Source organism: Heloderma suspectum, chromosome 2 (genome assembly GCF_057233095.1).
Source record: "Heloderma suspectum isolate Gila_16-S chromosome 2, 16-S_ref, whole genome shotgun sequence".
NCBI classification, from domain to species: Eukaryota; Metazoa; Chordata; class Lepidosauria; order Squamata; family Helodermatidae; genus Heloderma; species Heloderma suspectum.
The window spans coordinates 369485100-369536494 of record NC_139459.1 but is presented as its reverse complement, the minus strand read 5'-3'; the positions used below and the strand labels follow the sequence as shown (position 1 = coordinate 369536494).

Sequence of the window (51395 nt, the reverse complement as noted above, 5' to 3'; positions counted from 1 at the left end):
CTCCGGGTGGACTCCAATTGGGCCATGGGTCCATGTGGAACCACCAGGAGCCTGCCCTCTGATGACCTCAGTGACCAGGCAGGTTGGTAAGGGAGAAAGCACTCTCTCAGGTATCCTGGTCCCAAGTTGTTTAGGGCTTTGTACCCTAGTACCAAAACCTTAAACTTGGCCCAGTAGTGAATAGACAGCCAGTGCAGTTCCCTCAGCAGAGGAGTTACACGCTGAAAAGGGGCAGCTCCTGACAGCAGCCGACCTGCTGCATTCTGCACTAACCCCAGCTTCCGGAGCAGCCTTAAGGGCAGCCCCACATAGAGCGCATTGCAGTAGTCCAGTCTTGAGGTTACTAGCGCCTGTACCACTGTGGCCAAGCTATCCATGTCCAGGACAGCCTGTAGTTGGTGAACTAGCCGAAGCTGGTAAAAGCCTCTTGCCTTCCCCATGTCTATTGAGATAGCAAGTTCCTTAGAGGCAAGCACCTAGGTTTTTTGTCTGCAAAACTCCACAAAACATCATCCAAATCAACAGCACTCTATAAAGCCTGCACCGAAACTTGGCTGGAATCTGTGAAATGGGCTCAGTTTCACGTTCTGCTCTTCTCTTTCTCACAGGTTCCTGTTTCTCCACACACTTTGCTTATACTGTATACTTCCTTCGGCAAGATCTTTCTGGGCTTCCTCAGCCTCCCTAATTCCCAGACCATCTTCCTAGTCCTCACCCTGCCCCGTAATGCTACTCCTCTCCACGGTGAGGTTTTTAATCCCAGCGAGACAAACAACTTCTCCAGCTGGCTGAGTGGTTGGATGGCAAACATTCTTATTCCTTTGTGCCCTGAGCAAATGAAATGTTCAAGTGAACATTCCACACAGGAATGCCAGCTCAGCCGATCAGTGGCTGAGGGTTCACCATTTGAGGGTTCACCATTACAAACATTATACAATGTGGAGCATTGTTTTATTATTAACAATAACCTTATAAATAAGTCCAAAAATGTAAGTTGCAGACAAACTGGAGAGGGTTCAGAGGAGGACAACAAAGATGATCAGGGGACCGGAAACAAAGCCCTATGAAGAGAGACTGAAAGAACTGGGCATGTTTAGCCTTGAGAAGAGAAGACTGAGGGGAGATATGATAGCGCTCTTCAAGTACTTGAAGGGTTGTCACAGAGAGGAAGGCCAGGATCTCTTCTCGATCATGCCAGAGTGCAGGACACGGAATCATGGGCTCAAGTGACAGGAAGCCAGATTCCGGCTGAACATCAGGAGAAACGTCCTGACTGTTAGAGCAATACGACAATGGAACCAATGACCTAGGGAGGTGACGGGCTCTCCCACCCTGGAGGCCTTCAAGACGAGGCTGGATAGCCATCTGTCAGGGATGCTCCGACTTGGATTCCTGCATTGAGCAGGGGGCTGGACTCGATGGCCTTGTAGGCCCCTTCCAACCCTACTATTCTATGATTCTAAGTACCCTGCCACTTGTTTTACTAGCCTGGTAAGGGTTGCCTTCTAGACTGAGGTGCAGCAAATGGCTACTTTTGAGTAAGCCTTCCCCACAGAGGCCTCTCTGATGCCAACCTTGAATTTTTTGATGAGAGGCAAACACTTAAAAAAAAAAATCTCACCGGTTTTTAAAACTGTGGCATATTCTTGCTGCCTGCTTTGTATCTTAAAGCAGTCCTGTCTCCGTGTAACTGTTTAGATCTTTCATGCTGCAATTGCTCAGGGCACAAAGGAATAAGAATGTTCACAGTCCAACTACTCGGCCAGCTGGAGTTGTTGTTTGTCTGGCTGGAAATAAGCCCTATTGCATTCAATGGGACTTACATCCGAGTAGACCTGCATAGGGTTGCACCAATCGTGGTGGCTTCCTGTTGTGTTTAGTCACTGTGGGATTTAAATCAAGGGTTTTGAACCCCAGGCCCAGCCCACCTCGGTACAGTAACTGGCTGTACGAGCTTTAAGTTAAAAAATGCTTACGTTAAAATATTTTTGGAGTGTTTGGTGCTTTAGCCCTGCCCATTTTGCACTTGGCCCCACCCCCTTTGCCTTATGCCCTGCCCACCACTGGAATGTAGCCCCCCCCCCCCAGCTTCTCCAAGACTGAATTCTTCTGTCCTTGGGCTGAAAGAGATTTGATGCTCCTGTTTTAAATGGATGTGTGTGCATGCGCTCCTTTTGATGTTGATGTATGCGGATTTTATGTATGCAGATTTTAGTGTTTTATCAGTCTGCATTTATATAAGTCACCCTGTGAACAATTTATTATAGGGTGACTGAATAAATTAAATAAACAATTAAATAAACAATAAATTAAACTATATAAATAAAAGTAACTTAAATTAAATAAACAATTAATTAAAAACAATTTACTATAGGCTGACTGAATAAATTAAATAAACAATTAATTAAACAATAAATTTATTATATGGTGACTGAATAGATTAAATAAGCAATTCTGTCCTCGGGCCGAAAGAGATTTGATGCTCCTGTTTTAAATGGATGTGTGTGTGCACGCACTGCTTTTGATGTTGACCTCATGTATGTGGATTTCAGTGTTTTATCTGTCTGGATTTATGTAAGTCACCCTGTGAACAATTTATTATAGGGTGATTGAATAAATTAAATAAATAATTGCCTACATTTCCATGGTGGCTACAGATGAGAGGAAGCCCCCACTTCCACATCTAGCATAGAAACCACCCCTCCCCGCCGCCCTGCTCATTCGCCTGCAAGGAATTCCTTGTCACCTAGGGTGACCGGGCAAGTTGACGCTGATTAATAATAATAGGACACTTGCAGGAATTTCCACCAAAAACCATCGGTGAGCTTGTGGCACCGCAAGGATGAACAGATTTATTATGGCAGAACATTTTCTGGAGTAATTTCTAGAGGGGGAGCTATGTTCATCCATTGCAGCAAGAACAACACAGAGTCTTATGGCACCTTAAAGACAAACAAATGTACTGTGGGATAAGCCTTCCTGGACTGGAGTCCATTTCAACAGATGCACAATGAAGTGGACTCGCATCCAGGAAAGCTTACGTACCCTAACAGTCGGTCTTTTATGTGCCACAAGGCCCCGACTGTTTTTTCTGGACTAGAGTCCACTTCATGAGATGCAAACCGCTACAGATTAGCATGGCTATTTATTTATTTGTTACATTTATCTCCTGCCTTTCCTCCAAGAAGCCGTCCTCCTTCGCTCCATTTTATCCTCCCAACAACCTTGAAAGGTAGGTTAGGCTGAGAGTCAGTGGCTGGCCCAAAATCACCCAGTGAGCTTCATGGCCGAGTGGGGCCTGGGATGGGTACCCCTCTGAAAGTCGTCATCAGAGCTATGTGGCATAAGAATGTAAGAAGAGCCCTGCTGGATCAGACCAAGGGTCCATCTGGCCCTGCATCCTGTTCACGCAGGGACCCACCAGCTGCCCACGGGGGACCCACCAGCAGGGCAGGAGTGCCACAGCCCCCTCCTCTGCTTCTCTCTCTCTTTTCCCTCTCTGCAGCCCTATCCACCCCACCCAACTCCCTTGTCACTCACCTGATCCTCCGCCTGCCCAAAGACAAGGGGCTCTTTCCTGCCCCCCGAAGATGCGCCTGAGAAACCCAAAGCCGCTACCTCCGCCCTCCCCCCATATTTTCCCCAGGAGGGCCGGAGCAGGAAATGACTCCAGACTTAACTTCTCCCCCCGCCCCCCAAATCCCATCCCCAGGCAGGTCTGTCTAGGAATCGACTCGGTCAGCTTCCCCCGTAGCTTGCAACCCACCGACCCACCCCCGCCAAGCCGGGAGCATCCTCAGGGCCCCGCTCAGCTCCTGGGAGACAATGCAGACGTTCCTAGGAAGGCGTGGGTGTGGTGCTCTGCCCCCTTTATAAAAGCTCCCATCTTCGCCCCCCCAGAACTACAATTCCCAGGGTTCCATGGCCAGTGCCCATGCTGGCTGGGAATTATGGGAGTTGCAGTCCAACACATCTGGGGGGGCACCAGGCTGGGGAAGGTTGTTATATCGCAAAGCTCCCACCTTCGCCCCCCCCAGAACTACAATTCCCAGGGTTCTTGGGAGAAAGCAGGAAGGAACTTGAGCTTTGGCACAAAAGACCCCCCTTTCCCCCCCAGTTGCAAAACTCTATCGCTGCCTCCCACCTCAGAACTACAATTCCCAGAGTTCCTGGGAGAACAGAGGAGGAGTGGGACCTCTCCATCGTGGATTTAGTTGTGTCCACAGGCCAGTGCTGGCTCCAGGTTCCTGGGAGCCCTTGGATAAGACCACCCCCACCCCCCCACACACACATACACCTCAGTGGGTCCACCTTCTCGCCACCATTGTCACCAGCTTCTTTTGCTCCTCTTTCTCGTCATGGCTCCCACCTGCTGGCTTAGCAGGCAGAGAGCCAGGGAGCAAGCAGGCCCTGGCGTCTCCTCCTCCTCACCTCTACCGCTGTCTGGGCCAGAGCGAGAAGCAGGTGAAGAAGCAGGTTGCCATGGTAATCAGGAGGCGCAAGTCCAGGCGTTTGGGCCCTCCACAGTTGCCTGACCATGCCTACATTTGATGCCAGCCCTGCCTAGGGAAATGCAAAGGGAATGATGGGCAGGGAAGGTGCGGGAGGTGATGATTGTGCAAAAACAAACATGATCCTTGAAAGGGAGACCTATAAACGTTCCTGGGTTCCAATGAGACCCAGAGAGAAAAGGAAAATGTTGCTCCGCTCCAAAAAAATAACATTGCAGAAGTATGAGGCGCATCCACATTTTCTCCCCCAACGTTCAGTTGGCGCTGGACTGTTTTGGGTGTGCCTCCCCTTTTTATAGAATCATAGAATAGTAAAGGGGCCTACAAGGCATCTTTAAAAAATAATTTTGTACTTCTGCAACCCTGAGGGTTCCCCAAAACCCACTGTTACCTCCCTCTTTGGGGGGGTTGCCACTTTGTCTACGTAAGCATTGGCACTCGCAGCTTGAACATTCAAACCAGAAGGAACAGATGTTGGCCCTCTACTGACATTAGTCTTAATGTCTCCTTGAGGTGTTGCGGTTAAGAGTGTCAGACTAGGGCTGAGGAGATGTGGGTTCAAAGTCACGCTTAGGGTGAAACGAGACAGAACACCATTCACGCCATGAATAGTTGCAAATCACAGAACTACATGGCTGGATGCAACCACAACATCCCTGCTCTTCTGCTTCAGGACTGCAGTCGGGAGCAAAGGGTTAAATCGCCCACCTCTCCAACTGCCCAGTAGGGTCCCAAGGGAGCAGTGAGCCTGCTATTTACTTATTTTAAAAATTAATGCCTATTGCTTCTATGCTATCACATCATGTTTGGCCCTAAGCCACGAAATCCACTCCATGTCCTTAAGGTAGGGGTGTTGAACCTCTTTCGCAGCCTGGAGGCTGAATTCTAGTGGTGTGCAGGGTCAAAGGCAAAAGGAGCGGGGCTAAGATGCCCAAAATACTGGCATATTTTAGCTTAAAGCTCTAATTGTAGGGAAGGAAGCCTTAGGAGTGGCATTTCAACCTTTTAGAATGGCAGGAAAATGGCACAAAACCAAGGAAACGTCCAAACACTCTGTGGTTGGGGGTGTGTGGCCAGAGGAAGGGGCGTGGCCATCTGGGAAATCCTGAAGGGGTAGATTGGGACCCCAGGAAGGCCAGATTTGGCCCTTGGGCCTGAACCCTTGCCTTAAGGGAAGAAATTGTAGCAGTTCAGTGGTAGAATACATGGTTGGCTGCAGAAAGTTCCAGGTGGAATCTGTTGGCTCTGCCAACTAAAGATGGAGGAGATGTGAAAAACCCGCCTCGGCCTAAGAGAGTTGCTGTCAGTCACAGTAAGCAATAATGGATTCGATTCTGGGGTGCCTGTCCACCAGCAGAATGGTCATCGCTGGCAGAATTGATGCAGCATCCCACCTCAAATAACTGCTCTGGTGGGTTATGGGACCCTCTGGCGCACATCTGGAGAGTACAGGGTGGGAGGAGAGGCAGGTAAAGATGTTGGATGTATCCTACTGTTTTTTTACTATGTTCTCCACCACGCCCTGTTATTATTACCACTAGTTATACACTGCTTGGCACTGAACACACCCCAAAGCCATTTACAAAGGCATACAAAAAAGCACACAATAGTATTACATTAGAGGTTGGTTCAAAGACAGCTCCTGGTTTGGGAAAAGCCAAAGTCAACAGCATACACATAATTAAAGACAAGTAATTAAAGGCGCAATCCTATGCAGGTTGGGGAATGCTGGGAGCTGTAGGACTTTTTTTTTTGTCTAAACCTGCATAGTTTTATGCAGGTTTATGCAACCTGAAATGCACATACAAGTTTTGTGAATGGTTTAGAACAGCCTTCTCCAACCTGTTGCCCTCCAGATGTGTTAGACAGTTGGGGTTGCATTCCAGCACATCTGGAGTGCACCAGGTTGGGGAAGGTTTAGAAAAAAGACAAAGGAAGCAACACAAGGGACTGTGATTTTTTTTAATATCTTCACATTCTTTTCTATTCAGCAATGCATACATTCATCTTTGATCCCCTCTCTTCCCTCCCCCTCCTCTCAAATTATACACTGCCATTGTCACTAATACTTTTATTAAGTGTTGCTTCTCTGGGGATGCTCTGATGGTTAATAAGGCCCAATCTGTAATACTGACTTTCCCTACATTACTAGCACTTACGTACTGGGTTCTTGTTTCTGCTTGGTTTCGTTCTTAAAAGAAAGCGACATTCTACAACAGGCAATTCAAATTCTAAGACTCATGTTATGCAGATGAAAATGAAATGTTGCTTCTGCTGGCTGCGAGGAGAACCAAGAGCCAAGCTCTGAAGCAGCCCCTCACCTTAAGCCAGAACTGTTTTTCAGCTCTTCACCCTGCACAGACCTGGCCCTACCATTAGGCAGAGTGAGGTAGCCACCTCAGACAGCAGATGCTGAGAGGTGGCAAGATGTTGGGAGTACAGAGCTGTATGTGTGACACACAGCCCACCCAAGTGCCCCCTAAACTACCCTCAGGTACGGTGGAGGGAGCCAGTGGTGAAGTAAGATTCAACTGCCAGTCCGCTTGGCTTCTGAACATGGAATGGGGTATGTGTGTGTGCTGTCATGGCCTTGGCCTCAGACAGAAAAACTTCTCAGGCTGCCCCTGACCCCCGCATCTTCCCAAATTAATAGCTTTTACGCACTGTGTTTATCAAGCCTATCATTGTAATCATGAGGACTAGAAACGAGGTTTCTTTTTCTTTTTAAAGCAAGCTCAATTCCACAACAAGCTCCAAAATCACTTTTGGCACAATCACAGAAGGCTTAGAGCCCCGTTATATGGGGAAACTCCACCTCATATATTCTTTTTCTCATGCACACGGTGTTCTGGACTTTGCAGAAAACTCCCCACACACACACTCACACTCCCCAGTCCCCCCCAAGAATCAGGTCAACAGAACGCTGCAACGTTCAGTCAGTTTAATAAATGAAAAATATTTTGCCTGTTAGGACATAAGAGGAGCCCTGCTGGATCAGATATAAAGTCCACTCTTTTTTATTCGTAACCAACCGGATGCCCCCAAGCAAGGCACAAAAACAAAAGCTCTACCCTGCTATTTATTGATTTAATTCAGGGGTGGGCAACTCGTAGCCCTCCAGAGAGATTCTGGCCTACAACTCTCATCAGCCCTAGCCAGCATAGCCAATGGCGAGGGCTGATGGGAGTTGTAGGGCAAAACATGTGGAGGGCCACAAGGTGCCCACCCCTGCAGCTGTGAACAGAAACAGCCAAAGGAGCGGATTTCCCCTCCTGCCTGGAGCCCCCCCACATCTGCCCTGGTGGGTTGCCCACCCCTAATTTCATTTCATTTCTGTAGGCTGTTGCCACCCAGCTATTGCTAATTGACTTATTTGTGTATTTTATGCTTATTTCAACTTTTGATATGCTTTGAAATGAACTGCAAATGAATAATTGAACTGTCAATATTATAATGTGTTATCATTTTAGATTACATATTACAAAATGGTGCAGTGTGGAGTACTCCTATCCAGGGTTTCAGCCAGCCAGTCTTGCCCTTTTCCAGGATATTCTATTCCTCTGCCACGCCTGCTTTTTCCCCAACAGACACACAGCATTCCACGGCCACTGAGGATCCTCAGTCCTCATTGGACCGTTTTGGGTTTCCGCCCCTTTTGTGTGTGTTTTTAAAAAAAACATGTAAAAAAATGTACTTCTGCAAAACTCAAAGTTCCCTGGAGCATGCCAATCCCTCTCTGATTGCTTAGTGGCCACCCTTTCAGCTACAATCCATCGGCACTCACCGCCTGAGTTTGCTATTAGAGGGAGTGAGGGCTAACGTGGGTAGCAATATGTGCTGTCGCTGTTTAATGTGTGCTGTCGCTTTCTTGCCTGTGAACCATTTGGAGCACAATCCATCTGCAGAAAATGAAGAATGTAACATGAAGTATATGAACAAACTGACCGTGACCGTGGTATCCAGAGACAAGCGTGAAATGCCAGCGTACGTCAGATTGTTTTGGAGAGATGTCTCCTCCAGGAGGGGCAGCAGGATCAGGATGTTGCAGCACAGAAAACAGCAAATAGCCTTGTAGCACCTTAAAAATCACAAATTTTGGGGGGCGAACGTTGAGTTAGCCCGATAAAGGTATCACCCTAGTATAGTTATGGCCAACAATAAAATTTATTTTTATTGTTTTGTGCTGCTTCTTTATTACATTTATATCCCATTTTCTCCTGTTGCGAAGAATCCTAGCTGGCTCACATGGTCCTCCTCTCCATTTTATCCTCACAACAACCCTGTGAGGTAGGTTAGACTGAGCTGAAGACTGGCTCAAAGTCACCTAGTCAGCTTTATGGCCGGGGGGGGGGCTAGAACCCAGATCTCTCCCATGTCCCAAACCAACACTCTTACCACTACACCACACTGGCTCTTTGATCTTCTACTCTGCCTTGGGAGTGTTACACCCTTAAAGGTAAAGGTGTCCCCAACCAGTCATGTCCGACTCTAGGGTGCGGTGCTCATCCCCGTTTCTAAGCCGAAGAGCCAGCGCTGTCCGAAGACCAGTGGCTTAAAAATAATTATAATTATAAATAAAAAGATGAACTTATTATGCACATACTCCTCCATGAAGGTGTCTAATCTCCTGCACCCTTTTCCCAACCTTGGGTCTCCACATGTTGTTGGACTACAGCTCCAATCATCCCCAGGAAGCATGGCCAATGGGCAGGGATCGTGGCACTTGTAGTTAGGGTGAGAATTTCATTCTGGGTTGTTGTTTTTAAAGAAAAACGTACCAAAATTCTCAACTTTCTTCATAAACAGGATGGAATGAATTTGAGATTTTTAAAAAATCTAATGTGAGAGAACCGGAAACTGACAGATTTACCCATCCAGGCAGAGGTGTCTGAGTGCTTAGCTCTTAAAGCTCTGGGTTGGATCCTGGTGTATCCAACCAAGGTGGGGCTGAATTAATGTAGCTACCTCTTTTTTTCTGACAGGCTCCACATCTTTAAGAGCTGCATGGCAATTGTTAGGGAGCAAGCACTAAAGGGTGGCAGGGGGGGGGGGCTGTTGACTTCGTGTCCTCCTCCGGGGCTTTCCGAGTGCACTGCTGGAAACAGGATGAGGAATCAGATCAGGGGTGTCGAACCTCTTCCAGCCCAAGGGGCAGATTCCATTTTGGTGAAGTTCTTGGGGGCCACATTCCAGTGCTGGGCGGGGCTGAAGGTAGAGGAAGCGGGTCCAAGGGCAAAGGAGGTGGGGCCAAAAAGCCAAATATTTGAGCTTCACGCTCAGTGCCAGTCACTCAGCCTTAGGAAAGGTATTTCAGCGTTTCAGAATAGGGGGGGAAACTGCAAACACCCAGAATCCACCAAATTAAAAAGGGGGGAAGGGAAGGAGGCCAGGAGAAAGAGATGTGGCCACCTAAGGAAACCCGGTGGGCCAGATTGGGGCCCCAAGCAGTCTGGATTTGGCCCACGGCTCGACACCCCTGAATTGGATAGACTTTTGCTTTGATCCAGCAGGGCATTTCTTTTGTTCTTAGACCAGCCTTCCTCCAGATGTGTCAGACTACAACACCCATTGCATTTCTTTTGTTCTTAGACCAGCCTTCCTCCAGATGTTTCAGACTACAACACCCATTATCCCCAGCCTTCACAGCCTGCAGCCATGCAGTCTGGGGATGGTGGGAGGGGTAGGACAAGGCCCCTGGAGGGCACCAGCTTAGGGAAGGCTGGAGCTGATCTTCACAGGCCTTATTACGGAACGATGAGGAAGGGAGCTCACAGCGATGGTCCTTTCACATGTATGGAGACTTGGCCTCCGCCCAAAGCCCTTCCCAGACACTAATATTTGATTCCACAAATAAAAAACCCAACACTTCCCCTTCACCGTTCAGTAATGGCAGGGAAATGCAAAGCAATGCCTCCTCCTCTCTAGAGGAGAACTCCGGAGGTTCTTTTTTAGCACTTTGCTCCTCCGTGTACACACGGCAAGGACTCGGACGGCTCCGACGATGCGTCCCACCCTCGGAGCAAAGCTATGCTTTCCCTTTCAAGTGGGTTCTCTCGTGAACGAGGAGATTTGGCTTCTGCGTGAAGCTCTTCCCGCATTCCAAGCATTGGTACGGCTTCTCGCCAGTGTGGATCCTTTCGTGCTTAAGGAGGTTCGAGCGATGGCTAAAGCTTTTGTCGCAGCCCGTGCAACAGTACGGTTTCTCCCTCGTGTGGGTCCTTTGGTGCACAACGAAAGCTGATTTGTCCCGGAAGCTTTTGGGGCAGTCGGGGCATCGGTAGGGCTTCTCCCCCGTGTGGATCTTCTCATGCTGGACCAAGCCGGCATTCTGAGAAAAACCTTTCCCACACTCCGAGCATTTGTATGGTTTCTCCCCTGTGTGGGCTCGCTTGTGTTTCATCAGGGACGACCCGTCGCCGAAGCTCTTCCCGCATTCGCCGCACTTGTATGGCTTCTCCCCCGTGTGGATCCTTTCGTGCGCCAGGAGGTTCGTGCGATGCCGGAAGCTCTTCCCGCAGCCCGAGCATGGGTACGGCTTCTCCTCTGTGTGGATCCTCCTGTGCACGAGGAATGCCGACTTGTTCCTGAAGCTTTTCCCACAGTCGGGGCACTCATGAGGCTTCTCCCCTGTGTGGATTCTCTGATGTCGAATAAGGTCGAACCTCTGCCGAAAGCTTTTCCCGCAGTCTGGGCAGTGATAGGGCTTCTCCCCCGTGTGTATCCGCTGATGAGCCACAAGCCCCGTTCTCCTGCTAAACCTCTGCCCGCAATCCGGGCAAGCAAAGGGCTTCTCTTGTGTGTGGGTTCTCTCGTGGGCAGTAAGATGCGACCGCTGGTTGAAGCTTTTCCCGCAGTCCGGGCAATTAAATGGTTTCTCTCCAGTGTGGATCCTCTGGTGTGCCACCAAGACGTTCCTCCTGCAGAAGCTCTTCCCGCAGTCCAAGCACGTGTACGGTTTCTCTCCCGAATGCATCCTCTGATGTTCAACGAGCTCAGCCTTGCATCGAAAGGATTTCCCACACTCAGCGCAAGCCTCACCCTTGAGGATTCTTTGAGGGGCTGGCATTGCATGGAGCTGCTCAAAACCTTGCAGAAAACGAACAGCTTTGCCTCCTTCATTACCGGAAGTCTCTTGCTGGTTCTTGGAAGCTACTCCCAGATCATGATATTGGGAAATGGATTGTTCTCTTCCTGGTGGCATCCATTGTAATTCTACTCCCTTGGAATCTACTGGGAGATTCTTCTCCTTCCAAAATGCCCTCTCGTCAGCCGCTGGAATAAAGAAAGAATGTTGGCAATGAGACATTTCCCTTCACCAGGGAGAAATGAGGGCTCAGATCAGATTCGTCTGGAGATAAAGACAGTGGCCTGAGAATGTTGTTACCAGGCAGCATATCAATGTGGTAAATAAATAAAAAACAAATACACCAGGGAACAGTGAAAAAGAAGAGCTGTATTTACCTAAACACTTCACTTAACACCGTCATCCTGTTCCTGACTAATCAGAAATAAGCCCCACTATGTTCAATGGGCCTTACTCCCAGGTAAGTGTTGCACAGGATCACAACCTTAACGATCACAACTTCCCCAAGCTGGCACCCTCCAGCTGTTCTGGACTACAACCCCCATCAGCCCCAGCCAGCATGGCCAGGGGTCAAGGATGATGGGAGTTGTAGCCCAAAACATCTGGAAGGTGGATCCAGTTAAACAGTCTCAGACAAGTGAGCCGTCTAGTCCACGATTGCCTGGTCTGATCAAGAACTGTGCGCCAAGGCTGGTGGGTGACTTGTGGCCCTCCAGATGTTTGGCCTGCAACTCCCAGAATCCCTCACCATTGGCCATGCTGGCTGGGAATTACGGGAGGTGCAGTCCAACACATCTGGAGGGCGCCAAGTTGGGGAAGGCTGGTCTAGGGGACTGGTGTCTCCTCAAATAGGACACATAGCAGCATTTGATGCCATTCTTGTCTCCCTTATTTAACCCCACACTGTCCATTCCAGACTGTAAACTCCTTGGGAGCGGAGACTTGTCTGCATGTGCTTATAGAACTCTGTCAAGGAATTCAGAGCATCCAGCCAAAGGTATCCTTACCCTGAAAAGGGACATGGGTGTCATCCTCCTGCTTGGTCTCCCCGAAGAGCGGCCATTCACTGGAATCCAACAGAGCCCCCTCAGCCTTCGGGGAATCAGCAACCTCCTCCTTGAACAGCCACAGAACCTGAAATGACAGCAAGGATACAACAGCCACAAAAGAACTGGGTGAGAAACGACTGGGATATCACCTCCCAACAGCCCCATCCAGCAGGGCCAATAGTCAAGAAAGCTAGGAGTTGTAGTCCAGCAATATCCAGAGAGTTGCAGGTTCTCCACTCTTGCTGAAAGAGTCCTGCTGTATCAGACTGTTGAAAAATCCATTTCCCTTCTGTGTCTCAGCAGCCTGTAAAGTTCCATTCTGTGATGCTGAGGCTGCATGAATTCACTAGGCTATCTGGGTAGCTTCTCTCATACCCTCCCGGGCTTCATGGCCACAGCAGCACTTTCACAACTTTCTGTCCACCCCTCCCCCCCGAAAGCCCCCAAAGACTGCTGCAGTTAGCTTGTGACTGGCTAATAAGAATTACCTTAGCTTTGCTAATGGTTTTTGGGTATAAAACCGGGGGGGGGGGGTATAGCTGCCCATCGTCTTTGTCTTGCTTTTGCTTTGGACTCCAAGTACTTCTCTCTGGGCCCTGTCCTACCTGAAGACCCACGCTTAGGTACGTATAGACAGGTTTAGGTAGCTTTGTTATTTTTTCCGTGAAGTATTGTTTCAAAACGTACTCTGGTTCTTGCGTGTCTTTTATCTCCCTTTCCCCTTTCCCAATAAGCTGACTACTGCTTACAGCTGATTGTCTGTGTGCTTCCTTGTAAATTGCCTCAGTACTAACTCCAGATTCTTCCTCTTGGTTAATGCTACTGTTTAAGATTTCAGGCCTAAGCTTTGGAAACAGATGGTGCTAATTCGGCCTGCCTATTTCATAAGCCTTAGGGGTGTCCTGTAAGGTCTGAGAGTCCCCTGGCAAAGGCTGATTTTGGATGTAAGGGGTGGGGGCAGCCTACTTTGCTGGGCTGGTGTTCAGTCCAAGCAATCTTTTGCCCCTGCTTACACTGCTGGGAGTTAGCGCACCCCCCCTTCCTCCCTTTCACAGACCAAAGGACAATCTTGTTCAGGACACTTTTTTCCACAACAGCCAGCCAGATACCTCCACAAATGGGACATGAAGGCAATGGCCCTGACCTGCTATTTGTCCCCCTGCAACTGGTATTCTGAGCTACACTGCCTCTGACTATGCAGGTTCCATTTCACAATCATGGCTAATCACCGCTAACATTTCATTTCATTTATTACATTTCTATACCGCCTAATTGCGAAAGCTCTCTGGACAGTTTACAAAGATCAAAAACCTTAAAAATGCAGTATTATGCGTAATATTAAAACAGCTTAGCTACAAACATATAAACAGAGCAGACACACATACACATGAATCCAAACAATATCTCATGACCTGATTAAAAACCTATCATATGCTGCCAAATGCTTGGGAGCAGAGGAAGGCCAAAAAGATAACAATGTTGGCGCCAGGCAGGCCTCACTGGGGAGTTTATTCCATAATTGGGGGGCTGCCACCAAGAAGGCCCTCTCCCTTGTTGCCACCCGCCGAGCCTCCCTTCAAGGAGGCACCCGGAGGAGGGCCTTAGACGATGAGCATAGTGCACAGGTTGGTTCGTGCCAGCAGACAGATGTATCCACTATGGATTTCCCTAAACTTCATCAACCTGATGCCCTCCAGGTGTTTTGGACTTCAACTCCCATCAGCTCTGGCCAGCATGGCCAATGGTCAGGCACGCTGGGAGTTGCTGTCCAAAACATCTGGAGGGCATCCAGTTGGGGAAGGCTGGCCTAAACCCATTTTAAAACCGTCTAAGCACAGCAACCATTCTGACAAACATATAAGGATATAAACTAACAAAATCCACCACCGACAGGCCTCTCCCAGGCTCTGTGCCGGAATTGTCCTGGCTGTTCAGACTGAGTTCTGTCTCACCTGGCATTCTTGGGGCTTGGCATCCTGCTGCTTCACCAAGAACTCCTCGGCCAGGCCAACCGCCTGGAAGCAAGTCTCCGGACGCCCGTCCCTGACCCAGCTCTGCATTTCCTCGGGCAGGATGGCCAGGAATTGCTCCAGGATCACCAGCCCCAGGATCTGGTCTTTGGTCTTCCTCTCCGGTTGCAGCCACCGATGGCAGAGTTTCCGGAGCATTCCGCAGACCTCGCGGGGCCCCTCGGCATCCTGGTAGCAGAACTGCCGGAAGCGCTGGCACTCTGCGTCCGGGCTGGCGGCCTCCTCGTCTGGAGGCTCCTCCTTCACTTCCCCACAACCCACCTTCTCTTTGGCCAAAACACTGTTGACAGACTGATGGGTTTCTCTGCTGACGCCACGCAGGACTTGGGTCACTGTGACTCGTCCAGGCGGCAGTCCATTATCCAATGCTTCCTTATGGAGAGATAGATCAGCCTGAGAAGTGTCCCTCGGACCAGACCTCAGCAGCTGCGTCTCTCCTCCTTCAGACAGAGGAGGCTGTTCGACCTTAAGGAATGTCTGACCCTGGGCTTCCGAGCAAATGGGCTCCGGTTCCTGTTTGATGTGCTCCAGTGTGGCTCCTTTACAGGATTCCGTCAGGCCCCCACAGTGGATAACCAGGGAGCCCTTCCAGGGTCCGGATTCTGTCAGATCCTGCACCTCTGTCTTCACTCCATCCTCTGGCACAACATCCCGCAGCAGCCCCACAACCACTTCACTTGTGTGCTCTGCTGCCATCGTCGCGCTCGCCACCGAGGCGTGGTCTGAATCGGTCCAGGGAGAGACTCGTGCCTGGCTAATCCGTGTTTCTTGGTGACACAGATTGCAGAGTCTGAGATTGTCTCGTGCGGAGATGCTTCTGCCTGGAGAAGAGAATTGAGATTCAAGCCATCTTGTTGCTCTAACGTATCAGGAGTGTAGAAGCAGTTGTAAAGGAGGGAATGGGGAGTGTGGTGAGGAGAAATGTTACTTGTGTGCTTCACAACTGAAGTAATCACACCTGGTTGTCTAAAGGAGGCCCCATAAGATTATTCAGTCCAAGGCCTAAAATTCCCCTGCAGCACCACTTCCTGTGCTCCTGCTCTGGGTGCCAGCCAAGCCAGCCATGCCCTCTTCTAGGATGCCATTCCGTCTCTTCCTTTGCCCCCAGTTTTCAGTTCTTGTTTTCCAGATGACACTGAACGTTCCGTGTCTACTGAGCATGCTTGGCCTTCATCAAACTGTTTTTAGGGGTTGTTGCCTCCTTAAGTGTTTTGCTTCGGTCTCTCTCTCTCTCTCTCTCTCTCTGAGTGTGTGTGTGTGTGTGTGTACACACGTGTCTGTCTGTGTTGTACTTCTCGGGTTCGCCCCCGCCCCCTCCAAGCATGCTGATTCCTCCCCATTTGTTTCTCAGTGGCCTTGTTTTGGTTCCATTTCTGTTGGCACTCACTACCAGAGCTCACTATCAGAGGGAGTAACAAAAAGAATTTTAGAAACAGAACACTTGTCAAGAGAAACAAATGCTCTGTAACTGGTAGAAATTATGCAAATCAAGTCCATTTACATATTTTAATTTATTTTTTGCATAATATATTCTGGTTTTATGAAAAGAAGAGATTATTTTTTCATGTCTCGGTAATTTTAGACATTACTGGGGTGCAAAGAATCCTTACCCTCTGTAGATGGCACGTAGGTGGCATCTCTGTCCTGCTCCTGCTTGACCTCCCGAAAGAGCATCGTCTGCCAGGTGTCGGTTGGAGCCTTGTCTGCTTCTAAAGAACTGGCAGCCCCTGCCTTGAATGCACCTCGCACCTGAAAAAGCGAGAATCACATTCAGGGCAGAATGCAAACATTAGCAGAATGTGGTTATAGCAAGGTTGCCAATTTTTTTATTACCCCTGCTCCTGTGCCTTTAACAGCAGCACTATGTTCAAATGAGTTCACTATTCGGCTATTGGATTTAGACAACCAGCAATTCTTTCACCTTACACTCAAGGGAATCAGCGGAGAAAGATGGGCCCCCAAAGTGATCTCACTGAGCTGCTTCAGATAAACAGCGTGAAAAGAATCTTTCAAATTCTTTGCATCTGTTTTCATAGTGCTTCATAGTATTTTATTGTATGTTTATTTGCCTGTTTGTATATTTTTGTTTGGTTTTTATCTTGTGCACCACCTTGAGAGGGTTTTACCTTTAAAGCTGCCCAAAAAATAATTTCAAATAAATAAATAAATAAATCTTTAGTTTCTTTTCAAAAATATAATTTCAGAAAGCAGACAACATAATTCAGATTGAATTACAAAATAGCATGGAAAAATCCTCACCTGCTCTTCCCACCTGTCTTCCTCTCGGTGTTGCTGCAGCGGGAACTGCTCCGCCAGGGCCACCGCTTGCCCGCAGGACTCCGGGCTTCCCTCCCTGACCCAGCTCTGGATTCGGGGCGGCAGGATGGTCAGAAACTGCTCCAGGACCAGCAGCTCCACCATCTGCTCTTTCGAGCGTTTCTCCGGCTGCAGCCACCGGCGACAAAGCTCCCGCAGGCGGCTGCAAACCTCTCGGGGTCCCTCGGCCTCCTGGTAGCGGAACTGCCGGAAGCGCTGGCGGACACGCTCCGCCTCCCGGCCTTCTTCCTTGACTATCCTGGAACCGGCCTCCTCTTCGGCCAGCGGAGTTCTGCAGGCTTCCTGGGCTCCTCCGCTAAGGCCCAGCAGGAGCTGGGCCACCCCCTCTCCCCTCGGCCGCAGGCCGGTGCCAGACGCTCCCTCAGAGGGAGACGAATCCGCCTGAGAAAGGTCCCTCGGTCCAAACCTCGGCAGTGTCGGGGTTCCTCGTTCAGAGGGCGGAGACTGCACCGCCTTCAGGAACTGCTGCCACTGGGCCTCCCAGCATTCCTGCAGACCCCCCTCAGGCTCCCGTTTCACATGCCCCGGAGCGGTTCCTTCCCAGAATCCCCTCAGACTCCCAGGCTGGGGGACGCGAGGTACTTTCCCGGTTCCCTTCCCTGCTTCAGATTCCACCGTGTCCAGCACCTCTGTCTTCACTCCCAGCTCCGCCGCAGTCTCCGAGCTCAGGCGAAACATGGGTGTGTCGTCGTGTTCTGCCGCCATTTTAGTTCTCAGGCCAAGGCGAGCCTGAATTGGTGGGATGAACGCCCCACTAAAGGAGTGAATGGAGATGCAAATGATATCCCCTCCAAGTTCAAATTGTGATAGTAGCAGGGAGGTGGAGTGTCTGTCTGAAGAAAAGAGGGATAATATTGAAGATTTAGAAAGAACAAGTGGGACCTGTAACAAAACATTAGTTTGGTGTGGTCCTGTTCAGCGTTCCAGCCAGTTGTGCCTCTTTGAACTTTTGGGACCCGTGGGCATATTTGGGAATTTGAAAAACTGCTTTGGGCAACACCACAAATTGCCTAATTAGTGGATTATCACTTTGGTGTCTATCTATCATGTCTATGGATCTTAGGCTGCATCTTATTCAGTAAAAACAGTTGTTTAGTGTCTATTGGACACCTGAATGACTCTTGAATGAGGGATTGTCTCATCCAGCTAATTGCTGGCAGTGCAATGCACCAGCTAATGCTTCTTTTAAACATATGCTTTGGCAGTGTCCAGTAGTTGCTTCTTTTTGGGAGGAGGTTATTACACAGATCAATTTTGCATTGGAACAGTCTTTAGTATTCACTGATGTACACGCTCTTTTACATTATTTACCTGCTTTATGGAAATTAACAAATGGTCAGCGTAAAGGGATTCTCTGCACCCTTTTGACAGCTAAAAGACTGATATTACAACTTTGGAAGGATAAACACTCACCTCCTATAATGCAATGGACTGAGGACGTTACAAGCTTTCAAAATTTGAACGGGTGGCATATAGACGCCGCCTTCCAACGGATACCTCTTTGGATATCTGGTCTGTTGTTGTTGAAGTTTATGTATAATTGCTAGAAAGTTGTATTTTCATATATATACATATATGCGCGTTTCATATGTACTCATTGCTATGGGTATATATACAAATCCATGTACGGATATTAAAAAACGGAAAAGAAGTGAAAGGTTTTGCAGGTGTAAATTTATTTATTTATTTATTTATTTATTTATTGCATTTATACCCCGCCTTTCTTCCTCTCGCAAGGAACCCAAGGCGGCTTACATTATCCTCCTCCTCCTCTCCATTTTATCCTCACAACAACAACCCTGTGAGGTAGGTTGGGCTGAGAGTCTGTGACTGGCCCAAAGTCACCCAGTGAGCTTTCATGGCCGAGTGGGGACTAGAACCCAGAGCTCCCAGCTCCTAGTCCAACACTCTTGCCACTAGCGCATCGTAAACACGATGCACTACTGGTGGTCATTTGTTTTGTTCTGGAGTGATTAAAAAAATATTGTACTTTTGCAAAGCTTGGCTTTCCTTAACCCTGCCGATACCACCCTCTTGTACGTTGATGATGTCATTTGAGCTCCATAAAGATTCACTGAGTTTGCTATAGCCAGGGTAAGGAACCTCCCCCACCCCAAAGGCCACATTCCCTTGGGGATAATCTGTTGTGGGCCACATGTCAGCCATGGGGTGGGGGGTGGGGGGGTTAAAGCTGGAAGTGAGCAGGACGAGAGCTGGTGGTAGATGAAGCCAGAGGTACCTCACGTTCTCTCTCTCTCTTGGACACATCCATCCATCCACACACATGCACAGGGAGCTGGGGAAAAGAGAGGAGAGGAGCAGTGGGCCAAGGCATGCAGAGATGATGCTGCCTTACCTTGAGTCAGGACGTAGATCCATCTAATCTATTACAGTCTGCTATTTATTTATTAATTACATTTATTAATCGCCCATCTGGCTGGTCACCCAGCCACTCTGGGCTATGTACAACAAAAGAACAATTTAAAGCAATAAAAATGCTCTGACTTTCCCGTGATCTATTCTAGATTTGTAAACACTTTTGTGGCAGGATCTGTCCTTTACTTACAAAACCATGTAATGTGCCATGTATAACAATGCCACTGTCAATAAATTAGAAGCCTGCAGCTTTTTAAAAAAATAGCTGGTTTGTTCCAATCAATCTGTGAAATTGCCTCAGTTCCACTGTCCCTTCTACCCTTTCCCTCCAGTTCCTGTTTCTCTGCACAAGTTGCTTATCCAGCATCCTTTCTTTAGCCGGACATTTCTGGGCTCCCTTAGCCTTTCCAGACGATCTTCCTAGTCCTCATCCTGCCTCCCCAACCCCAGTGAGGTTTTTAAGCCCATCCAGGCAAACAACTTCCCCTGCTGGCACAGTAGTTGGACTGCAACATTCTCATTCCTTTGTTCCCCAAGCAATCAAAACATTCACATCTCGATCACTCCATGCACACACCAGTTCAGCCAACCAACAGCTGAAGTTTCACTGCCACAATCATGATACAATATAATGATGAGAGCCTTGCAAATAAGCCCAAAAAAGTTAGTAGCCTGCAAACGTATTTGTACTAGTCTGCTAAGAGGCTAGTAAGCTATGTTTTCATGCTAAATGCTGATGAGGGGATGCCCCCACCTATACACCCAGTGCAGAAACAACTGGGCTGGCCAAGGAAAGACGGAGAGATCCATCACTCTCCTGTTCTGAATTTCATGCGCTCACCTGCATGTCATCTCTTGTCACCTCTGCAGACACCAGGTGAGTTGTTAAATGCAAGGCTAATTAACAACAGGTACCTGCAAGAGTTTCCAGTAAGAACCATCGGGGCCCTTGTGAAACCTGAAGGATGAACGGATTTATTATAGAATCATAGAACAGTAGGGTTGGAAGGGGCCTACAAGACCATCGAGTCCAACACCCTGCTCAGTGCACGAATCCAAGTCAAAGCATCCCTGACAGATGGCTGTCCAGCCTCATCTTGAATGCCTCTAGTGTGGCAGAGCCAACCACATCCCTAGGTCATTGGTTCTATTGTCATATTGCGCTGACAGTCAGGACATTTTTCCTGATGTTCAGCCGGATTCTGGCTACCTGTCACTTGAGCCCACTATTCTGTGTCCTGAACTCTGGGACGACTGAGAAGAGGTCCTGGCCTTCCTCTCTGTGACAACCTTTCAAGTACTTGAAGACAGAAGTATTTGCGGAATAACATTTTTCAAAAGTCGTGCTGGATCAGATCAAGGATAAATCTAATCCAGCATTCTGTTCACACAGTAGCCAACCAGCTGCCTGCGGGAAACCCACACCCACACGAATAAAGATGCAAACTGCAACAGATTAAGACGGGCATTCCTCTGGAAGTTGTCATCCGGGCTCTGTAGTGGTTGCTTGGTTTCTTTGGCACTGCAGCCCTACCTGTGATAATCAGCTCACCACTGCGAAGATGTCTGCATTAGCCCCCAACAACCTTTTGTGAATGGCAACTGTTGAGATGCCCATCAGTATCCGTATTTTTTGCACGTTTTGAAAGAATAATTTTAATACGTTTCATTCTTTTTATCTTTTGTTCGTTGCATCTCTTGCTCCCCCGCTCTGGAGTCTGTTTCGATGCGGAGCTCATATAAATGCGGTATAAATACGCTGGTGTAGTGGCGAGAGTGTTGGACCGGGGGAACCAGGTTCTAGTCCCCACTCGGCCATGGAAACTCACTGGGTGACTTTGGGCCAGTCACAGACTCTCAGCCCAACCTACCTCACAGGGCTGTTGTGAGGATAAAATGGAGGAGGAGGAGAACGTAAGCCGCCTTGGGTTCCTTGCAAGAGGAAAAAAGGTGGGATAGAAATACAACAAATAAATAAAATAAAATAAACAAATGTCAATTCCCACTGACAACACAGCTTAACACACACACCCCCCACTCCCATCACGTGCAGATAAACCTGCCAATTTGAGGTTAACCACGCACCCGACGAAGGGGACGGCGTCCACAAAAGCTTACACCCAAACATACGAGTTAGTCTTTAAGGCGCCGCAGGAGCCTCCTGTCGCCCTCTCCCCCTTGTCACCCACCTGGCCCTGCGCCTGCCCGAAGCCGAGAGGGTCTTCCCAGGCTCCGAAGATGCACCGGCCGGGCACATTCAAACCCCCCACCTCGCCTCTCCGCCCCACCCCCGAAAGAGAGGTGGAGCCGGAAGCGGCTGCGGGCTTCGCCTGCCCCCGTTCACGTGCAGGTCTGGCTGGGACTCGGCTCGGCCGGCTTCCCACGTCGCTCGCACCCCACCCGCCCAAACTGGGAGGGACAAAGGGCCCGCGCTTTCCATCCGCGATACAGGCACTCCAGCGCTCTGGCAGCCTCCCCCGGCCTGGCGCTGTCCAGCTGTGTTGGACTGCGGCGCCCATAATCCCCAGCCAGCGTGCACGCTGGCTGGGGATTATGGGCGCCGCAGTCCAACACAGCTGGACAGCGCCAGGCCGGGGGAGGCTGCTCTACAGCAACACTCCCATCTTGACCCGCAGAACTACAATGCCCAGGGTGCCTTGGGGAAAGCAGGGAGGGGCTGGGGCATTGGCACAAAGACCCCATCTCCCCCCTCCCATGCAAAGCTCTTATCGCCGCCTCCCACCTCGGAACTACGATTCCCAGAGTTCCTGGGAGAGCCGCGCAGGGCCGGGACCTCTGCGTTACGCATCGAATTGTGCATCCAGCCCCGCTGCTTCGGATCTTACTGTGTGTTTTAGATCCCCGCGTCGCTGCTGGGCTTTCTTTTGGTTTGTACTTCCATAATGTGGTTTTAGGCTTGTGCATTTTGTATCGCGTTTCGAACTGTGGTGCTGGAGAAGACTCTTACGAGTCCCCTGGACCGCAAGGAGGTCAAATCAATCCATCCTAAAGGAAATCAACCCTGACTGCTCATTGGAAGGTCAGATACTGAAGCTCAAATATTTTGGCCACTTAATGTAAAGAGAAAACTCTCTGGAAAAAGACCCTGATGCTGGGAAAGACTGAAGGCAAAAGGAGAAGGGGACGGCAGAGGATGAGATGGCTAGATAGCATCACCGATGCAATGAATATGGACTTGAGCACGCTCCAGGAGAGCGCAGGACAGGAAGGCCTGGCGTGCTGTGGTCCATGGGGTCACGAAGAGTCTGACACGACTGAGCAATTGTGTTTTAGGATGTGCTTTGCAGTTTTAATTCTGCCCAGAGAACTTCAGCTATTGGGCTGTATAGAAATGTAATTAATTAATTAGATGCTAAGGGGATGGTCAGCAAGAAAGTGGAAAGGAGAGGTTCCTCTTGTGCAAGCACCGAGTCATTGCTGACTCCTAGAGGGACACCGCTTTCGCAGGCGTTTTCATGGCAGGCTATAGCGGGGTGGTTTGCTATTGCCTTCCCCAGTCGTGACCACCTTTCCCCCAGCAAGCTGAGTACTCATTTTACCGACCTCGGAAGGATGGAAGGCCGAGTCGACCTGAGCCAGCTACCTGGGACCCAGCTTCTGCTGGGATCGAACTCAGGTCGTGGGGAGACAACTGTGCAAAAATTAATGTGCCACCTGGCTGAGAGAACAAAGTTCAGAGAACATGTGTTCTGCCCGACCCTACTGCAACTGCCATCAGCCTTAGCTGAGGGATGATGAGACTTGCAGTCCAACATTAGGAGGACCACATGTGGCCCAGACCCCTCTCTAGGTGAGAATTGTTCAGCGGTTACCGTGAGACATCAAGATAAATGGGGGTGGTGGCGGTGGCGGGGGCGGGGAGAGAGAATTGCACCTGCTGCTATCAGAATAGATTGCTGTTTATTGGCATTCGTTATTTGCTTCTGACATTTCCACATTTCTCTCTTGCGACGTTGATCTGCCTTGATTTCAACAAGTTGCTCTGTGCCTTCATACTTTGGCCCTCCCACTAGCATCTTTTTGTCAGATACTGAAGCTGAAGCTCAAATATTTTGGCCACCTAATGTGAAAACTCTCTGGAAAAGACCCTGATGCTGGGAAAGACTGAAGGCAAAAGGAGAAGGGGACGGCAGAGGATGAGATGGCTAGATAGCATCACCGATGCAATGAATATGAACTTGAGCACACTCTAGGAGAGAGCGCAGGACCGGAAGGCCTGGCGTGCTGTGGTCCATGGGGTCACGAAGAGTCGGACACGACTGAACAACAGTTCATAGTCCTTAAATTATCACTGGGAAATGTCTTTACCATAGCACTGTTACTTTTTTACTGAAAGGAGGGAATCTTTGCCCCATGCGGTGTAGTGGTTAGAGTGTTATACTGGGACAGAGAAGTGTGAAGGAAGTACACCACCCTTGCACAGCAGACCTACATGCAATGCCCCTTCCTTCTAAAAATCTCCCATCACGCTCCTTTCCAGCCCCAGAAGCTACGTATTTAAACTGGGAAAAGAGGGAGTCACCAGTCAACCTTCACGGAGACCAGTCTGTCAGCCTTATTTTCAGATTTATATACTGCCTTTCTGGACTAAACCCACCCAAGCAGTGAACAAAATAGCATACAGATAAAAATAAAGTGACCTAATATAATAAAACTTTGGAGTTTTTAAAAAGATACAAAAAGCAAAGAGTACATTATTTAAATATTTTTAACAGTTCAGATGTTTCTCCTTACCTTGCCTTATTTAGATAAGCAGTTCTCACTTTTCCACCTCGTGACTGGAAAATTAGAGGGAGTCTCAGCAGATCACTTAATAACCCCCCCCATTCCCCCCACAAAAGCACATACATGCCTCATATTGTAATTTTTGTTTTCTGCTGCGCTGGCATTGTTGTCAAAACTAGTGTCATACAAGGAAAATTACAGGCCCTACTAGGCCACTGAGAATGACCCTTTTAAGCAAGACACTTTAAGGGAATAATTAGTCGACCGCAGCAGCTCGGTATTACGAAAATCACAGACTGTAGGCCAGGGCCCTACTACCATGTTCAGTAATCTGGCCCTGATTCAAACAGCCTGGATCTCAGTCATCAGAAAAAAATAAATAAACTAAGCATAGTGCAAGGCCAAGTGTGGATATTCTCATCTGCCCCACAACCTTTTTGTGGACCACCCCGATGGCGCTCACAGAGAATTTCTGCCTTGGCTGAAAATGCACGTAGCATAAATCCAAACAACTTGAGCAAGTGTGGGACAATTCCTTCTTCGGTCCTTTCCAGTAAGCAGTTGACTCCAATGTCCAATTTAGAAAGACTTTATTAAACTTGGAGGAAAGAGATTCAGAGAGAAATAAAAAGCAAGGTACAATATAAAATAATAGCTAAACAAAAGTAGCTTCTACATAGCCTATACTGAGCCACTATAAGCTAATTCCATAATAACTTCCACCCTAAGGCATGGGGGTCTCCATGAATATTGAGCTGAAGACAAAACTGTAGAGAAAAAAACGCTTTTCCATCTTTATCTTGTGGCATAGGGCGGGTGAAGTGAGCAGGTGGAGGGAAGCCCACCAATCAGGAGCTGGCACAGGCATGGGCGGTGTTACTCTCACATAGGGAGGTAACGGCCCATTCTTGCCAAGGCAAGAAACCATGAAGGAGACAGGAACAACTTTAGACTCTGGCAGGCCCTCAAGTATGATGCTCCTGAGGGGCTCTGCCCAGCACCAATGGGGGCTGTCCTGCTCCCCATCAATGCCTCCTCTGCCCCCAGATGTGTATATTTACCTGGTAGGTAAAGCGCCTTAGTTTGGGCCTGAGCTGCTGGGCTCATTCTGCAGCAGGCAGTGGCCATCTTAGATTTCTCCCCAATGCAGCATTCATGTTGCACGTTGCCGGGGGGGGGGGGGGGGGATGGCAGCTGCCTACCGCGGAAGGGAGCATTTCAGATAGGATGATTGAAGAAAAAGAAGTCTCCTGTATGTTAAACGTCACCACAGGGACAGCTCCTGGAAGTCACAGCGCTGAAAAGAATACTCACATTCAACTGTTTATAGCCTACGTGCATTCAAATGTGAACAGTGTTAACTCATTATGTCAGTTCACTGAAAATATAATAAAAATGAAAGAAACCCAATAAAACAATGAAAAGAAAAGAAAGTGGGACAGGAAATGTCGATAATAAACCGGATCGATTATATTGACCGTCAGAAGATCAATACACCTTCCAACAGAAATGATTACAGTTTTGTTCCAGAAATTTTTAAGTTTGATATAACCACTGTGGAACTAATCAGAGGTTAGGAAACGTGATCATTTTCCTTCCTGGTGGGAAAAAATGAAAATTACAGGGTTTTGTTAGAGTGGGAGAAGATAAGAAGCAGGTTGCACCTTCTCTTTCACAGGCGTTCTCTGGTGTGTCGGGAGATTTGGTTTTCTTGCAAGGCTCTTTACACATCACGACAAAGCTTTCGCCGGATTGTACCGCTTCTGCCCGGTGTGTATTCTTTCGTGCTTAAGGAGGTTGGAGCGATGGCCAAAACTTTTGTTGCAGACTGGGCAATGAAACGGAGTCTCCTTGGTGTGGGTCCTCTGGTGTGCGGAGTAAGCCGATTTATCCCGGAAGTTTTTGGGACAGAGAGAGCACTGGTAGGGACGCACCCCTGTATGGATCCTCTCGTGCTGGACCAGGCCGGCGTTCTGAGAGAATGTCTTCCCGCACTCCAGGCACACGTACGGCCTCTCTCCCGTGTGAGCCCTCCTGTGCTTCCGGAGGGACGAGGCATCGCCAAAGCTCTTCTCGCACTCCGTGCACTTGTACGGCTTCTCGCCGGTGTGGATCCTTTCGTGCACGATGAGGTTGGTGCGATGGCGGAAGCTCTTCCCGCAGGCTGAGCACGGGTAGGGCTTCTCGTCCGTGTGGATCCTCCTGTGCACGTGGAAAGCCGACATGCTCCGGAAGCCCTTCCCGCAGTCGGGGCACTCGTGCGGCTTCTCCCCCGTGTGGATCCGCTGATGCCGAATCAGGTCGAAGCGGTGCAAGAAGCTTTGCCCACACTCCTGGCAACGGTGTGGCTTCTCCCCCGTGTGGATCTTCTGGTGAGCCACCAGCCCGTTTTTCTTGCTGAAGCTTTGACCACACTCGGGGCAAGCAAAGGGCTTTACCTGCGTATGGGTTTTTTCGTGTGTGGTGAGATGCGATCGCTGGTTGAAGCTCTGCCCACACTCCCCGCAGATAAAGGGCTTCTCTCCAGTGTGGATGCTCTGATGCGCAATCAGAACATCCAGCCCGGTGAAGCTCTCCCCACAATCCCAGCACGTGTACGGATTCTCTGCGGAACCAGGCTGGGTGGATTCGCCTCCTTCGTTGCCAGAGGAGGTTTCCTGCTGGTTCTCAGAAGCTTCTTCCGGGCCAGGATACTGGGAGATGTTCGGTTCCGTGCGTCTTGGCAGCATCCAAGGGAGCCCAACTCCCCCGGAGTTTACTGGCAGGGTCTTCTCTTTCCAAAACGGCCTCCCGTCACATGCTGGAATAAGAAGAGAACCCTCACAATGTGGGATTGGCCTTCGCGGGGGAGAAAGGAAGGCTTGGATCTGATTACACGCCAGGGAAGACCCCGCAAAAGGGGGCATGAGCCACACTGACATAACCCAGGGGGACTGGGCCTCTTCCAGTTTGAGGGCCAAACTCCATTTCGGAGAAGCTCTCGCAGGCCACCTTCCCAAGGTGAGGCCAAAAATACCCACATATTCTAGCTTACCGCACTTGCTGCCCAGTAACTAGCATTTCAACCTTTTAGAACGGGAAGAAAAAATGCACAAAAGACAGGAAGCCACCAAATGAACGGTGCTGGGGGGAAGGGGTGGGACCAGGGGGAGCCATCTGTGGAATCTCATAGGGCCCCGACTGGGCCTCCAGGTGGGCCAGATTTGGCCCCTGAGGTTCTGCACCCAACTACAATGCTTTATTTGACACCCTACTGAATCAGCCTCGCCCGGCATCGGGCCAGGGCTCAGCCTCGCCCGGCATCGGGCCAGGGCTCAGCCTCGCCCGGCATCGGGCCAGGGCTCAGCCTCGCCCGGCATCGGGCCAGGGCTCAGCCTCGCCCGGCATCGGGCCAGGGCTCAGCCTCGCCCGGCATCGGGCCAGGGCTCAGCCTCGCCCGGCATCGGGCCAGGGCTCAGCCTCGCCCGGCATCGGGCCAGGGCTCAGCCTCGCCCGGCATCGGGCCAGGGCTCAGCCTCGCCCGGCATCGGGCCAGGGCTCAGCCTCGCCCGGCATCGGGCCAGGGCTCAGCCTCGCCCGGCATCGGGCCAGGGCTCAGCCTCGCCCGGCATCGGGCCAGGGCTCAGCCTCGCCCGGCATCGGGCCAGGGCTCAGCCTCGCCCGGCATCGGGCCAGGGCTCAGCCTCGCCCGGGAGTGGCCACTCTGACCAGCAATGGTGCTCCAAGGCCCTTCATTCCCCAGCCCTGCTACCCGAGTGTCTTTTTACGTGGAGATGCTAGGGCCTGGACCCAGAACCTTCTGCCTGCAAAGCACAGCCTCTCTCCCCTGAGCTACTGGTCCCTTTCCAAAGCTCACTTTTCCCAGGACTACCACTTAATCCTCCTGTCATGATCAAATCCTGGCAGCAACTAGATCGGGGTTCCAGCAGTGTTTCTTTTCTGTACTCCTCTAGGCACACGCTGTTGGCATGAAACACGTTACATAGCAGCAGCACCTCCTGACCCAACAGGAACTGGGAGAGGGCAAGGGACCAGTATCCCCATGGAGCAGGTCGGACCAGCTCCAGGTTGGGAATGCCTTGGGCTAAGTGCACTCTGCCCGCCCCACTTCTAGTGTCAGGCCCTGGATGGCATGCCTGGTAGCAGGGGTGGCTAGCAGCAGGCCGCAGCACCAGCCCGAGAAGTGTCCGGCGGCTGAGGGCCACCATTCTAATTCCCCATAATGCCCCACAGCAACGCTGCATCAGGGACGTGGTGGGAATTCAAAAGGGCAGCTGGGCCCAGTCAGCGGGTGCTGCTCACAGCATCTAGGGCGGGGGGAAGGTAGCACTGGGCCCACGAGACATTTCAGACTTCAACTCCCATCTGTCCCAGTGAGCTGGCCGAAAGGTGATTATGGGAGCTGTAGCCAGACGGGGAACAAAGCTGCCTCTCCCCGATCTAGGGGAAAAACAGGGCAGATGTCAGCAGTGGGCCCTGACAGGATACGGGGGCCTTGGCCATTGCCCAAGGATACCGGGTGCCAATGCTGGCCCTGGCCGAGGGTGGTAGGTGCCAGGGTGGAAACTGAGCCCATAGAGCCCCAGAGCAGTTCCGATTCTGAGGAGGAACAGCAATCCGTGGGAGAGGAGCTCGCTCATCTCTCACAGGCACAGCAGCTGGCAGAGATTCCTCCTGCCAGCATTCCTGAGATAGATAGTGACCCTGGCAGTGAGAGAGTGCGGGAGGGGGGCTTGCTAGACACTTGACACAGATACAGGGAGAGACGAGTGATGGAGGGCGTGGAAAGCATGCGTAGCGCCCGTTTGGCGCGCAAGCAACAGTCGTGTCCCGAGGACCCAAGGGTAAGAGGGAGGACCTCTCCATAGCCCATAAGTTCAGGTTCTTCCCGCGGTTCTCCTTCAAACAGGGACCAACTGCCTTGCCTGGAGTTTAGGCCACTCTGCTATCTATCCCCAGTGCTGTTCCTTGCTCAGTCGCTAGTGATTAGTATCTAAGAGTCATAAAGTAATAAAGGAATAAAGCCTTGGAAAGAATCCTCGTCGTCTGTGTCCCGAGTTGGCTATTGGAGGGGACTGCAAGAGGCAGCTGGGGGCTCCTGATAGTAGGGATCTCAAGGACGCTCCAAGCATTTGCCCCCTCCCCCCTTCTGCACCTTGGCTCTCACTCCCTCCTCTGCATGGTTTCCCCCACCGCCCATTTCAAACCCTAAGCCCAATGGGAGCGGGGAGCAGCTTCTATTTGCCAACGTGAGTGCAACATGAGCAGGACCCTGCGCAACAGGAGTGCGAGGGAATCCAGGTCATTCATTCAGCCAAGGGATCCTTACCCAGCAAAGGGACATTGGCCGCGGCGTCCTCTTTGTTCTCTCTGAACAGCGGCCAGGGGCTTGAAGCCGACGGAGCCCCCGCCGGCCCAGGGAAAACACCAGTTGTCTCCTTGAATGGCCACAGAACCTAAAACAGCAGTAAGGATGCAACAACAGAACTACCGGGTAAGAAATGACTTGGATTTGGCCCTTCACAAGGTCAACTTCAACTCTCGCGCTGAACCCCTCAATACAGGATGCTGCCCGATACCAAGCCAGACCATTGGCCCACCCAACAGGAGGGGGGAATGGAATAGTGTCCTGGAAAGGGCACAGCCAGCTGAACCCAGAACAGAAGTGCTCCACACTATGATGCTCTCCTCCTCCTCGTATTGGTTAAAAACCCCATGTAACACAATTAAGCCAGCAGCGAATTCCCCGAGCTACAAGAAAATAAGAACTGCCTGGCTGGATCAGACCAAGGGTATCTGCCAGCCAGTTGCCTCTGGGAAGCCCCCAAAACAGGGCATGAAAGAAACCAGCCTCCCTTTTTGTTTGCCCCCAGAACCTTGTTTTGAGAGACAGACTGCTTCTATAGATGGAGGTTCCATTCTTAACTACCCTGGTGAACACCTGCCAATAGACCTGGTGCTCTTTAGATGCTTTGGACTACAACTCCCAGCATTACCAGACCACTGATGAGAGTTGAAATCAAAAACACCAGGAGGACACCATGTTGGGGAAGGCTGATCAGAGCCTTTACAATAGGGGTGGGGGAACCAGTGGCCCTACAGATGTTGTTTTGGAGTCTGACTCCCATCAGTCCCAGTCTGCAGGGTCAACAACCATGGCTGATGGGGGTTGTAGTCCAACTTGCAGAGGGCAACCGGTTTCCCACCCCTGCTTTACAGGAAGAGAGAAGAGCCCTACTGGATCACAGGGCTTTTTTCGCAGTGGCCCCATACCTCTGGAATGCTTTGCCACTGCGGGTCTGTCAGGCCTCATCATTGAAGGCTTTTAGAAAGGCTCTGAAATTTTATGTGTGCACTCTGGCCTTCCCCTGCTGTTGTTTTACCAGACTGTTCTGGGTTGTAGCTGCAATTATACTGTAGGCTTTTCATACTGTCTAGGGCACATCTTTTATGCTATGTGTTGCTTTTATAGATCTTGGCTGTTTTATGACAGCATCACTTTTTATTATACTGCATTTTATAGTTGTAAGGGCCTTAGGAGGGTTCCTGCCCTGAAAGGTGTCCTAGAAACATTTTAAATAAATACATCAGAGCCAGGGCGCATCTTGTCTAGCAGTTTCCTACAGCGATACCTCGAGGAAGGCCACAAAGGGGACATGAATGGCCCTGACCTGCTGTTTGTCCCCCAGCAACCAGTATTCTGAGGTACACTGCCTCTGAATATGCAGGTTCCATTTCACTCTCACGACTAATCCCAGACAACCAAGAGGTATCCATGGTGAAATTGCCCAAGGCCACAATGCTATGGATGTTTAGAGAGAAAAAAAGTCCTACAACTCCCAGCATGGCTGGCTAGGGCATGCTGGGAGTTGTAGGGCTTTTTCTGTCTAAACATCTGTAGGATTAAGGCCTAATTCTAATTTAAGACTGTTTAAGCGCAGTGGCCAGATAACAGATCTATTACGATACAACTTGTGTTAAGCCGCCACCGCCCCCAAGATCTTTTCCATAATTGCCTTTGCCCCTCGCAGGACCACGTTCCCCCTCACCGGCCGTTTCCGGGGCTCATTCCCATCCGGCCTCGCCAGGAATTCCTCGGCCAGGCCGACTGCCTGGAAGCAAGTCTCCGGACGCCCGTCCCTGACCCAGCTCTGCATTTCCTCGGGCAGGATGGCCAGGAACTGCTCCAGGATCACCAGCTCCAGGATCTGGTCTTTGGTCTTCTTCTCCGGCTGCAGCCACCGATGGCAGAGCTTCCAGAGCATTCCGCAGACCTCGCGGGGCCCCTCGGCGTCCTGGTAGCAGAACTGCCGGAAGCACTGGCGCTCGATCTCTAGGGTGGGGACGCCCTCGTCCGCAGGCTCCTCCACCACCTCCATGAAGTCTTCCTTGTCTTTGGCCAACGCGCTCTTGATGGTTTCTCTGCCGATGGCGGACAGGAGCTGGCTCACCCTGTCTTCCCCCGTCGGCAGTTCGACGTCCGACGCCTCCTCGCGGGGAGACAAGTCGTCCTCGGAATCGTCGCTCGGCATGGCCCTCACCAGCTGCTCATCCTGCTCTTCAGAGGGAGGAGACCCTTCGGCCTTCAGAAACGCCGGCCCCCGGGCCCCCAGGCCCACGGGCAGCTCATCCTCCGGCTCCTGCTTGATGTGTTCTGGGGTAGCCCCTCCTGAGGAGCCTGTCATCGTTCCAGAGTGGGTAACCAGAGGGCTTTTCCCGAGATCCTTCCCGGGTTCAGATTCTGCCAGGCCCTGCGCCTCTGCCTTCACCCTGTCCTCTGGCCCGGCGTCCAGCAGGAGACCCCCGGCGGCTTCGTTTCTGCGCTCTGTTGCCATCCTCACTTTAAGTGCCAAGGCGTGGCCTGAATGGGTCCTGGGAGACCCTCCTGTGCAAGGTTAATCGGCTCTTCTTGGCGACACAGACTGCAGAGTCCGAGACCGTCTCGTCTGTAGATGCTTTGGCCTGAAGGAGAGAATCAAGGATCAAGGGGGAGGTATACAGAGGTGGCTGAAGGGTCTGTGCTCACGCTCAGCACACCACTGACCAAACGGTTCACGGACGAGCTTCTAAAGATCTGGTCAGCATATACAGGGACCATTCCGATGTCACATTACACCTGGATTAATGCCTAGACTCTGTAATGGGCTGGATGAGGGCCAATAACCTGAAAATGAATCCTGGCAAGACGGAAGCCCAGTGGGTGGGTGGGTGGTTCTCGGGTCCAGAAGATAGGTTCACTGCCTGTTCTGGATGGGGTTGCAGTCCCTCTGAAAGATCAGGTCCGTTGGGGGTACTCCAAGATCCATCATGGCCCAAGCAGCCATGGTGGCTTGGAGTTCCTTTTACCAGCTTTGGCTAGTTCACCAGCTACAGCCTCTCCTGGTACAGGCACTAGTGACTGGGTTAGGGGCGGCCCTTGAGGCTCCTCCGGAAGCTGGAGCTAGTACAGAGCACAGCAGCTCGGCTGTTATCGGGACCTGCCCCTTTTCAGCATCCAACTCCTTTGCTGAAGGAGCGGTACTGGCTGCCTGTTCGCTACCGGGCCAGGTTTAAGGTTTTAGCAAAAGCATACAAAGCCCTAAACAACGTGGGACCAGGATACCTGAGAGAGCGCCTTCTCCCTTACCAACGTGCCTGGTCATGGAGGTCATGCTCCTGGTGGTTCCACATGGACCTATGGCCCGACTGGAGTCCACCCGGAGAAGAGCCTTAAGTGTGGTGGCGCCCTTTCTTTGGAGCTCCCTGCCTCCGGAGGTCAGGCAGGCGACATCATTTTGTTGCTTCCGGCGCCCTCTGATAAAACCCTTGTTCCAGGAAGCCTTCCTTAACTGACCAGCCACATTTTTTATTGGCATTCTGTTTTTGAAAAGAATAATTTTAATATGGTGGTTTAATCTTTTTTATCTTTGTACTATTTTATCTCCTATTGTTCACCACTCTGGAATCTGTTTGGATGTGGGGCAGTATGCAAATGCTGTAAATAAATAAGCCAGGATTCCTGGTTTAATAACCACGATGTGAACAAGCAGCATGCAAGTGCATACAGCCCAAATATACAAACTCCCTCCCTGAACTGTATGAAGAGATCTTTCTCTATTTTCATAGAATCATCAAATAGCAGGGTTGGAAGGGGCCTACAAGGCCATGGAGTCCAGCCCCCTGCTCAATGCAGGAATCCAAGTCAAAGCATCCCTGACAGGTGGCTGTCCAGCCTCGTCTCGAGTGCCTCCAGTGTGGGAGAGCCCACCACCTCCCCGGGTCATTGGCTCCATTGTCGTATTACTCTAACAGTCAGGAAGTTTGTCCTGATGTTCAGCCGGAATCTGGCTTCCTGTCACTTGAGCCCATTATTCCGTGTCCTGCACTCTGGGATGATCGAGGAGAGATCCTGGCCTTCTTTCAGGCAAGCCCTAAAAGTGTTTTCATTTTGTTTCAGCCTGCTTTTGATTAAGAGGGTAGGTTAGCGGTTCTGTAGTATGCCCTTAGTGGCTACAGTTTGTAGATCTTATGGTAAAATGGCTGGCTGAAAATGACATTATTTCCCCTGCTCTTTATTTGCTATTGTTTGTTAGTTTCAATTTTGATGTTTTAACACTCATGTCATTATATTTCCTGCACTGCTTTGGGAAAATATTTGTACTTTGAAAAGCTTCTTACATATCTCCTGAATAAAGAATTAGCTTGAGGGCTATGTGCTACCTCCAGTACCTGAGGCAGCATGCCTATGTGCACCAGTTGCTGGGGAACATGGGCAGGAGGGTGCTGTTGCACTGATGTCCTGCTTGTGGGTATCCCATGAGCAGCTGGATGGCCACTGTGTGAACAGAATGCTGGACCAGAGGGACCCTTGGTCTGGTCCAGCAGGGCTCTGCTTATGTCCTGATGTTCTTATTCCCCATTGAATCCAACGGCACTTGCTTCCGAACAGACGTGCCTAGAGTCTGGCTTGTTCCCCTCCCCTCTATTTAGCACTGGTTAGGCCTCATCTGGAGTACTGTGTCCAGTTCTGGGCACCACACTTTAAGAAGGATGCAGACAAACTGGAGAGGGTTCAGAGGAGGGCAACGAAGATGATCAGGGGGCTGGAAACAAAGCCCTATGAAGAGAGACTGAAAGAACTGGGCCTGTTTAGCCTTGAGAAGAGAAGACTGAGGGGGAGATATGATAGCACTCTTCAAGTACTTGAAAGGTTGTCACAGAGAAGAAGGCCAGGATCTCTTCTTGATCATCCCAGAGTGCAGGACACAGAATAATGGGCTCAAGTTACAGGAAGCCAGATTCCAGCTGAACATCAGGAGAAACATCCTCACTGTTAGAGCAATACAACAGTGGAACCAATGACCCAGGGAGGTGGTGGGCTCTCCCACACTGGAGGCATTCAAGACGAGGCTGGACAGCCAACTGTCAGGGATGCTCTGACTTGGATTCCTGCACTGAGCAGAGGCTTGGACTCCATGGCCTTGTAGGCCCCTTCAAACCCTACTATTCTATGATTCTATGACCCATGGTGTGATCCAGCAGGGCCCTTCTTATGTTCTTAAATACATCTGAAGGGACATCGTTTATCCCCAGCCTCCCCAGGTAGAGCTGGAAAAACTCCTGCCTGAAACCCTGGAGAGCCACTCCCAGCCAGTGTCGACAATACCAGGCTAGATAGACCAAGCGTCCGACTCAGTGTAAGGCAGCTTCTGATGTTCCTGTGTAAAATGGAGAACTCTGCTGTACCGTTGTTCCAGACGCTGGACTAGGAAGCCTGGTGCCTTCCAGATATTTTGCACTGCAGTTCTAATCGTTCCCGGCCAGTCTAGCCAGTGGCCAGAGATGAGAGGAGTTATAGGGCAGAATCTAACGGGGCGCTTACACCCCGGCCAATATCTTTCCACCCCACTGATTCCCTTCCATGGGCAGCGGGTCCCGCCAATTCCACTGCACAAGCTGACGCAAGGGAGACTTGGCGCTATCTAGGGCAAGGCCCGAAATAAGTGGAAACGCTCATGCGTGGAAGGAGGCTGGTTGGCAGAGCCCCCTTATCCAAGTTCCGCCAACCGGCCTCCTTTCAGAAACGAGCATTTCCATTTGTTTCGGGTTGCCCTGGGAGCACTAAACCGCTGTTGCACAAGCGGGGGGGGGGGGGGCGGCACTGCTGACACAACAGAATCAGCGGGGCGGAAGAGAATCGGTGGGGCAGAAGAGAATCAGTGGGGCGGAAGCACCCCGTTGCCCAAAATCCAAAACAACTGCGGGGCACCAGGTTGTCTACTCCTGCCCTGGGGTGGGGTGGGGGGCAGCAAACCAGCAAGTTCAAATTACAAGAAAAAGTGTTTAGATTAAGCATTAGGAAGCATTTCCAAACAGTACAAGCTGTTAAGAACGCAAGAAGAGTCCTGCTGGATCAGACCAAGGGTTCATCTAATCCAGCATGCGGTTCACACAGCGGCCAACCAGCTGCCCACGGGAAACCCACGAGCTGGACAGGAGTGCCACAGCACGCTCCTGCCCATGTTCCCCAGCAACTGGTGCACATAGGCTCACTGCCCCCGGTACTGGAGGTAGCACATAGCCTTCAGGACTAGTGGCCATCGATAGCTTCTCCTCCATGAATTTGTCCAGCCCCATTTTAAAGCCTTCCAAATTGGTGGCCATCACTACATCTTGTGCTGTGTGGAGAAGTGCCTCTTTTTCTCTGTCCTGAATCTCCCACCAATCAGCTTCATGGGGTGACCCCTTTGGGTTCTAGGATTATGAGAGGTAGTGTATTATTTTGATAGTGTAACAGACAGCCTCGGAAGGTGGTGGACTTTCCTTCACTAAAAGGTTTTAAACGGAGGCTGGATGGACACCCATCAGGGATGGTGTAGCTGTGGATTTCTGTATCAGCGGGGGATTGGACCACTGAGGTCCCTTCCAACTCTGCGATTCTATACATATAACTGAAGGGCAGCAGAGAAATACTTTATAGCAAATAAATTATAAAAAGAGAACCTTTTGTATTGCTCGTCTCCCCCCCCCACAACGGGTATTCAGTGGCACACTGTCCCTGAACATGAAGGTTCTATAGAGGCATCAAATAATGATCTCAGTTCTCCAAGTTCCAGTCTTTATGTAACCAAAATGGCACCACCCATACACAAGAGGGAGATATCAGCAGGGCTGGTTGCGTCCCAAGGTTTTGCAAGAGTCCCAACAAATCTTTAAGGGGAAAAGTCTAAGGGGTGTCAGTGGGAAGGGCCTAAAAACAGCCAATGAAGACTGAGTGTGCTCAGTGGTCACGGAATGCTGTTGGGGAGGAAACCAGGTGGGAGAGGGGAAATGGAATAGGGCACCCTGGGGAAGGGCATGGCTGGCTGGCACAGTGGCCAGGGCCATTCGGCACTGCAACATTTTGTTGCAGGCCCCACTTGTCATGACTAATAGCCATTAGCCCTCCCCCATGAATTACTCCAGTCCTTTTTTTTAAAGACTTCTCAATAGTGCAATCCTATGCAGTTCTACTCAAAGGTAAGCCCCAATGAGTGAATTGGGAATTACTCCCAGGAAAGTGCTTATAGGAAGGTAGCTTAAAATAGTGGCTGCCCCCCAATCTTGGAGCAGATGTTTCCATATGCTAAGGATGGCTTTTCTTTTGTCTGCTTCCTACCAATCCACATCACAGGGTGGTCCAGTGTTCGAGTATCTGGGAACAGGAGGAAAAGCTCTCTCAGTTTCTCCATCATGTGAGACAAATGGGCGCACATACATGCACCCTTCTGTGAGGCAGAGCAGGCTGCAAGATGCTCTGTCTGTTACTTAGTCCTGGGTAACCACCAAGACTTGCCCTTTAAAACCACCTAGGCCTGGGCAGGAAAATGCAACTCTTCACATTTTGATACTGAGCCAGCTTGGCTACAGAATTTACAAAGGAATGGTAGAATACAATACATGTACTTCAAGTACATGCCAGTGAATCAAGCATTAATCCTGAAAATGGCCAGGAATGGTTTTATTTTTTATATTTTTAGGTATTATATGCTACTGTATATTTTTTTATATTATACTAGTTCTGCCTAGAAAGTAGAATGGCTGAACTTTGTTCCTTCTTCAGGAAAGGGTTTTTTATTACGGAGGGAGAAATCCTATGGCCGCTAGTTAGCGGCTAGACGGCCACAGGATATGTGGGCTTCCAGGAACCGACTTCGGAGCCTGTGCTCTAAGGTTGGTCCCCTGACAACCAACCTCTCCCCGCCCTGCGCTGCCTCGAAGACAGTGTGGAACCGCCCCACACTCAGAAAAGGAGCGCAGAGCAGCCAAAACGGGGCATTCTAGGGGGTGTTCCGGGGCAGGGGAGGCAGAAATGCAGGCACGACACATCCTATGTGTCGTACCAGCAGCCTCCTCCCCCGCTCCACCTTCCTGAGGCTAGACAGCCGACATCGGCTGTGTAGCTGCAAATGCAGGGCAGGAGAAGCACGGAGGGAACGATCCCCTCCATGCTTCTCCTGCCCTGCATTGGATAGGCGGTTGCCTCTGAGTAGGGAGGCAGCCACCTATCCCCATAGGATTGCGCCCTAAAAATACTTGTTTTATTTGGATTGTTGATCTGGATTAGAAATCATTTTATGCTGCTGTTCAGGGGTGTTTTTTTTTAAAGTAGATCCTGATGTTTATCTTAATATGTTTTTACACTGTCTGTAAGCTTTTTAAAACTGGCCTTTTAAAAAGGATTTGACCAATTCACAGAGGATATATCTATCAGCAGCTGAAAATGTAATGAAATATTTTAATGTTTTATTACTGTTTTTTTATTGTTTTATTGTTTGTAATCATGCATTTCTTTTTGAGAACCACTTTGGGATTAAAATGAAAAACAATACTAAAAAGTTCTGAAACTAAGTAAAGGGGGGGAGCGATGCTATGGCCCCTAGACATTGTTTGAGGGGCCACAGGATCGTTTGGAGTCTGCCCTCCTAGGTCCGAGACAGCAGTCCGACCTCAGAAGGGGGAGTCAGAGATCCAACCCTCCTGCCCCACCCCTTCACAGCCGGTGCAGACTGCACCAGCTGCGCTCCGAGTCAGGAACTCAACCTCCGAGAGGGAAAAGGAAGCATTTTGGTGGGCAAAGGGGGAGGAGACCGGAGAGGTCAGGATATGAGAACTTGGCTATTGGGCGGTACAGAAATTTAATAAATACATCCTGAGCCTCTGCCAGCCTCCTCCCCTCCCCTCCCCTTCTGGAACACATTCACTAGACGGGCATAAAAGCCCATCTAGTGAAAAATGCAGGGTGGGAGGACAGGGAGGTGAAGATTGCCTCTGCCATTCCTCCCCCCCCTGCATGGGATGACTGAAAGCCTCTGAGTTCGGGGACTTACGATCACCGAGGGCACAACCCAGAGGGCTGCACCCTAAATAAATAAAACTGACAATGGCTAAATGGAGATTCCACATGCCTGTGAATACTGGAAGCTGGATACAAACAATGGCTATAGCAGAGCAATATGGCCTTTCTGCTTGTTTGGGGCTTCCCAAAAACATCTGGCTGGGTACCATTGGAAACAGGATCATGGACTAGATCAATGGTGCAGTTACATAATTTTACAAACTGGACTTTTGATGTGCCCCCCTATGATTTCATTTCATGTACTTCAGAGTGTGGTAAGCCAGGTCTGCTGCGTTTGGGGGCTCTGCTTCTAAGTGGGGGGGCCTTGATGCCTGCTCTAAAGTCCTGCCCCAATGGCACCATTGACTAGACAGACCTTTCACCGAAGACTCCAGCAGGGCTTTCCTTATGTTTCCAAAACACAGGTGAACAACCTCACAGGCCGCTCTCCACATAGCCTGGGGAGCCCCGCCCGATGTCCCCACCTGATCAACCAGCGGTTGAGCAGAGGGGGAAAGACAGCTGTCTTGGCACTGCTGACAGCAACAGGGAAACAGCGATCATCATCAGGATCTCCAGGAAAAGGGTGGGGGAAAGCAAGGCTTTAATCTTGCTCCTCACCCCCAGTAATCGCACCAAAATCCAGATCACTCTTTCTGTACTGCTCCTTGGGTGCATCAGGATCGCTTAGTAATGGGTGCGGAAGGGAGGCTGTGTGCGTTCATGCGAATATTGGAGGAGTTGGAGCAGAAGAGACAGACAGGAAAAGATTTATTTGAAATTATTTTTAGGCTGCCTTTAAGGGTTTAAAATAAATATCTCTCCCTGTGACTTTCTCCCCACCACCCATATATGCATATACAGTCCTTAAAGCAGTCTGGTGCCCTCCAGCTGCTCTGGACTACAAGCCCCACCAGCCCCAGCCAGCATAGCCAATGGTAAGTTATGGTGGGGCCTGTAGTCTGGTGGGCACCAATTTGGGGAAAGCTGCCTCAAAGCAGGGGCAGGGAACCTGCGGGCCTTCGGGATGTTGTCGGACTCCAACATCCCATCAGCTCCAGCCAGCATAGCGAATGGTCGGGGATGATGGGGGTTGGAATCCATCATCATCGGGAGCGGGCACACGAACCCCACCTCTGCTTTAGAAGGGTAAAACAGAATGAATAACTGGAAGACGGAGGAATGAATGAAAGGGAGAGAAAAAGGCTTCCCACCCCCAGTCCTAGCTTCGGCCCAGCCCACTTTCCCCACGTGGGGATGCGGCCCTCGACCGTAAAAAGGCTCCCCACCCCCGCCCCGTTGGGGGGAGCGGGACACGGCCTGCTCCTTGCTCCCGGCCCAGGTGCTCCTTAACTCACCTGATTCCCACCCAGGAGCCGCGAAGATCCTTCCCCGCCCTCTGCCGCAGCACCGGGTTCAAGTCCTGCAGCGCAGAGAGCGAAGCATCCACAGAGGCATGGAGGAGGGGGAGGAAAAGAGGAAGAGAAGGGCCTTTTATGCGTCACTTCCTTTCCTTCGCGCCCGCCTGCCTGCCTGCCTTCCTTCCTTCCGGAGGGCCGCTCTAGGAATCCCATCTCCCTCAGCTTCGGCCTTTGCAATGATGAGAAGACTGCGCAAGAGGCGCTCTAGCCCTCCATGCTGCTCGGTGGTGACTCGGCCATGAATCTGTGGCTTCTCTCCAAAGAGTACGGTGGGCTAGAGCGGCCCTCTCGCCTCCCCTGAGGGCGGGGAGGGGGTTTATTTAACCCTTATCTGCCCCAGAACCGGATGAAGGTTCCCCTTGCTGTTATTTAAGCTTAGGAAAAAGCTTAATGGCCGCAGGGGGGCGACCTTAACCCAGATCAGGGTGGGAGGTATGGGGGAGTCTACAAGGCAGCCTTCCCACCTGGGGGCTCTCCAAATATTGTAGGATTCCAGTTCCCATCAGCCCCAGCTATTGTGACCAATGGTCTGTAGTGCTGAGAGTTCAACAACATCTAGAGGGATACAGATTCTCCACTCCTGGATTTAAGGATCCTAATATATTCCTGGCTCAAAGTAGAGTTAAAGGTGCAATGGAATATTGGGTGTTTTTAGTCCTCATTTATATGTTTAGTCCACATCCTCAGCAACAGCCCTGTGAGGCTGGTTAAATCAAGTGACAGTGATTGGCCCAAAGTCACTGTGGGAGCTTCACAGCTGAACAGAGATTTGAACCCAGGTCTCCCAGATCCAGCCACTAAAGCACTGTGCTTTCAAAAACAAACACAACGATTTGGCTATAATGTTCAGAAGGGTAGCCAGATCAGTCTGTTGCAGCAAAAACAGCAAAGAGTTTTCTGGCACCTCAAGGACTAAGACGTTTAGTCTGGCATAAGCTTTCGTAGGCTATTGCCCACTTCATCAGGTGCATGGAGTATTATGGAGAGTTTCAGGTTTTGAGGAGGAAGAGAATTGAAAGCTGTGAGGTCCGACAAGACTCTTTGTTGTATTTCGGTATAGAATACCCCCAGAGCCAAAAACACTCATGATACTCTGGGTGCGGTCCTATACTTACCTGGGAACTCAGTGGGGCTTACTTCTGAGTAGGCTTATGTAGGATTGACCTGAACATTAAGTGTTTAACTGACGAGAAGCCAGTCAGTTTAAAAACAAAACAAAAACCAGCTGACAATCAAACTTAATCTGTTCCTTTTTCTGTCCTTGTCCCTCCCTGGAAAGATTTCTCTGAGAAGTATAGTTCTGTGGGAAGGGAGGTGAGGAAGACGGCACAAAAAAACAAACCCCAATGCTCGAATTCCTATAGATTTGTGAGGGCAACACTGAGGGCTCCTTCACATGGAGCTTTTATCCTGCGTTTGCAGGTCCTTTTCATTATGACGTTAACCTCCAGGGCACATCCCGAGGTATTTCCTGGTTATTTTGCTCCAAAAAGGTCCAGAACAAATGAACCATTTTTTAAAGTCAGAATGTAACTCAATTAAAGTAGCCACTAGATGGCACTGTTTCACTGTGTTCTATGGAACCTTGAAAATTAAAAGCTTATTTATTTATTCATTTCATTTCTATACTGCCCAATAGCTGAAGCTCTCTGGGCGGTTCACAAAAAGGCTTCCCTTCTCAGCAATCATGTGGTTGCTGTCTGGGAGCCCAGGATAAATGCGGAAAGGCTCCAGAACAGGAGGACTGTGGGAGTTTTCCGTAGTGTAAAGGCAGCCTGAAGGTTGAAGGCCTTCTCTCCTTTCTCTCATTCTCTTCCAACCCAGACAGAGCAGATTTTTCTTCTTCTCCATCATGTGCCTTGGGCAAGAAAATGGCCACCTTGGATGGAGAGGTATCAGTGTGGGGTCTCCAGTTCTATGGTCTGCTAAAAAAGGGAATGAAGATGGAAGAGCTGAATCCTGCAGGCCCTGGACTTAGGAACTGAGAAGCTGGGCACCTCTCCAATGCTGGAGAGTTTGGGGAAAGAACCATGTCGGAAGTGGCAAAACAGGAGCCTATGGACAGGTCGCAACAGTACTGTGAAGCCCAATGACAGTACTTCCTGAAGGCAGTGGAGTCCAGCCAATCAGAAAGGGGAGGCTCACAGGTAACCCACTGGTATATTTTTCTTTAAGAATTCTGAGAGAATATTCCTGGACATGCTCAGTAAAGGAGTGAGACAGGGAATGGCCGCCATTTTAGGCAGTTACCAGAAATGCAGTGTAGAAGAAGCTTGTTTTCTCCTCCCTGTAAGACCCTGAACCCTTGAGACTGGTTAGTAGGGAGGTTTCCTGTTGAATTTTTTTTAAGAGTTACGTTTTTGTTAACAAACACTATGAGTTCCTTGTCTGTTTATGTTGTTTTATATTGTTTAAAGGGCTGTTTAACAAAGTTCCTGTGTTGCTGGATCCTGATCCAATTTTGAGAAGATTGCTGTGGAGCTGGAGTGAACGGAGTAAAGACTGTTTTCCTTGTTCAGACAGCAAAAACGTCAATCTTCAGAGATAAGTTTTATTTATATTTTTGTTGTGGACTCAAGCTGGAAAAAAAAGACAGAACTTTGGGAGGTCTGTGCTCTGTTTTATTGTTTTAGTGATAAGTAAATTGTTACTTATCCTCTCCACCAAGAATATCTTTAAAAAGGATGCAACTTCCAATAAACGAAGGCAGGTTTGGATTTCCGGATCTAGCTATGTCCCATCGGGCCTATTTGCTGACCTCTACTAAATTTTGGTCGTTTCCACTCAAATTAGAATTTCCTCCATGATCAGTATTAGCATTTTCTTGTCTGGAGCCTCTCTTTAAATGGATGGCATTAGGTTCTCTGCCTATTAAGGTAGACAGAGCTTTTCCCACAATTTTGGCAGTTAGGGAAGTCTGGCGTATAATGTCACATCAGTTACAATTTGATCCATTTTCCCATGCTAAATTGACTTTATGGGGAGATCCAGATTTAAGAATTGTCAAGATAATGTTTTTATGGTGGACCTGGACAGATAAGATGATCTTTACTTTAGATCAATTAGTAGGGGCTGATTAGATAGTTTTTTCAATTTTGCAAGATCAATTTGATCTGCCAGCTTCAGCGGAATGGCAGTATTTGCAACTGAAACATTTGCTGGTATCTAGATTCGGTCCTGCTGCTTTTACTGCCTTGGAGTCTCCTTTGCTACTAGAAATAGTGATTGAAGCTGATCAGATGTATTGACCTACAATTCATCTTTATAAACATTTATTATCAATGCATAAATATGACACAAGTGGTTTACAGCAGGAATGGAACACGGAATTGGAACGCCCTATTTTGCTTAATCGATGGACTGCTGTTTTGGCATCTGTATTGGACATATCAATGGATCTTCGGTTACGCCTTATTCAGCAAAAGCTCTTGTTTTGGGTCTATTGGACGCCACAATGTCTTTTTAGTAAAGGTTTGTCAAATTCGGCTAATTGTTGGAGGTGTAATGCAGTCAATGCTTCTTTTATTCATATGTTTTGGAAATGCCCAATGGCCACCTCCTTTTGGGAGGAAGTTATTGTACAGATAAATTTTGTATTGGAAAGCTCTTTAATATTTACTGATGTAAATGTTCTCTTAAATTACGTACCTGCTTCTTGGAATGTAACACATGATCAGCATAAATGGATTTTTCGCGCCCTTTTGGTTGCTAAAAGACTGATACTACGATACTGGAAAGATAAAAGCTCACCACCTATAATGTAATGGACGGAAGACTTAACAACACTAGCAATATTTGAAAAAATGGTATATAGGCGTAACTTGCAAATGGACTTATATGTGGATATTTGGTCTGCTTTTACTGAAGTTTATGTCTAACCTTTTTTTTCTTCCCTTTCTTTTTCCTCGAATATTGTAATGTTAGAAACTGAGGATTTTGAATATATTGTTGTATTTTTATTTTTGTTCTTTCTTTTTTTTAGGTTTTGTAATGTTTTCGGTTTGGTTTGTAAAAATTCACAGTAAAAGATTAATAAAAAAGAAAGAAAATGAGGGCGTCATAACAGATATATTAGGTATTTAGGGCTGCACTTTGTCAGAGAGGCCTGGTTCTCATGTAATGACAACCCAGATTATGGGTTGTTGTTGAATCACGGGTTGTCTTTACCTGTAAACCCTGCACTATACTTTAACTATGGGTTGTTAACCATGAAAAACCCAGGAAGAGAACCCATAGTTTCTTGATGGCTTGTGAACTCTGGGTTGCTTGTGGTTAATAGCCCATAGTTAAACTCCAGTGCAGGGTTTGTATGTAACAACAACCCATGATTCAACCCATATTCAGCCCGTACTCTGGGTTGTCGTTATGTGAGAACCAGATCAGAAGCTGCCTTCCTGCCCTTCTGGTATTTTAAGGGCTGCACCTTTTGGCACAAGCCTTTAAAGGAGGAGGAAATCCTGCCACTGCTGAAGGAGTCTTAACCTGGACCCAGAAGATGTTAACAAGTGTAGGCTGGTTGCCAGCATCCCCATTGTCCTTTGCTAGCTCCTTTTAAGGCTCCCAGGGAGACTGGGTTTCAGTGGTGGAACTGGAAGTGCTGGATCACCTCTGCTAAATTAAAATTATGTCCAATGAGGCAAGGTCTTCTCTGATATGGTAGGCTTCAGGTTTGTTTACTGAGATATAAACTTACTACTTTAAACATTACAATCGGAATGCAAATGCAATCACAGAATACACAATTATTTTCATAATAATTATACTATTATCAGTAGTATAAATATACTCATATAATTATACTAATTATACTACCTAATACATAAATATTAATATATAACTTACCACTAATACAGAAATCATTTTAACTTTAGAAATGTGTTAATGTTAAAACATTAACATTAGAGAATTCCCTCATTATGATATTGACATTAGAAAATTCCCATATTATGAACATTAGAGAATAACCACAAAATTAAAATTGAAGAACCAACCTATAAATAGAAAAGCCTTTCTTATAATAGTAACTTTAAAGAATCCAACTACATTTATCCCCATGTCCTCCTCTTATCTCTGGTATGCTTTCTAGCAGCTACACTCCACAAAACTGCCATCCATGGATGGTAATCTTCCTTTCTCTAGAGTATTTATCCTCATGATGTGACTTTGTATCAGAGTTCTGGGTTTTAATTTCTACTCCCCTTTGTAATATCAAGGCTTCAATTACCAAGTGGTTAATTAGTTTGACCATAGACCAGGGGACCAGCCATGTGATCCTTATCTTAGATTTTGCTGATGTAACTTTGCTCTCTGTATACCTCCTGCTGGTTCCTGGCCAAAGGCCATAATTTCCTAGGAGTGTTTACCAAGATCCAGCCAATCCATTGTTTGTGCCAATTTTGTGCGTGTACTTTAAGCACTTGGACATTCTATTTAAAAATATTTTGTTGTTTCCAAAAAGAATACAATTATTGCTAATTTTCTGCACTGCCCTTGAGGGCACACTCACTTTTCTGTAGAAAGCCATGGTTTTATTGCTGATAAAGACAGTGTCTGGGGGGGCCTAGATATTTCCGTTTCCTGGCTCCGAGCTCCCCGCCCCCTCCCAGCCAGTGCAGAGAGAACCGTGCTGGCTGCTGCTGTGAGCTCGCAAATGCAAGCTCGTAGGGGGTGAAAGGGGGCATTCCCAGGGGAGCGGTGGAAACTGGGGCAGCAGCCATATGACATATCTTGTGGCCGCCCCAGCCTCCTTCCCTACCACTCCCTAAAGCCTCTGCTAGATGGGCGAAAATGCCCATCTAGCTTAAAAGCAGAGTGGGAGGCACCACGTGCAGGTGCCAGGTTTGGAGGCTTAAAAGTACTCCGAGCAGATCCCATAGGATTACGCCCGAAATACTTGGTGGTAAAACCTCCAATGTATATCCCATAAACTATATGGTACTCTTTTGTCCGTGAAATAAGCAATCGGATAGATCTGATCTTTAAAATTAATCCAGTAAAGAATCTTTTAAAAATAAATTCTTTATGTGATTGAAAGTATTTTTTTCCTAAGGGACTGAGAAATTGTGGAAAAAACAGGCAATTTCTTTGGTGGTTACCTGTTAGGAAAATGCCAGGCCCAGAAAGTTTCTGGGAAATGTATATCAAGGCAGAATTGATTTAACAAAAGCAAATAAATGGTTAAAATAATTTTAATATAATTTTTGTTTCATGATTTTAACCATTTCTTTACTTATGTTACTCCATTCTGCCTTGAAAATATGCTATTTTTTAAAGGTATACGTTGCTCAGAAATATTCTGGGCCTGTAATTTTCACCAGCAGAGGTAACCACAAGAAGAAGTTGCCTCTTCTTTCTGCCATCTTGCCATCCGTTTATTTTCCCAGTATTGTGCAAATAGAAGAACGCACACATGGGGTTGTATTTTCTTCTTTCCCAGAAAGTGCAAGTTCCAAAACTGAAACTCAAAAATCCTGCTAAAAAACTTCATGGTTTAAATCTCATCTCCCTTCTTTTATTGGCCCTAAAGCTACTGCTGTAGACAAAGAAAAAGTGGCTACATCTCATAAACACTTAAATAAAATGTTCTCTACTTCTTTTATAACTATTCCTGGGGGAGCTGGGGGTGGCGACAGCCGACAGGAAGCTCTGGCGTGGGCTGGTCCATGAAGTCACGAAGAGTCGGAAGCAACTGAGCAAATAAACAACAAAGAGGTGGATATGTGCTGGAATTGGTAATACATGTTTATATATGCTGTTTTTGGATAAATGTTGAGAAACCATGTTTGCCCTGTTGTTGTCTTTTAACTTTTCTAGCCAGTTATACCAGTTCATTTTCCAACTTTTCTTTGTTGTAAAAGCCAAACTTTTTTTGTTTTGTTTTACCTGATCCACTGTGTCACTTATTTCTTTGAAATCTGTTTGGTCACTAGCTTCAAATACTGCTTCCACAGGTATAATATGTAACTGTTCCTCTTCCTTTCCCAATCAGAAAACGTTTTTGAAAATGTCACTTCGTTCCAGATACTTTATCATATTCTTCAAATATTTTACTGATTTTGACTGATTCTTTATTATTTACCAACAAGGAAATGTCATCAGCATGGTCTACAAATTTTATTTTTGTATTTCCTGGGATGATGTAAGTGTCTAATGTAGACTCGTATTTTTTGATCCATTTGTAATCTATACCAAACTGTAATTTTCCTCTTCTTACTCCTCCCACAGTGAGTAAAATTGATTCTGTTGTGCCAAAGTTTCTGGAGGCATTTCTTGATGTGTATCTTTTATTTTTTGCTACAATTATCCCCCCTCCACCTCCACTTTTCGTTTCAATTAGCTACCATTCATTTTGCTGCTCTTCCATCCTCAACCCACTTATTCAGCACTTTTCTCTCACTTGTATTTGTTTTCCCGCTTCAGTCTCTTTGACAGCTCACTTTTGTTCTGCTCCTTGCCCATCTCCCCTTTCCCCAACCCCCACCCCTGTCTGCATGCTCTTTGCTGCCTGCACTGATTTTTCTGCATCCTGCTTATTGTAGAACTTAGAAGTATGTCCTTGTGCAGAAAAGAGCAACTAAAATGATCAAGGGGCTGGAGCATCTCCCCTGTAAGAGAAGGTTACAACAGCTGGGATTGTTTAGCTTGGAGAAAAGGACAGTAAGGGGAGACATGATGGAGGTGTACAGAACTATGCATGGTGTGGAGAATGTGGATAGGGAGACATTTTTCTCCCTCTCTCAAAATACTAGAACCCAAGGGGGTCACCCCATGAAGCTGATTGGTGGGAGATTCAGGACAGATCAAACGAAGGACGTCTTCACACAGCACAGAGTCAAACTATGGAATTTGCTACCACAGGATGTAGTGATGGCCACCAGTTTGGATGGCTCTAAAAGGGATTAGACACATTCCTGGAGAAGAAGGCTATCAATGGCTACTTGTCCTGATGGCTATGTGCTTCCTCCAGTATCAGAGGCAGTATGCGTATGTCCACCAGTTGCTGGGGAACATGGACGGGAGGATGCTGTTGCGCTCCTGTCCTGCTTGTGGATTTCCCACAGGTAGCTGGTTGGTCACTCTGTGAACAGAATGCTGGACTGGATGGACCCATGGTCTGATCCAGCAGGGCTCTTCTTATGTTCTTGTTCCCTACACAGGTTGCAACAAATACTTTTACGTCAAGTGGCGTGGGATGACCTCACATCGTGAGCATAGGACAGCGGTGTTCATATGACCTCCATTGATAGCAAGCCTGTGATTGCCCCCTATATCTTGTAATTCCTTAATCAGCTCCCAGAAAGAAATAGCAAATAGCAATCTTACCAGAGTGGCATTCCAAATTATCATTCTTAAACAATCTACACATCTGTATTTACCTGTCCAGAAACCCCCATCATATTTTTTTTGTTGGGACCTATAAGAATTGTGTATTGAGAAATCCTTGTTGTGGTTCTAAAGCTAATTGTAAGAACTTTAGTATCCCCCTGGAAAAGAGGGATCACTTCAAAGCGTTGCAAATTGCAGGATTCTCTTTCTGGGCTCGTTTACAATATGACCAGAATTTCCTGTAGGCACGTTCAGACACAAGGCAAACATCCGTCTCTTTTGATCCTGCTAGTTGGATAACGGCGAGTACATCCTTTTAATCAATATTGTAGAAGGACCTGAAATTGTCAGATGGATGCAGCAGAGGGTGGGGAACGGAGCAAGTTGCCCAGCTAATGGAAAAGGAATGTTGGCAGTTGATGTGGTGGGAGAAGGAAGAGTGGAGAAGGAGGGAATCATGGCTGACGGAGAGGGAAGCTCAAGACAGTCTCCATGAGATGAAGAAGAAAACAGATGAAGAAGTCAAGAATACATGCCTGAGGCAGCAGAAGACCGAAAGTAAAAGACTCGACAGAGAAAGAAGCTACTGCTAACAGAAGAAGCGTCCATTGCTGAACGAATGAAAGATCTGTGTTGTGTGTCAAGCCTGACTGAAGCAGAAAGGAGGACTGTAGGGATTTGTGTTTTCTGCATCTTTTAAGTTGTGATCCTGTTGCTGGAGTGCACTTCAAAGGACTTGACACAAGATTATGTTTTCCAAAAGAAAGGATTCTGAGCTAGCCGTCTTTGGAAATTCACGTACCACTTCAGAACTACATTGCAGGAATGAAAGCTTCAGATGGGTTGGGTGTCATTTGGGCCTGAGTGACAGCGAAGGATGGAGCAAAGTTATAAAAATTGCCCAGGATCTTTTGAGTGAGCTCTGTGAACAAATTGACTAATAATACAGCAGCACTTGCTACAGGAGTTTGCTGAGCCAGGAGTTCCAGCAGCTGCACAGAAACCCCAGTCTGGGCAACAGATGGCATTTGAGGGATAATTCCTGGCTCCAAATGGATGTTGGCTGCCTTTCCCAGATTTTAGACTAGAAATTTTGAAGAAAGAACTTGGTTTTTCATTTGAGGCAAAACCCAGGAGCTGCCACACTGCGCCCTGTTCTCATTAGGATAGCAAAGCAGACAGATCCACCCATGCCATCTGGAAAGGACACGGTCCCACCACGTGGCTGATGCTTTCATAGACTGGCAAGTCAAACACGAACCTATCTTCTGCCGCCTGCTGCACAGCTGTTTGCACTAGCCTCCCGGCAACCAAACAACCAAACAGCCAAACATGGCGGGGACGGCCCCCTTGGGCATGGCTCCTCCGAGGTGGGCTTCTCTAGAAAGCTACAGCCCGCCCAGGCAAGCACCCCAGTGCCCCTCCATGATGCTCCTCTCCCTGCCCCAACGTGTCTCACAACAAAACTGTTGTTAGATAAGCCCTTGTTTCTCAGGATCTTGTCCCAAACAACGCAAGCGTATAAGGTAAGATTCCCCAGGATCTTTCATCAGAGGCATTACAAAAATGTTCTAAGGAAGCCTCTTCCTTATCAACCCAACCTTGCTCCACTACCCCCACCCCCGTTTTTCTCATTGGTTGTTCCGCCTCACTTTTTTTGCTTTGCCACATTTGTATGTGGGAGCATTTCTTTCTCTCTTTTTTTGAATATATTTTTATTTATTTTATCTTTATAAATGAAATATACAATACCAAACATGCCAACAACCTGATCAATACTAGAATTTCCCAACAATACAATATTCTGATGAGGACACCATAACAACAAAAAGAGAAGGGAAAAGAAAGAAAAGGAAAAAAGGAAAAGGGAGGAGGAAAGGAAGTGTAGAAAAAGGAAGAAGTTTCTTTCCCCTTCCCCACCCCCCTCTGTATGTGGGAGCATCTCTGAGCTTTGCCCCCCATTTGTTTTTGTCCTGCATCAGCTGCCATTTCTCTCAATGTGCTCAATATACTAAACTTCTCTGTTCCTCGCCCCCCATTACATCACTTAATGGTTCTATCACTTACGGGTTCTCTTGCCCTGTTTCAAAGACAGAGTATTCTATCAGCGTCTGTTTTCAAAACACACAGCTTCCGCTAGCTGGGAGTCCTGCCAGCAGAGACGCTCCAAGGTTGCTGGTAGTAATGAACAGGGATAAGGCGCACAGGTGAGAAGCAGCTCATTAGGCAGTTCGAGAAATCCAAGCAACAGTGATGTGGAGACCAAGTCAAAATCAGTCCAACGTCATTCACAAAATCCAGCTCAGGTCAGGAGTTCGGAATACACGAAGCACACATGGATACTGACAACAGATAAAGACGTTGTTGCCAATGATGGCCTGACCAGCCTTGCCGCCTTTTATGCAGGCCCTAGCCTGGACATACCCAACTCCCAGCTGCAACTCATTAGCAAGCTTTCTGGCAGAGCTGGCTATATAAAGAAGGCCTTCATAGCACTGGGTTCGTGGACTGCATCCTGACACTTCTCCTGAGGACCTGCTCGCTGAGCTTCATGCGTCGTCGTTAACAAGGACTGGGGGGTCTTGTGGCGTCTGGCTCAGAATCTGATCTGTCTTGGGAAGGATATGGTGCAGGAGGGAGGCCCCCACCGGACATTCCAGAGGGACGGCCTCCTCTTCAGCTGCATGTCCCACACCCTCCTGAGACGCTGTCTCTGGATCATGCTTGGGGAAAGAAGAGGCCTTGAGCTCTGGTAAGCCAAATTCCTCCTCAGAAGAAGACTCCTCAGGAACGGGGGGGATGATATCTGTCTGGGTTCTCCTTATGACCTGGACCCCCTGAGGAACTCCTTAAGGATCTCTTGCCTCTTTAAGAGTCCCACCTTCCTTCTTTTAAATGTCCCCTTCCCAGTAATGTGGGGTTTAAGCTGTAGACATGATTGGCATTCCAGAAACTTATGTTTTAACCACAACAGTTTATTGGTAAATTAAAGCAAGCAAATCACAATGCATTTACACAATAATGCTGAGTGATACAAAATGCATTAAAAGAAAATAAAAGTTGCAAAAACGCAAGTTGCTCTACCCTAACTGCACTTAGACTTCTCCAGGCTGCTTCTTCTTGCTCTCTCTTCAGGCTCTGGTCTTCCTCTCTCTCTCTT

The 51395-nt window shown here is 48.7% G+C and overlaps 3 protein-coding genes, 1 long non-coding RNA gene and 1 pseudogene across 5 annotated transcripts; 1 reads left to right on the top strand and 4 right to left on the bottom strand.

The window, feature by feature from the left end:
* Window positions 1-7280: 7280 nt before the first annotated feature.
* On the bottom strand, window positions 7281-12787 carry LOC146356007 (uncharacterized). The gene is made up of 2 exons (XM_084831817.1): window positions 12603-12787; window positions 7281-11783 (listed from the first exon to the last, which is right to left on the bottom strand). Exon 2 carries the CDS (start codon window positions 11710-11712, stop codon window positions 10537-10539), a length of 1176 nt encoding a protein of 391 aa, XP_084687943.1. The 5' UTR covers window positions 11713-11783; window positions 12603-12787; the 3' UTR covers window positions 7281-10536.
* LOC146356006 (uncharacterized) lies at window positions 7438-17745 on the bottom strand. Of its 2 annotated transcripts, XM_084831619.1 has the most exons (4): window positions 16934-17745; window positions 16285-16423; window positions 14625-15495; window positions 7438-7500 (listed from the first exon to the last, which is right to left on the bottom strand). In XM_084831619.1, the coding sequence occupies exons 1-4, from the start codon at window positions 17714-17716 to the stop codon at window positions 7479-7481; spliced, it is 1815 nt and encodes a 604-aa protein (XP_084687745.1). In that variant the 5' UTR covers window positions 17717-17745; the 3' UTR covers window positions 7438-7478. The 2 variants fall into 2 exon arrangements, with proteins under 2 accessions (XP_084687745.1, XP_084687743.1); XM_084831617.1 differs by lacking the exon at window positions 7438-7500 and having other exon boundaries at window positions 14480-15495.
* A 4279-nt stretch (window positions 17746-22024) lies between these two features.
* On the bottom strand, window positions 22025-40024 carry LOC146356005 (uncharacterized). The gene is made up of 4 exons (XM_084831549.1): window positions 39848-40024; window positions 31183-32095; window positions 29463-29589; window positions 22025-26933 (listed from the first exon to the last, which is right to left on the bottom strand). Exons 2-4 carry the CDS (start codon window positions 31966-31968, stop codon window positions 25864-25866), a joined length of 1983 nt encoding a protein of 660 aa, XP_084687675.1. The 5' UTR covers window positions 31969-32095; window positions 39848-40024; the 3' UTR covers window positions 22025-25863.
* A 121-nt stretch (window positions 40025-40145) lies between these two features.
* On the top strand, window positions 40146-47278 carry LOC146356004 (uncharacterized). Its single transcript, XR_014787306.1, has 3 exons — window positions 40146-40538; window positions 41739-42057; window positions 42328-47278. It is a non-coding gene; the product is annotated as an uncharacterized LOC146356004 (long non-coding RNA).
* A 1704-nt stretch (window positions 47279-48982) lies between these two features.
* Window positions 48983-50788, bottom strand: LOC146356003 (protein Hikeshi pseudogene; annotated as a pseudogene).
* Window positions 50789-51395: the final 607 nt, after the last annotated feature.

Excerpts from the sequence above, each read along its gene's own strand:
- LOC146356007 (XM_084831817.1), bottom strand. The coding sequence starts at position 11,712 with ATGCCACCAGGAAGAGAACAATCCATTTCCCAATATCATGATCTGGGA.
- LOC146356006 (XM_084831617.1), bottom strand. The coding sequence starts at position 17,716 with ATGGCGGCAGAACACGACGACACACCCATGTTTCGCCTGAGCTCGGAG. Across the intron at positions 16,424-16,933 it reads AAGACAGGTGGGAAGAGCAG|GTGCGAGGTGCATTCAAGGC; the intron begins GTGAGGATTTTT and ends TCGCTTTTTCAG. Across the intron at positions 15,496-16,284 it reads CTACGTGCCATCTACAGAGG|GCAGAAGCATCTCCGCACGA; the intron begins GTAAGGATTCTT and ends TCTCTTCTCCAG.
- LOC146356005 (XM_084831549.1), bottom strand. The coding sequence starts at position 31,968 with ATGGCAACAGAGCGCAGAAACGAAGCCGCCGGGGGTCTCCTGCTGGAC. Across the intron at positions 29,590-31,182 it reads ATGAGCCCCGGAAACGGCCG|GTTCTGTGGCCATTCAAGGA; the intron begins GTGAGGGGGAAC and ends CTGCTGTTTTAG. Across the intron at positions 26,934-29,462 it reads GGCCAATGTCCCTTTGCTGG|CATGTGACGGGAGGCCGTTT; the intron begins GTAAGGATCCCT and ends TTCTTATTCCAG.